Below are 64258 nucleotides of genomic sequence, written 5' to 3' on the forward strand. Positions count from 1 at the left end.
CCCCATCACCCCATTCATTCAGTCTGTCTATTATTCATTCACGTTCACTCTGACAATGAATTTGAACTTCAGACTTGAACCAGGATTGGAGTTCAATAATGAGAAGGGAAGAAAAGGCGGATCTATTATGTTTTTCTTATTGTACGTTCACATTTGACCCCAAACGGGGCCTGTTCCACCTGTTAAGTCAACTATTCACATTTTTAGTTCCCTAATTACCGAGAACTCTAAGACGCTTTGGAAACACAAATTTTAAATTCCCTGCGGATCTCTTACAACCAAGAACTCCCTTTACTCAGAACTCAAAGATCCTGGGCTTGTTGGTGGAAAAGCAGCTATTCTCTTGAACTCAGTCCTCTCTCATATTATTGCACTTCATAATTACCTATTTTATTATTTCCTCTTTACTGTGCTTCATTTGTTTCTCTATTTTTACGAGATGCTCTCAATTCTTCTTCTACTTTATAATTCTTGAATGGTTATTGTCATGTTTGGGTTCCGTTTTTCCTTGTGTGTCTCCCTTGGTCTTGTTAAGTGTAATCCTACCCTTCCTGGTGTCAACCAATCAGTGCCCTCAGCCACTTGTGTCTTGCCCCAGGTGTGTCTTGTTGTGTCATTAGCGTGTGTGTGTTTAGTCTCCTGTCTCCCCTCTGTCTGTGTCGGTTCATTGTCATTTTCCCTCCCGTCATGCTACCAGTTTTTGCCTTGTTGTCCTCCCCACGTTTTGTTTTCTCTTGCCATTTGGCGTTCGCTTTTGTTTTGTAGTAATTAAAGTCCTTTTTTTGCACATCACCTTCGCCTCCTTGCCCCGCTTCCCTGCGACTTGGGTCCTCCTCCAAACATTGCCTTCTTAACAGTTTTAAGACCCCTTGAATTCCATTTCTTTTTGAAACTGTAATTCTATTTTGTTACTTCTTTTCCAATTGACCTTTCACCTCTTTAGTTACTTAGGCTATCTATTGACTTTATAACAACAATGACCTCTTCTCCACATATGCTTCATTTTCCTTTTTTTCACACTGTTCCTTATTTTTGAACATGATCAACATTCTTATCTCGTTCGGGAATACCAACAAAAACGCGGACATACATTTCCATGAACGTTGTGTGATTGTCAACTTTCTACTAGTGAAAATACTAACGAAAATGTTTATGATTAAAACTGGTAAATTAATTGTTATGATGACTTTGTGGAGGCATGTGGTTTACTTTGCTATTTAAATTACACATTACAAATTACAAATCTGCATTATCAGCACTTACATATTTGACATTGGCAGCAGTCTGTGTTTTCTTTGTGCTCGTTATGATTATCTACTAATTGCAGCTTCATGGAACGTCCACTATAGTATCAATCATTTACTTTGCAGTGAGTTCCCACATACCGCAGTGGTCAGCCACTATGTATTCAATTATAGAACTACTCAATAGGTTGTCTCTGACTAAATGAATTGTTGTGGCAGTGAACACTATGGACACATAATATACTGTAGGTCACATACGAGGGAAAAAAAAAGATGGACAAAGTACACATACAATTCTCTCGGATTCTATTAGAACTGTGTTGCATCAAGGCCATACACAAAAGCAGTGTGAAAACATAGTTTCTACTGTAAGTCCAGAACCTCCTTTAGTAAACCCTGCAAGCCAAAGACAAATGCACAGGCAGTTACTGGAGACTGCAGGTCATGGTTGTATACATTTTATTACAGTGACAAATGCATTACGCTTCTCATATAAAACCACAAAAGGATCGCCTCGATGAAAAGCCTGAATGCTTTGGAGGTTTATAACAATGAGCGTGTCGCAAAGTCAACTCGAAAAAATGTACAGAGAGAGGCAGAGAGAGAGAAGGGAAAGTGAAAAAAAATGTGGCGCTGATTTGTTTTATTTGCCCAGGTGGTGCAGCCAGTGGCTAGTTTCATTGTTTAACGCAGAGCAAAGCGGAAACTGTTGACAATTTTAGGTCCTGGGGTGACAAATAAAGCTTTATTATATATTATATGTTCATGTCCAGCACACCTGAAACTCAAAACCATTGGCTCTTAGGGCTTCAACTGTGTTTGCTAGACTGATGAAAGACAAAGTAGTTAGTCAACTGGAGCATTCTGTATGTTCTATGTGACATTTTCTGGGTTATGTATAAGAAGTGTTGCATCACCACCTTTATTGTCAAATCCACTTACACTACGGTACTGTTTATGCGAACAGATTAAAACATCCTGGTTATTTTGGAGGCTTGCTTCACACTGAATTTGATATTAAAGAACAATTTAGGCCGCTAATTAGCAACCCGCCAGGCTTCCCGTTTAAGTTGTAACAATTTAAGTGAATTTTTTTGCTGTGTATTTCTGTGTTGTGCGATGACAACACATATTCATTCATGTCAATTCAATTTGATATCAAGTTCAATGTTGTTCATTACCTCTGCGATTGGTTGCTGACTAGTCCAGGGGGTACACCCAATGTCAGCCGGGATAGACTCTAGCTCACTTACGATTTGGGACAAGCGCTAGCGAAAATATATAAATTGTTTGATTGGTTCAATATAGAATTCTAATTTAGTACTTAATAGTCGAAACTGTTACAGTTTGAGTAGTATATTGTCTTCCACGGTTTGCTTGTTAGGACCAGGTAAAAAAGTGGTTATCAAGGGGAAGGGCCAAAGTCAGGGCAAAAACATAAACTCTGTCCAGTGGCAAGTTGAATGTGAGTTCAAAATGTAGTTGCTCGTTTCATGTTTGTTTTTCACTCCTTAAAGCGAGTGAGACAAGCATGTTAAGTCTAAGGCACCAATTATAACCACAGAGGATAGACACATTAAAATAATTAAATGTAATATTTTCACATTTGGACCAACTCATCTACATCTTTTTTTTTTTGGGGGGGGGGGCGTATCGCATATCAGTTAGTCCAATATAAGCCCCACTATCCATTGACACACATAAAATTTGAAGCTGTATTTTGGACCATCAGCATATTCATTCACATATGTACATGATGCAAATATAGAGGGGGAAATTTGCCTATACCAGAAATTAGAATTAGTAGAGAAATCTTTATAGTCGACAACAAAATTGTGCTGGATTGGGGTATAGGGACATAAAGAAATTATTGTTTTTGGATCTGTATAAAGGTGCATGATTTTCTTGTTAAAGGAGCATTGGTCATGTTTTTACTCGTGACTGCCACCTCTGGCCTAAAACATCACTGCAGCCTCTGTGTAAAGCTCGTGCATGGCGCCACTCCACCCCTTTAAGAAACCGACGTGTCGGAGGTGAACACTCCACATTAAAGAAAAGATACAAGCTGACATGCTTTTGTTGAAAGGCAGGGTTTTTTTTGTACTCATCTGGGCATTAGTGGAGCATACATGATGTAAAAAAAAAAAAAAGCTTTAATATTACCTTTTTGAACTGCACAATGCACCTTTAACCTTATGAGGCTTTTTTTTTTTTTTTTTTTTTGCAATCTCAGTTGCTCCTCATCAATCTTGACGAATTGAGATGAGCGTGCCTAAAGAAGTTGAAGTTAATCTTTATCCAAATTGAGATCTTACAGCCTTGGCAGAGGTCTGTGATCAACTTTTTTTTCATCGCGAACAACGTCCTATACTATTTTGTCGAATCTTCAGTGAAGGTTTTCTCTGAGTGGTCTAGTATCTATTCACGTCTTTGCTAAAGAGGCTGAAGAGTGTGTAAGCTGAGTCGAAGGGTGCGGTGACTGGAGGACATGGTGCTGATTGATCCTGACAGCTTTATGAGGCTTTGTGACTACTGAGCAAACTGAGGGACATAATTATATTTGCTTAAGGACATACTGTGAGAGCAGGCCATTATATGTGTACTCATACTGTTAGTATGTCAAGTGAATGGTGCACATGTGACTATGAGAATAGCCGTTATCAGCAGCATAGTGTATTGGACTTTAGAGTGACGTTTACGTCTGCTTGCATACATAAAATTAGCTGTACATGTGTGAAGAGTACTGTGTCTCTGTTTTGCCATAATTTTGGGATAGAGAACAAGGGGTAGGATTAGAGTTATTCTACTTCTTCTTACTCCCTGTGATCTAAGACACCTAGAGATTATCTTTCTCTTTTTTTTTAAACCAATTTTTATACATTTGTTTTTTGTTTATATCTTCAATAAATCAATCATCAGTTAATACACAGGCAATCACGCCCTCACACAGAACAATAACAAGGTCTAAAAGACAGCAAAGAAATAAATTCTTACATTCTATATCCATAATTTAAAAATGTGCACGTCATTCTCTTTATATTGATTTAGTATGTAATTTATATTGATTTAGTATGTAAATATTCAATACGCAGCTGTAGTCATCAGAAGTATAACATACTGTATATAGTGTGGTAATGTTTGTTGTGAAGGTGAGTGCTACGGACATAGCAAGGAGGGAAAAAATTTAGATGATACAAACACAGTGAAGATAATGGACAAGTGTCAATATACTTTCATTTTTTTTTATTAACTGTTTTTTTGATAAAGGGACAAAATGGGTGTGTGAACAGGATTATGCAGACATCTGTCAGAAAACACAGACAGTGGTTTTCTTAATACAACTGAACAGGTACTACATATACAACAAAAATTGATAAAGAGCTTGATTTGTCAAATGACCATTGGCCACAAATACAAAATAACTGATATTATACTCTGACAAAAAAATATAAAATAAAATTAAATCAAAACAAGGATCCATCCCATGTCTCTGTTTTGAACAGAGCATATAGGTGATAATAAATAGCAACTCCCATTGTAAAAGATAAAGTTCAAGTTCAAGTTACAACAAACAGCTCTCAGAACAGGAATAGAAAAGGCTGATAACAAAATATTCCGCATTGCCATTTACAAAAATTCTTAACTTAAGCAGGCTTCTCCACGTCTCCCAGGTCAATTTTAAATATGCTTGGCATATGAATGTGTACCCAATTCTAAATAGAAAGCACCATTTTGTATTTGGCAATGAAAAATAAAACTGCAAAACATCGAATTATTTTTTAAACATTTTTATTTTTGACACTTTTTTTTGTACTGCTTGTACTGCATATGATTTATTTTTTTTTCTCTCTAGTTGTTGGAATGTTGTCAGGTAGGGTCAGAGAGACAGAAGCGCACAACAGAACAGGCCAATGTCAGCTTGTATTACTGCATACAAGAATGGCAGCAGGATGGAAGGAGGGTCGGAACCAAAAACCAAAGAAGATATGTACAACGACCTCTGTGGACAGGGAAAAGAGCAGCAGCCATCATATGACCTACAATGCCTCCCAATGCCACACGCTTTAGCTGATTTTTTGTATTAGGTTTTTCATTTTATCTCTTTAAACATACAAATAATTTGCACTATATTATCCTGCCAAATTAAAAAAATATACCGTGGCAGCTTGGGATTTTTTCCACTACCAAAAAGGTATGGTACCTTTAGAGAGAACAAGCAACAGTTAAAAATACGAGCCTCAATATAAATACTATAGTGCCTACTCTAAGTGAACATTGAATTCAAATACAGTTCTAGAAATACAGAAAAATCAACCATAAATGTGTTTAAGCATAGGAATTGACATGTATGTGCATTTTCCTATATTTTAAGTTCTTTATATATTCATATATAATCTTAGTCATTTCCCCAATGCAAATTGTATTTCAACCTGAAGAGTTGTGAAGAGCCAAGGCAAAATAAAATACAAAACCATCACAGATTTTTTTGTTTGTTTTTTTTTCTTTTCTATTTCATCATTTCATATATACTGTGATCGGAGTCTTGAACATTACCAAGACACTGAGGAAAAGAGAAACGACAACAAACTCAACAGCTTCCCTTAAAAGACAGTGAAATGTTATTTCCGAAAAAAAAATTATTTCCATACCAATAATTAATGGAACATTTATACAAAAATGTGAACAACAAGTTTTGTGTGTTTATCGTCCAGCCGACAAAGTCAGAGATTATCCAAGACAAAGATGGCAAGAATGAAACAATGCAGCTCTTCTCCAAAGTCATCCTTCAGGACTACAGTGCGCCAGTGGGCCCAGAGTCCTGTAGTGCTGTACATTAAATGTACAGACCTTGATGAAACACGGATTTTTCTTAGCCCAGTAGACACGTGGACAAAAGATAAAATGTAAAATGACAAGGGGGCGAAGATCAATTATTATTAAATTGCAGACTATTTTACTGTTTTTACAAGTGGGACCCCCCCCCCCCCTTTTTGCGTAAACTTTTAAACTTGCAATTTGAAACCGTGCACTTTCATGTCTTTTAGCTAACAATGTAGCATTTAGACTCAAGCCTGACCACTACTGCAAATGTGTGGAACAATGCAAGAGAGATGATGGTACTTCCAGGTTGAATGACAAGTGCTTGACTGGAAACAGCTTATAAAAGACCTCTCCTCTATTTTGCAAAGCAACAAAACATGTGCTCTCCATTAGCCTATGCACACTGATTAAATGATCACATTTCACTCTTTTTAAGAGCCGGTGTGTACTGATGGATTTCTTCTTACAGTTTGTTTTGCTGGAGATCATTGTTACAGACCCTGTTTTGAAGAAATGAAGAAATAATTGCCTCTAATCCCAATCAATCACACACACTGTATGTACTGTATATTCAAGTTTGCTGTAGCTTTCTTTCTGTCTAGCTTCAAGGTATTTCAATGCTCTCAAGTCTCTTTTGGAGGTCACATATTACTTAGCGTGTCGTTCCAAACACCACAAATGAAAGCAGCGTTGTAGGTTTGTGCTAACTCAGACAAATATCACTGGTATCCCTCAAGTTCAGGATTGTACATTACAGATGACCAATTTTTTTCCTTAAAAGTAGCTCCTGATCAGAAACAGAACTACACATATTCAGATATCCACAACACTGGTCGTACCATGCTCCTTATAAAATCCACATATGAAGATAAGCCCATTGAACATGTACTAGGTAGCTAAATGGTAATTAACTAGAAAGTGAATCTTTGATTATGAGGTGTCACAGTTCAGTGGGGCAGGCAGGTGCTTGATGCAAGGACCTTTTCTTGGTGGTTTCAACAGCCTAGTGTGGCCCCCAAACTTATTCCAGATAAGATTATGGCCAATGTAGTCTTAAAATATCAAAGGCACTCTTTCTTACTTTACCAAATGATAGTACAATTTTAAGTCTTTGCACACCCTTGTGTTATTGAAATTTGACCGTCATTACTATTTATTTTTACTCTTCAAACCTATGAAGTATTTTTTTTTTCAACCCTGTGTGAACATGGCATCTTTTACAAAGATCCGGATAAGTGCATTTCCAGGGATTCCAGAAGTGAGTCATTTTCCATGTAACAACACAAAACTGTACATGATATGTGTTACAGGGTATATGCAGCATGGGTATACTGTATCTTTCTTGTCTTTTCTCTTTTTGAAGAATAAAAAGAAAAAAAACATAACAAGAGAAAAAACAGCAACACATTTACTAAACAAGTAACCAACCAGGGACAAGTTCTTTTCTTTTTTCATTTCTTTTTTTTTGTTTTGTTTTTGATTAACAAAAACATACTATGCATGCTGACAAATTCTTAAAAATGAAAACGGAAAATTCCAAAAATAAAATAGTACGCAACATGTAATTTATTGCACAAGAAAAAGGCTCGAAGTTTTGCCTCAATGCAAGAATATTGCCCCGATACAGATCATGCATTCAATGGGTAATGAACACGGGGTGTGCTGGTGCAGAGCACATGGTCTTCTTAACTTTCCACCAGCCTGATGAAAGTGGAGTTTTGGGGCCGGGGCAAAAAACTGCAAGAGTCTTGGAATAAACAGGGAGCTAATGGCAGACAGCTGCGGGGAAAAGGTCCCATTGTTCGGCCTTCTACTCTGACTTTATTTCGGTACTCAGAGGACGGTCACTGTGCCATTTTTTCATGTGTTTCTCCAAGGTGCTATAGACACTGAAGGGCATCTGACAGATTTCACACTTGTACACATCCTTGCCCACTTGACCGTGGGTCTTCATGTGACGAGTAAGTTTGGAGCTCTGGGCACAAGCGTAATTGCACAGGTCACACTTGTATGGCCTCTCCCCTGTATGGCTGCGCCGATGCACAGTCAGATTACTACAGTTCTTGAATATCTTGCCACAGTACTCGCAAGTGTCACTCCTTCGACCGTCCTTGGAGCTGGGCCGCCCAGGACCGCCGAGATGAGGTGTGCTGCCCCCACTTCCCGTCCCACTACGACCTGACATCCCACCGTCGAGTTCCCCCGGGGGAGTGGAGAATCGCAGACTGCCGTTCTCTGAGGAATGCTCGGACGAAGAGGCGAAGGGCGATTGTCTGGAGTCCCCAAAATTCAGAAAAGGATCCTTGAGCTGTCTCGATGCAGCATAGCCGGCAAGCCACTGCGAATAGACATTGTCCGTGTTGGGGATTGTGGGAGTGGGCAGGTCAAATTCTTTTTCCAGCTTGATGCGTTTGGAAAAAGGACTGAGTGGACTTGGGCTACCCAAAAGCAGTTTTTTAGAAAGGCAGGCAGAGGCGGATTCGTTAGGGGATGCTCCGCGTCCGTTGACAGTTGAGAGTGAGCCCTCCTCGCCACGATTTGATTCCGGCACTGAGTTAGAATCGCACATCTCCCGATTTTGTGAATGTCCTCTGTTAAGGTGGTGGTGGAGGTGGTTCTCCTGGGCGATTGCGTTTCTTTTGTGTGCATTGAGGGCTTCGCTGAAATGCTGCATGCTGGCGGCAAGGCCCATTCCCTGCATTACCTCTGGGAGTGAACGAGGAATGGACCCCTCATCAGTCATCCCTCCCAGTCGGGTTCCGATACCTCCATTGTTTTCATGCTGACGTGCGGCTTCAAGGTTCAAGCCAAAGTGGTAGCTGTTGTTTCGCCGAGCAGCCCTCTCTCCATTCTGCACCTCCTCCTCCTCTCCTTCTTCTTCCTCCTCCTCCTCCTCTTCCTCCTCCTCCTCTTCTTCTTCTTCTTCCTCCTCCTCTTCCTCTCCATTCTCACGTAGCATTCTGTTGTTTTCACATTTGAGCTTGGCCACCACCGACTTAAGGGCATTGCTGGCACTGCCCAAGTGTTCACTGGTGCCAGGCTCTGGAGAGGAGGCAGTTGAAAGTCCGTCTTCTGACTTGCCTGTGTTTGGCGAGGAGGATTTGTGCATGTGAGTTTTCATATGGCGCTTCAATTTACTTGCCTGCGTGCAGGCATGGTCACACAAATGGCATTTGTACGGCTTTTCTCCTGTGTGGCTGCGCCGGTGCACTATTAGATTACTCTGAAACTTGAAGGCTTTGCCACAAAACTCGCAACACTTGGATTTCATCGGCGTGTTGGAGGAGGGTGTTGCCCCTGCGGAGGGAAGAGGAGTGGTTGGAGTGGTCTGGGAGCCCACAGGGGACTGCATGGAGCCTGGCAGCGGCGGTGGGGTTGCAAGATACGGAGTTTTGTTGCCACCTCCACCTCCCGTTCCTATGCTTCCCACACTTGTTTGGAATGGCTGGAGTAAGCGCTGCATGGGGCCAGGCCGGCTGGGGGATAGAGGAGGAGTGGACCCTGAGGTGTTACCCGCCAGCTCCCGTAACCGCCGTGAGAAGTCCATTGTCGGAGGGGGCTCCATGGGAAGAGGAGGATTGAGGCGCAGCACCCTGTCAAAGGCACTCGGGTGGTGGGCTGCCAGCGCCAGTTCCTCTGGGCTCAGGTGGTGGGGGTCCAGGTGGTTCCTTGGAGGGGGGCTGAAGATAGGTGGCGTGGGAGGAAAACGCTGATGATGGAGCCCACCAAGAACCCCAAGTGTACTTCCTGCTCCCACACTGTCCCTTCCCCCTGAGCCTGAGCCTGGGATTCGGAGGAGATTGAAAGGGCTTGCATCAGGAGGCAGATGGAGGCCGTGGAGGGGAGGGTGCGAAGGACAATCTGCGCCCCCGCCCAGGGAGGAAGGCCCGCCCATTCGTGGGGTGAGAGGACAGCCATGTTCACTCTCCAGGTAGATACGGAAACCGTGGGAGTTCTGGGCGTGCTGCAGCAGAAACCAGGCACTGCCGTATGACTGCTTACAAGTAGTGCATGTGTAGGTTGTCGGTTCTTCTTTGCCTATAGTGACAGAAAAAAAGAACATGTCAGATTTGATCTTCAATAAAAGTATATTTACATTTATTGACTCCGTAGAAAAAACTTTGGTTTTAAACCTCCAGTTCTGTTGGTTCTTCACCATCAAAGCTATCACTGTATAGAGACGATTATTATTTTGTCCATGAATAACTAAGACTTGGCTGAACCAATCAGTTTTTGAAACCTTAGGCTTAAATGTTACAGCTATTAAGAGCAGTTGGCACATGGTGTTGCAGACTTTGCAAATACAACAGTACCTCTTATTGAGGTCATGCCCCACATGAGTTACATGTGAGAATATACTGTGCATGTTTTTTTCAGTGTGTGTTGTTCTTCTCCCAGACTTTTCTGGAACAAAATGTTTCCCTTTGGAATAAATGTTAGTCCTCTGATGTCAGCAGCAGAACAAAGAAAGCGCTATCCTGGCGGACCACCTCTTTCTCTTCCCATTGAGCCACCAAAACAGTGTGTTGTTCACAAACACTCATAGCCAACAATAATTACACCAACATATGCATGAGGGGGAAATGTAGCATTATTCATGATATTAATGAAATGCTAAAGATATCTGTGTGCATCTTGCCATTGAAATGAGATATTTCAGATCACAAACAATTGAAAATACTGAAAAGTTAACTGGTACGTAATACAGTTATGTTACGTTTTCAGACTGACTCAATTATAAATACAGCAAAAGAGTTTGCCCCTATAATCTCCACGGTATGTTTCCATACAGAGTTACTCTAATTTAATATTCACTGTGTGCACATGTTTACATTATATGGGAGCGCCTCAATAAATTCAAATATTTTACAACAATGTAGGCATTTCAATACAGAAGTTCAATTTAAAAAATGAAACTCTTTGTATAGATTTATTAAACCGATAAGAAAATAATAGGCAGGAAGCCAATTGCAATCAAATATCTACAGTGACAATCATTCAAACCTAATTTTCTTGACAGTGAATTGTGAGTTTTCATTCACTGTAAGCTTTAATCACGGAAATATTCTTTTTTTTTAAATGGTGGTCTGAATTGCTCAATTAAATGACATTTTCCGATGTATTCCGATGCAATGCACCTGTTCTGCACTTTCCATGTTCACATTCCAAAGAAACTAGATAAGCCAGGATTCAACTGGATATGAGTAAGTTGACCACAATTTATGTTCCTGCAGCAGAAATTACCTAATAATAGTGAGACAGGATGAGATGAACATGCAACAAAAACATTGACTTTAATTGGCCTCATCAATAATAACCTTTTGTGCCACCTACGTTATCATGCACATATAATCTAATTACGGACACGGCCGGACAGACATCAGTTTTATTAAAAATGTTGGCAACAAACAAGACCAGGTACTGCCATTTAGATGATTTTAAATATAAATCAATGTGACTAATCAACTAAGTTATATTCTTCTTAACTAACTACGAGTCAGAATTCTAATCTTAATTTATTTAAAATAGGGATCCAATTCGCGGAGATAAACTGTGCATTACTCCTTAATAGCATAAAAGCTCATATTATATTTTATTGTGTGTCTCCCATACCTTTATTGAGTCAAAGCACTTTTTTTTTTTTTACATAAGAATCATCATGCAGCGAACACAAACCTATTATGCTGTTGTATGCAACAACTGTCTGCACAGGTTAATGGTAGCTTCAGCCATCTAGTGGAAGAGCCTTAACAGTTCCGCCTGTCACTATATGTCGCTGGCATGGTTAGCTGAACAGAGATTTGCGATGAATACATAATTGAAATTGGATAATTTCCCATGGTGCACACACACCACTGTTCCATGGCACAGTGGTTGGGAACACTGGCTTTACGACACATTCGATAACTGGAACACATTGTGCAGATTTAAGTCTGGGATTGATAATGATATTAATCATAATCAATGTATATGACTGATGCGTATAGTAAGAATCGACGGGTTACTAATAAGCCATGGCTTCTACCCGTCAGCATTTCTTTCGAATGTCAATGTTGCAAATGATATTATGTGATCGATGTAACCTGTAATAATGTGTCCGAAAGGTAAAAAAATGAATAAAACAAAACAAAACACACTTTGCAAAAAACTGCTTGGAAAACAGTGTAATAATCAGCTTTTAGACATTACACTGATAACCTTATTTTAAAAGATACAAAGAGCACAAATACAAATGCAAAGACGACATGTATGGATAGTAAACAATTGCTGTGTGCAGTTGTAAAATATGTGTTAAATTATGTGTACAGAGTGGCACATTCTGTCTTTTTGTTTCACTGAAATGCATCTCCTTTTTTGCCAGTCTCTCCTTTCCAACACACAGTTGTCCCACATGACCAGAACAGGGGCTGCTAAATTATGGATCATTAAAATCGGCACAAATTACCACTAATGTGGCCACCTGCATCAGATTTAACCTCTGAATATCATTTGCATTATCAAGACTAGGGATGGTTAATTTTATTCAATCATTCATTTTTCCTCTTGATGAACCGGTCAGTCCATTTATTAATTTAGTCAATTCTATTTTGGTGATGCAGGAATTGGATGATGTGGCGGTCTGACTCCTGCGGGTTAGATTTGATGCATTTTTCAACAACATAAGTGTTACTGCCAAGAATAAAAAAATAAATAAATGAATAAATCTGGCTGCAAAACATTCAACAAACAGATTTGCTCCACTTAAAATGCTATATTTGCCCTCAAAACCATTTTGCCTTATAACTTCCATTGATAATAATAATAATAAAAGAAAAGTATATAAAACATCAGAGCAATCAAGGTTTTTTGTTTGTTTGTTTGTTTGTTTTTGTAATTACGGAGCAATAGTTGGAATCCGAAATCATGAGTGTGTGCAGCACCATGGTTGCATAAGATTAATTTCCAACGTGTTAACAAAATATAATACTAATAAAAATTAAGTGAACAGAGTTTTTCTCTCAACTCATATATTCCTTATACACTGCTAGGTACGACTTGTTCATGCACAGAGTGAAACTGTAAGGTTAATGGATTTTAGAGTAGGCGACTGCTCCACTCTGTCTCTCTGTAATATACTCCCATCAACCACTTCATTAGGAAAACTCTCTGCCAGTCTGAGGTAGAAAAATTAAGTGAGGAAGTGGAATGGAGACAGAAAGATGAAGGCAAGGGGATCGAGGTGAGAAAGGTGAAGTAATACTTTCATTTAATATGAATGCAGAGACGACAAACATCCTATAACTAGTTAGCTGGAGTGCAGCAGGTGTATTAGCGGTTGAAAGAGGAAGGAGAGGGAAGATGTGGACGGGGATGATTGTGTGGGATTCTTTACTCCAAGCTAAATGTCAAAAGCTCCTGGTGAGACTCTGGAGAACAGACACTCTCAGTTTCACAAATGTCCTAACACTCAATACCAGCCATGCTACAGTGACCAGCTCAGGCATTACACTCTATTAAACCAAGGGCATTGCCTGGGCACTTAAGTGGTGCTGCATGGGAGAGGGAGGAAAGGTGGGAGATCAAGGCGGCTTCGCTTGTGTTACCCCCTCTCTGTGTGAGGAGAGAGAGAGAGAGTGAGAGAGAGAGAGAGAGAGAGAGAGAGAGAGAGAGAGAGAGAGAGAGAGAGAGAGAGAGAGAGAGAGAGAGAGAGAGAGAGAGAGAGAGAGAGAGAGAGAGAGAGAGACTTAATACCTGACTGACAGTGGCAGTACAAATGTTTTTATTGTTAATATTTGTGTACTTCAATCGACGCAAAATAAAGCCAAAATTGTTATTTCAAATGATCTTTGGACTGTACCACAAACTGCCCGTTCTTTGAAATGGCTGACTTCAGTCATCCTGTCCTATAAATGAGCTGGATTGCCATCATTAAATCTTGTTAAGAACATCCTTCAGAGAAATACTGATGCCAAGTGTTTGCCACCTTTTAAGTTATACTGTCTATCTTTTTTTTTTGACTGACACAAATTTGATAAATTTCTACAAATTTGTTTTTTCTCCGTTGTTGAGTCTTCTGCCTAGATATATTTAATTTACTTATTTCTTCAGTAGAACTTTTATCTGTGGATGTGTCTTTGTAAGTGCTATCGCAATTTCTGCTCATGTCATCATGTCGAAAGGACCTCGTCTGTTTCCACATCAATGGGCAAGTGTCTGGGGTTGAACTCAATGTGTATTGGATGATATGCTGTAAAAGTGTAAAAAGTATTATCTACTTCCGGCTGTCGTCATGTGTATTGAACTCAGGCTGTTTTCTGAGGGTTTTTCAAGATAGTATAAGAATGCTGTGAGTCCGCTGTAACTACACACTTGCGAGAGGAACTGCAGCCATTTGTCTGTAAACTTGCTTGTGTCCAGAATATTCTGTAAAATAAATCCTTCGAAGGACCTGTTCACCGATCTCCAGTCTGTATTCAGAAAATCAACATTCTCTCTACCCGAACAACAACGAACACACAGAAGACAAACATAGTCTTCTAACACCGTTTACAAGATCTTTTTGTGGAGTCTTTTCATTCTGTGTCTTCCATCTGAACCCTTTGCTTCTCCTCTTTCAACCCGTCAGTGTTCTTTGCAGGTGTCCTTGGCTGAGTCCACCTCTAGGTGAGACGGTAGTAACTGACATGATGGAACATCACTAAAACAGGATTAAGAACATATACTGGGAGGGAGGGACAATGACTCTTGTAAAATTTGGGATTTAAATCTGAGCCTCAGCATTTTTTTACTGCTTATACGAGGATTACTAGTAACCTTTCATCACCTCACTTTTGACCTTAAAGAAATTTTAAGACATCGAATTTATTGCTGGTAATGAACAGTCAAGTTATTGTATTCTCCTTTTGATCAATGAGTCCCATTTAGTAGTTACTTGACTTTATCACTGCAATTTTGTGAAGAGCCTGTCAAAATGATTATGAGTGCTTCTTTACCTGTATTTAAAAACAATAAAAGTGTTGATTAAACTTAAAAATGTCTGTTGGTCAAGTTCAAACCAGTTCTGTTCCAAAAGTGTGAACATGTTATTGAGAAAAATATTTGAGCATGTTGATGTGGCTTTCTGTTAATTTATGGCATCTGTTCCTCAAAATCGCAGACATTTTTCTCATTTCAAGCCAAATTCCAGCAATGATTTATCCAGCCAACAAATTCCTCCTTTTTCGTCACTTAATCAACCGCAAACAATTGCGCCGAAAAAATAGTCGGCCGGTGTCATCTCAGCATTCAACTGACTTATATGAAGAAAGGCCCCATGCAGATTTTTATTTTCTAGAGCCTAGCACCAAAGTTTAAATCCATAAAGAAAAGCAAGTTAGATACTGTAATGTCTTGAATACATATCAATTTGTCCGACAGCAACAAACCATGGCCTTAAATTACTTTCAAACCTCTCTCGCCTTGTGAGCACAAAAATATCAATATCGTCTGTCCGTGTGTATGTGTGTTTGTGGAATATATCAATACCTTCTGTCTCTGTGTTTGGAACCCCTGCCGGGCTACAGACTGTGGCATCCGCAACTCTCTCACTTGTAATCGAGTGTGTGTGTGTGTGTGTTTTTTTTGTTTTTGTTTTTTCCCTTCATGTCACACACATACAGTACAAACTATGTCACTCATACAGTAATGCATCTTGTAAAGGCTGTTCTAATGACAAAGCCTGCACCTTTAAACTGTGTTTATACACGTAATTAAATGGAGGTGACCTTTGCAAAAGCATCCAAGTGCGCTGTGGCAGTATGCTTGTCGTTGTGTACAAGTGAGTGCGCGTGTCCATGTGGAAGGCCGGCACCCCTGATCGCAGTGACAGCCTCCACTTAACCCGAAACCACCATAGTGAAATTACAGAGCAGCCAAATTACAGCACTTATGTGAGCACAGAGAGGGAGAGAGAGAGAGAGAGGGAGACGGGAGGGAGGGATTGAAAGACAGAAGGTGGTCCTCAATGTGTCTGTGCTTGTGTTGGAAGCTTCTGAACTTGGTTACACAAGAGTCGGTCTTGAGTCGACGCGCCCACGCGCACACACAAAGCCGGGCCTGCATGTGTGGCCCCCATCCCAGGATGCAAACTATCGCTTTCAACTCTTGATCTCTTGCCGTTTCATCAGATTTAATTCGATCGGTCCGAGTTGGTTTGGATTTTACTGAGGGCTGAATAATTTAGGCTTTTGATTGATTGCACACAGCTGACTCTGTTTGACATGCAGGACTTGTACTTGGAGAAGGAAAATGAACAGGAGGTAGTTAGGTGTTTAGTTATGTGTCCACTACTGCATATTTAAATGATAAATACACATCAATGCACAACTTCTATCAATGGGATTCTTATTTGTAAAAACTAGCGAGGGGTGTCAAAATAGTGTGTTAATTTTGAGTTAAAGTTCCTTTAACGTCACTCGTTTTTTTTTAAACAATTTTTAAATAATTTATTGTAATTAACTACAATTTCTGTACAATTACTTGATAAGCCTGTAGTGTGGGAATTCCAGTAGCAGACACGTCCACGTCAAAATATAGCAGTAATAAATTTCATAATAATGCATATATTTGTGGAGTCTGGGGTCAAGTTGTATATTAACATTTTAAAAATGTGCAGAATCTCGCATGTTATTCCATATTAAAGAATAGATAGCTCTTAATATGAAAAGAAAAATGCACAGAGCTGTCACCAACATCTTACAAATGTATTTATGCCATGTAGTGGCAGAAAAACGACCTCAACACAAATCAATATCACATGCCATTGTTTCCAGTAGAGTTAATCGTTTTGATTTTAGCTCAATTTGATGAATTATTATGAAATTACTGTATAAATGACTAAAAGATGCAGCCCTATTTTTGTTAGTTTAACATTATTTTCCACTTCTGTGTCAACAAGAGAATGAAAACTTAGGGAGAAAAAATTATTGTACATTTTATTGTACATTTATATATATATACAGATATAAAATGTGCGATTAATCGTGAGTTAACTATTGAAGTCATGCGATTAATTGCGATTAAAAAAAAAATTATCACCTGCCAACCCTAGTAAAACTACATTCTTTTTTTTTTTTTGAAAGATCCGTAGCCAAAATGCACTTGCCACACAATCGCATGGGAGTGCGCTGAGATTTTCATTACTTGCCATAAGTGGGAGAAGAAATTTGGTGGTCACAAATGACACACATGCACGGGCTCGTATTGAACGATCTGCAGAGACCTGCAACAGCTGCCAAGCACGACAATTCAGTCATCAGTGTGAATGTGTGTGTCTGTCTTTGTGTGCGTGTGTGCTTTGTGCGTGCTGCAGTGACCGCGCTAGGAGATCACTCTGAGCCGAGCAAACACCTCAGCTGGACGGAGGCCCACACACAAACACGCACAGCACTTTGCTTCCTCTCCTCATCTAATCCCTCCTCCGCCCACTTGACTTCATCCCTCCATCTGTCCGTCAACACTGCATACAGGTGGCTGTCTTCTCACTCGCTGTAGTCTCACACTGAATTCAGTTGTCCGTGCCGTTGTTCTCATCCATGCCCTCCCCGGCCTTTAATCCATTAACAAGTTTAACTTCTTATTACCTTAATGTTATGATTTCACAGCAATGCAAAGGAAAGGAAGAATCATAAAAATCCAAAAGTGCTAGTCTTACATATTGTAACCCCCCAATGTTTATTGTAACTTCAAGACAAGTTGCAATCTACGGAAGCATGGAAATGCCAATGTGGAGTAAACATTTGTATATTCATGTTTAAATGTACTTGCAAAATGCGTTTAATTATATTTGCAAATAGGTTTGAATGTAATTGCAAATTGAATGTCCTTGCAAATATGTTTAAACGTGTTTAAATACTTTCAAACGTACTTGTAGGCTAAATGCTAAAATAATTCAATTTTATATGATTTATTATTTTGTCTGCAGTGCATGATTTTCATTTGGTATTTTCTTCCAATGATGAGACAGAGTATTGATTTGCATGTTATTTTTTTTGTTTTTTTATTTATTTATATATACACATTTTAGATTTTGCCTACAGTATACCAATGCATTAAAACATGTAAAATTAAAAAAATAAAATGAAAATAAACTAAAAAATGTAAGTAAGCAAACATTGTTTATTCTTCAGTTTTGTGATTTGATCATTTTTACGATGACTTGTGCATGTGCATACCCAGTGGCATTATGGGAAAAAATGCCAAATGTCACTCATCCACTGCAGATATCATAATAATGATTTAAAAAAATATATGAATAAACAATGTTTATTTATCTAATTTTTTAACGTACTGATATAATGTGGGCCAAATGGTCAAAAAAACTTTTTGTTTTGTTTTTTCACTTGCGCATGTGCAAGTCAATGGTATTGCTATGCTTTTAGCATTTAGCCTAAAAATACGTTTAAACATATTTAAATGTGTGGAAACATTTTGCAAATATGTTCTAATATGTTTGCCGGCCAAAAATGTTTTCTCCACATTGGCACTTCTGTAGCAATCCACCTCTCAAAATTGCACAAATATATCAACAAAAGGCTACTATATTTAGAATTTGCATTAGTACAAGACTTAGCATGAAGACTTTCCAAACGGTTTTGGTGTCTGTGGGGATTTGTGACCATTCATCCAGAAGAACATTTGTAAGAGCAGAGGTCAGTGATGTTGGTTAATGGAGCCTGGCTCACAACCTCTGTAAAATTAAATGTTTGATAACGTTGGGGTGAGGACTCTAAAGCTTTCCTCACCAAACTTCTCCAATCACTTCTTTTACGAAATTTGCTTTGTGCTTTGGACATAGAATTGTCCAAACGGATCTTCATAGAACAATGAATGAATAAATTTTTCTCAATACTTAACTCCATCCAGCGTTTTGATTGCATGAATACAGAAAATCAATCTCATCTTTCTTTTTATGTCTATTTGCTCTGTCGTTTTCTTCCGGTCATCCCTCCATTCTCCCAGGTGGGAAGCACTCAGTGCCGATCTCTTTAATTGTGTTCATTCAAGGCCAATCGATGGAGGGCATATTTAATACAAATTTATGACTGCATGCCATCAGCAATAAAAAAAAAGCCTTTGCCTTGCAACACAGCTCTAGCTTGTGGTGACAGAGTGAATGAGAAGAGAGGGGGAGGAAGGAGAGGAAATATGTGCCATCCTGCTTTTAACACAAACAGCCTCCCACAGTCTCACTGTCGACCTTGGAGAGATACAGTTTAGGTTGCAGCAAAAACATTCACATTCAAGATACCCTCCCGCACCCTTGCCCCACTACTTTCAGATGGGGCCACAACTACAAGTGGGTTTCGGGTGTATTTTGAAAAAAAAAAACAAATTAAGCATTTTATTGTAGCAATCATTTTCCAAATGGGCTTCAAGTTGCACTCTGAGAATAATTCATTAGAAATGATTGTTATGTTAAGGATATAGAGTGATTTTAGGGGGGTGAGGTACAACTTCCTGATCATTTTAATCAGACTTGGCTTGTAAAATCAATGGTCATGCTGACCCCAACAATCAGCCAATAAGCATGGACACATCTCATGTTATAAGATGTTTTTAGATTTTTTTAGATTTTTTTTAGATTTTTTTTTTAGATTTTTTTTTTGATTTTTTTAGATTTTTATTTTTTTTTTAGATTGTATTTAGCACTTACAGTATGTCATCGGTGTTAATACGCCTGAGACTCAGTCATTTTAATTTCACATGCATTAAAACATGTTTGATTACACTTTCATATTCCTGCGCACAAGGTGTGTGCACGTTACACGGGGGAAAAAAAGAAAAAAAGATATTGGATCCACAGAGAAAACTGCAAGCAGAGTCTGTGTCCGCTGTGTTCCTGCAAAGACGAAAAATTAGTGCTGAAGCCCATATCTGACTTGAGCTTTCAAGAAGCAGGCCGAGCTAGCGCCCCTGCGATCCTGACTATGGTTTGGAGCTACAACCAGAACGTCGAACACATGGATCAAGTTTACAAAAGGTCATTTAAATGCTTGAAGATAGCCAGCATGACCAGAGTTTATGACTAATTCATATAAACGGATGTTAAATGTTGTGACAAGTCTGCCTGATAACATAGTCACATATTTACTCTCTTATGTCTTTTTGGCACTTTTCTGCTTTTCTTAGAGATGTTCGATACCACTTTTTTCGCCCGGACCATACGAGTATGAGGACACTGTTCCCTCGCTATAATGCGGTTCACTTTTAGCGGTCTCACAGTTTTTGGGGATTTTTTGGGTGCAGTTTTGCATGCTTTTTTTTTTACAATAATGTACCAATTTTCCAAAAAAATATGAAGGTTTGAACATTGGGAATGTTTGAACTAGAGAGAAATGTGAGAAAATGTAAATGCCTTGATGAGAAAAGTGGATAAACAGCCTTAAAACATTTATAATAGATAAAAAAAAACATAAAGCTAACTATTTCGCGGATTTCATTTATTGCGAGTATTTTTTTTTAACCTAACCCCAGAGAAAAACGAGGGAACACTGTACTCAACTCTTGAATATTCACCAATACCACTTCTACTTTTAATGAATAAAAATTCCCCCAAAATACCATCCATGACAGATCATTCTGAAGAAAGACCCAATATAGTATTTTTCCTTAAAATCACATTTAAGTTTACATGAAAAGTGTTTAGTAATGTATTGTATCATAATAATTTGCTTTTGATTATTTGACATATAGTTAGATATAAACATGCAATTACAGAGTCCCACCTCTGGTATTTATGTATCCGTTTCCTGTTGAAAATGCACATACATCGCCTTTTGTATTGCATTTCTTCAGATTATAGTATATAACTTTATTTTATTTATTTTTTATTTTTTTTTTTATATGGAACAAAGCAACTGTGTGATATAATTTCAGAGACTTGCTGCCTTCTCAGATAATCTAACTATATTTTATTTTTTATTTTTTTATTTATATGGAACAAAGCAACTGTGTGATATAATTTCAGTGACTTTGCTGCCTTCTCAGATAATATTTATTGCCACCAAGTTGTCTGAGGTAAGCCTACGTTCTTTAGCAGACTCACATCAACATCAAGCATCGTCGTGACGAGATGAAGCGCGAAGACCGACTCCCCTCCGGCAATCCTTCCCTACCTTGTCTACTTAATAAACACTGTAGGCTTCATTCATTAGAGCTGCAGTCACTACACCCCGAGAGCCCGATCGATCCCCCAGACGTATTATATAGAACGGGGGAAAAACTGAAAGTAGGCGGGGCAGGTAAAAGCAAGCAAGACAGGCAGAATATATGGCTGTGTTAATATGAAATGAACAGTAGTTTACCTGCCTCTTTAACTGCGTACTCATGTGTGTGCGTGTGCGAGGAGACCGGGACGGCTCTCGCAGAGTAAAGCCCAAGCACTCACTGCCAAAAGAAATCTCTTTCCCTCCAAGAGAAACAGGGTGTGCAACATTAGAGCCACAGCCAAGATGATGGAGACAGGTTTTTGGTTTGTGTGAAATTTCTAGAGTAGACAGATGTATTTGACAGACATCAAGCGATAATCCTGCAGAACTTTTTTTTTTTTTCTTATTTTGCTTCACGATTAATTTGACCATATAGGCTAGGGGATATACTTCGTGTGTGTGCGTAACAGCCTGCTACTGCCTTAAAAGTATATGTGACACTCTTTTATTGGATGAGGGGAAGAAAAACGGATCATCACTTCAAACCCAGCGGCAACAGTTGTTCCATGTGGCATAACAAAACTGAAAACACATGGTCCTTTGTGATGTTATATAATTTTTTTTTTTTTTTCAAATATCACTTCAGGAGCTCAAATCTTCATTTTCTGATTTCGTACTGTAGTCCATGTGGACTCTCCGAGGAGGTTGTTAGTTCTACTTGTCAGATAACAGAGAATAGTCAAATGCACACATGCACGCATACATGCACGCACATACTCAACCAAATACAAAATAAAATTTAAAAAAAATAGATTTTTTTTTTTAAAATATAAAAAAAAGAGAGAGAGCAATGATGATGACATGTCAAATCCATAAAATTACCGAATGAACAATACTGAGCTCTGCAGGAAAAAAAAGAAAAGAAAAGAGAATAGTCAAATGGAATAATCAGTTTTCTCACGATTGTGAATCCTCGATTTACTTTGACGTGTATCCAAAAACAAATCATTGACCGTCTTAAGTAAGTGAGTAATTTATTTGAGTGTAGAATTTCTGCCTGGCATGAATAAGTCTCGATACATCAACAATTCAAACAAATTTTCAACATACATTCACCAGTAAAAAAAAAGTCTGACGTAGAGCGAAATGAACTTTGTGTTTGTGGTGAAGAAAAATTGTTTCTGTGCTTTTGGAGGGCTGACGTCTAGCAGAGCATATGGTATAGACGGTTTGGGAGTGACAAAATGCTCGTGATGGATGTGAAAGGCTCTTCTGTTGGTGTGTGAAGCCGCATTACTTCTGCACACACACTGAACTACACGCCCGGACACCAGCAGAGAACAAAAAGGCTCGTAAATAATTTAGAAGTGAGAACAGCAATAAGACGAAAAACACAGTATGATAGATATTTTAACAGCTGTACGGATATCTTCAATTTCCAGGTAAAATAATGTAGCATGTCAAATACTTGCGTCTGCAGGCATGTGGTAAGGTGTGTGTGCGCGCGTGCGTGCGAGCGCGTGTGTCCAAAGATGCTCCATTAGTGATTTTGGGAAGTGGTGTGGAGGGGCCTGGCATTCCCATCAGGCCCAGTATGGCTTAAGTGCTGCACCACATACTTCTAAACCCCAACTAACCCCACCCTCGTGGGCACTGCCTGCATTCGGCCTCTCCCCACCCCTCAATCCCACCTAAGACGACCTTACAGCGCATCTGTCAGCTGGTTTCCAAAATGCCTCACACACACACACACACACACACACACACACACACACACACACACACACTCATGGTCCACTAATGACCAAACCCAAACAGCTCCCAAACAACTCTGAAAAGCTATTAGGAGAGGGCTTTTTGACAAGGAAGTGATTTTTTTTTATACGCCATTAAAAGCCATGGATAAAATGTGTGTTCGCGTAAATACAGCCACAGGTCAGAAGTAGCGCCAAACAGAGATAATTGAGAAACCAGACTTCCCCCTGAGATAAAGGTAGAGCAGTATCCACGTCTGGCTTTATCAAACTGTAGCACATGTAGAATACATTTCCAAGGAATGTGCTTTCTTTTGCTGTGAGTTACATCTTTTTAATGTTTTCTTTTTTTTTCTGTGGCTTGTAAGTCAAAACTTTGAATGAATCCAAATGAATACAGTTGAGTGTCCATTTTGTTTGTTGGTCAAAATGTTGAAGATGTTTTACTGATTTTTGGTGCTGTGTCAGAAAAAGTAGAATAGATGACACTCATACTAATAATTTTTTTTTTGCTATGTCGGAATTATTGCAATGAAACAGCAAAGTCGGTTGTGGCCTAGAACTTTACAACAGTATGTAAGATACTACATTTTCAATTTCAATAGTTCCTGATAGTAAAGCAGCCCCAAGAGGTCGACCGATACTGATATTGGCCGCCGTCGCGAGTACCGATACCGTGAAATAAGGCCCGATACTGATACCTTTTTAACATTTTGACTAAGGTTTCATGTCCAAAATGATTCATACTCTCTCAAAATTGGCCTATCTGATTTTTCAAATCGACACCTTCTTAAAATAATCGTCGTTTTTTTGAGGGGGACACAAAAAAATGTAACCATTTGCATCATAATTTAGGCAAAAAAAAAATTTTTTTTGCAAAAAAATGACTTAGGCTATTATTTTAAGAGGGTAACGATAATGAATATGAATAATGTATAATAGAAGTCTGTGCTCAGAGCTAACAAGATCCTTTAGATTTATGCAAAAGCTTATGTTAACGTTAACTATTTCCAGGAATATTAAGGATATGAAAAACGATCCAAATGGAGAAAACAATGTAAATGAATGGTAGTACACGCATATTTCCGACCAAACTTCTTGAAGTCAGTTTTCACTTTCTTGTGTAATTTTGATCTCAAACATCCTCATTCATAAAAAAAAAAAAAATTCCTGACAAAGCATTCTTCACAGGTTTTTGCCTTTTCAAATTATGTGATAGTAAAACTATTTTGTCACATTTCAACTATTTTGTTGAATGCTGCACTGTGATAAAATGCAATGACGACTGTAAAATCGCTTGAACGCAGTGCTGAATAAGCTGTATGTGTGGAATTTTAAATCCTGAGACATGCAGCATGAGTGCACAAGGGGATCTTGACACGGGCAACATACTGTAGCTCTGGTTCCAGGGTAAACAGGATCCATTCCTTGCAAGTGAAGAGTCACTAAGATTACCGTCAGGTCAGGTTCAGGCACGAATACACACTGAGGCAATATTTTCCTAGAAAGGGACGGTGGCTTCTAAACCTGCTTATTATCACTTTTTTTTCTTACAATATTCCCCTCTTTACCTGTTTTATCTATCTGTCTTAAGGCAGGTAATGCATGAAAGACAAACCCTAAAGCTATTCTTCAACACATGCACTCACAACACACCTGGCTTGCTGTTAATCATCATGAAGAGCAAGTCAATATAGCATAATATAGCATGTCTGTTAAAAAGGAAAGTAGAAACACAAAATTGGAGAAAGGAAACCAATACTTTTTTTTTCTTTTTCTGGAGAGCTCATTATTTTTCATTCGGTAATTTTACCGATTTGACATGTCATCATCATTGCTCTCTTTTTTTTTTCTTTTGTATGTGGGTGAGTATGTATATGTGCGTGCGTGAGAGTGTGTGTGTATTCATTAGTTCACCTAAAACCTATTAAAAAATACCATACCGTTCACCTAAACCCGAACACTTCCAGCCAGAGTCGTGAGGCCGTCAGGAGACCAGAGGAAGGACCAAAGAAAAGAAAGGAAAGTGAAATCCAGCACAAACCAGACACCACCCACCAGGCCACCAACCAGAGTTCTTCACCAACCCCAGAGACATCTAAATTCCAACAAATCGGGAAGACCTCAAGAGACCAAAAGAGAGACTGTCCTTCCTTCCTTTCCTCAGGAAACCAATACTATAGAGGCCCCACACCTTAAGTTTAGCTTAAGACTTTGTAAAATGACTGTGTGTAATAAGTGACCACTAGATGCTATATCATAGAATGCATCCAAAGTGCATCCATTTCAAAACACGCACACTACGGTGGCTCAGAGAGACCACACTTCAAGTCTACCACCAATTCTTATTTTGCGTGAGCGAACGAGCATCTCGGCGAATGTGGCAGCCGGCGTGAAGCCTAGCAAGTGACGCAAGGAAGATCAAGTGATCTGGAATTAGCCGGAGCGGCTAACGAGAGCGGCTAGCGGGAGAAGATAGTAAAAAAAAATAAAAAGCTAGTAAAAGCTTGCGAGAGCAAAGCAGGTGACAAACGACGGGAGCCCGAATCACGGGACCCAGCAATGACCACCTGCAGGCCCCAACTGTGGAAAGTAAGCAACGGTCGACCCATTGCAAGCGTCACCAGAGCTAACTACGTTTGCGAAGTTGTCCTTTGGACATCGGTTAGCAGGAAAATGGCGGCGAAACTTAATGAATTATTAATTCACCACTAGAGATTACTCACTGTCACTTTTAGGCTCTTTCGAAAACACAATATTTGTAACTGCTCTTAGATAATCTTGAGAAAAAAAATTCTGATGAGGTCACTCAGCTAATTGGACATGCATGGCCATGGGAGGCGGGGAACAAAACAAGTGTTTATGTGCTAATAGATTAGGTGGCGACATGCAAAACAAGTGAATTCACTCAAGCAGATTAAATGTAGTCGTGTACTGATAATGAAACCAAAGATCTAAGAATGTATTGAGGAAAGTGATGCACAGTGCACTATTCATTTCAAATAAAAAACGTTAGATGACTTTGTGCCTGATCCCGTATCCACTCTTTTTTTCTTTTTTTTTTTCTTTTAGGCCTGAGAGGTTGTTGGACAACTTTCTGATGAAGTGATAAAAGCACAGACACCATCGCATTCATGTGTATCCATTTATGGATCTGCTTTGGCTTTCAGATGAGCTTTTATTCTCTCCGTTTGTGGAATATCATTCTCTGCCATCCCCAAAACCCTCTGAGTCACATCATTAAAAGCACACACATGCATGTCTCTCCCAAAGTCATCATCCCAGTCGTTCGCAATGATCTACAAAGAACATTATTGGAGTGGATTTCCAAGGGAGAAAAAGTCCCTATAAAATAGCTGACAAAGCCGTTTGGGACGGTACGCTCTCAAATGTCTTCGATGGAATGTATGTTGCAGTGTGTCACATGCACAGATTAATTCCCACAAAGCACACTTCTCCTTACAGGGCAGCGACGACTGGACCTCATAAAAACCGGCAACATTTCTGTTTTAAACAGTTATACGGTCACTATATTTCTTCTACTCCAGACCGACTACTTGTAAACTACACTACCCCATTTCTCTCAGTCCATCTATGTCTCCTGCCCTTTTTTTCTTTTCTTTTTTTCACTCCTATTCCCTGCAGCTGAGCCCTCTAAATCAAGTTGAAACATAGCATAGCTGCTTTTTTTGTGTATGAGTGCACGTCTGTGTATGTGTGCACGTGTCCCTGTGTGTGTTCTATATAACCATTGCCAAATAACATGTCCCAATTGTAACCTTCCCGCACGACCTTTCTTTCCCTATACGTCTACCTATGTATATAAGGGTGTGTATGCATGTGTGTGAGTGTGCTTAATATGGAGTTTAGCGGTATCTGTCAGGGTCAAAGGGGTTGAAGGAGACCTGCAGGCTTATCTCATGTGGTACGGAGCAGAAAAGTTCTTCACACATGACTTTCTTTTTATACACTAACAGTGTATGTACAGTATTTAACACTGTAACACGTTTACAAAGCTTTGCATTGCTTTATTAAGTTTATTATTAATTATTACCCATTAAAGCAATCCTACATTGGCAAACATAGTGAGCAGAGTTATTCATTTATACATTTGAAGGTTTTCTTACCTACGCATTTAATCTGAATTAGGTGGCCATCTGTGAGTGTGAGAGACTAAGCTTTTTTTTTTTTTTTTTTTTTTTTTTACAAATCAGTAAATATAAAATAATAAATGGGCGAGTACAGATACCAGTATCTGTATCGGGCCAATGCCCGGCCCTACAGGTACTTCAAGTTATCACTTCTCACAACGATTGGCACTAGTACTCTTGTGGACATTTTACGGTCAGCAACTGGAAATTAGAAAAATAGAAAATTGCTATTAATTAATTTCATTGCATTTTTTAAGGAAACAGGCTTTATTGGGATACATAGGTTTTTCTTTCAAATTTTCTGTCACTGAACTTTTTTTTTTTAAATTATGGAGGGGTGGGGCTGATTTTTTTTAAATATATATCAAAAGTAATAGTGGTATCGGGACTTTGTATCGGCACCAGTGACGACTCAAGAGTTGAGTACTCGTATTGGTGTTATTGAACATCCCTAAGAACAATTACTAGCACACAGTGTGACAATATTGTGTGACAATATTGTGTTCAAACGTTATTTTTTGTATACATTACAAATAGTTTATGCATGGGTCCAAACAGTGTTTCCAATTACAAAAAAAAAAAGCACTGAAGAAGCTAGTTAAATCCATACAATATATTTATGTAACATAGGTTGCGAAAAAGTGTACATTTTAATATGTTGAAAAAATAAACACGAAGAATGAAGAATAGTTTAACGCTAGACTTGTAGTAAAAAACTGATATGTCATTTTTAAATGTTCCAAACCTCAGAGACTAAACAAAGTTTTGCTTTGGTCATCATTTATCAAATGCCAGTAATAACAGTGCCAATAACCATTTCTTTTCATACAGTCACCAGTATAAGAGACGTGAGTCACAGTTAGTTTTTCCGTTACTGTAATTCAATACAAATGTACTCCTCAGAGAAAGCAGACGAGTGATCTGATTTATTGCCACTATGTTGGACCACAGTATGAAACAGAACTTTTGTTGTGAACAGCATTTATGCCGACGATTTTTTCCCCCCTCTTGTTTTCCAGAAGCTGCGTTAGAAGGGGCTGTGTGTGCGAGGGTGGCAAAGTGTGCCATATTTACTCCAGACTGGCAAAGACAAGGACTTCCTGTTGCTTTTCACACATGCACAAGTTTTACCATCTGCCCTCGTCTTCCTCACCGAGCGTCTTCTCTGTCATTGCTTCCTTCAGCGTGGCTCATACTTACTCTGATATAACCTCCCGTCACCTCCTCTCTGCCTTTTCTCGCCATTAAACGTGCCTCAACTTCTCAAGCCGACAGTAGCACGCCTCACACGTCTTGCCAAAACCCCCGGCGGCCATCACAGCTCTGCACTTGCCGTTTGCGCCTTGAAATGGCTACCATTTAACTCTTTATCACATTTTAATATTAGAGGCTGTAAATCTTTGTGGCAATATGTGGGCTGGCGAGTCACGACAAGAACTACCGTGAATCACAAATGGAGAGGACATGCAAATATACACATGGGGTAGAATCACACTAAAAAATAAAAAATAACAAAAAAGAGGACAGTTGGGCATGTACAGTAGTTGAACATTGTAGATATTTGTAGAAATTCAGGCATTGGAACGTGCATTTTTCAAAACTTTCTTTCCAATTTCAATATGTATCTTTTGAGTTTGTGTTTGAAATGTCAAAGGTTGCAAGAGTGTGTTGTAGTTATCTCCAAAAGTATTTGATTGGTTGAAGTTAGATACATTCTTCCTCACTGAACTCATCCAAAAATTTCTTTCACACACCTTTTGAGAGCATACACTAGTCCGAAATGTCTTGGCACGATTAAGAAAAAAACGTCTTTAGCCTTGATTTATATTAAGGTGACCAAACATTCTCCCAAACATGTCCACTTTTTTCCATCCAGCCGTTTCATTTTCATGGGACCAATTAACATGTGTTGAATTTGAGCGCACCATGTTGCTGCCGTAATATGTACTATATATCTACATGTGTGACATCGAACCCGGAAGAGAAGGCTTATGAATATAATAATAATAATAATAATGATAACAGATTTATTTATATAGCACCTTTCAAGCAATGTATTTCTATTTGTTTGCTATAAAAGCAATCAAACAGTCATAAGGAAGTTGGACATAGAAAAGCAAAAATTAATAGAATTAAAAAACATATATAAATGTAAATATAGTAATATAATATAAATGTATAATATAAATGTAAACTCAGTAGAAGAAGCCTAAAAAAATGAGTCTTTAAATGTCACTTAAAAGATGTTAAAGGATCTGCATTTCTAATGTTTGACAGCAATTCGGCACCGACTGAAAACAGACCGGCCAATCAAATTCGTCTATTTGCGTGACATCGTTTTCGGGAGCAACGTCACTCTTCACTTTCTTCAAGTTTTTCCCATAACAACGACATGAGTCATTCACTACTGTCTCTCTTCGTCTTCAGAGAAAAAAAAAAAACTTCAATGTGTCGCTTTTCTGACATCACTCCGCCCTTCACGCTTTGGTTCATTCCACTGTCTGTTCGCTCAGGTTTGCCCCGCCTCAGAACTATGACTGAATGTTATTAATGTTGTGGAAGTTAGGACAGCCACAAGAGATACGTTTTGTTTTGATACGTGATGCTAGAGAAAACGCTTTGCTGCTGAAATGGGATGGAATATAATAATAATCATCATCATAATAATAATAATATGACATCCCGTTAATTTGTCTTTTACCGCTGTTGCTGAAGTCGCCTGAACAAGAGGTGAGTTATGTTACCAGTTGAACAAGCCAAATACAACTGCAGTCAGTTTGCCCCTGACAGCTCAAATAAGGTGCTGAGCAACATCCCAGGCCAGATTTTTTTTAGCTCACTGGTAGTATTCTGCGCTCCCAAACTGGAGACATGGTCACAGCGTGGGTTTGATCCCAAGTTAAGTGGTCAACTGCTTGAAAAGTAGATCTTGGGGCAAAAAAAACGTCGGGCACATTGTGATTATGTATTCATTTTTCAAGTAAGGCTTCAAAGAGAGTTTTTTTTTCTACCCATACAGAGAAGTTAAAAATAGTTATAATGTATGACTTATTCGAGTAAACTTTAAGTATCATTTAAATATCTCGAGGCCAGGCCAAGTGTCCTCTTTTTTTGGAAATCACCCTAATTTATATTATTTAATAAACCCTAACCCTACAGTCTAGTACATCTCAACATATAAACATCAGTGACAAAAAAAAAATATGTACAGTATATTCTATTTATCAATCATGATTGCGTAATACGTACCGACGCGTTTGACTACTGGTTGTACTGTAACCCCGGCCGGAGCTCATCGTCCCTCCACAGTGGGAAAGTCAAGCGCCATGTTGCGGTAATTAGCCCCGTTAATCTAAGTGGCCACTGCTTAAGTGTGTGCGCTTTTGTGTGCGTGTGTGTGGCTGTAGCTGGCTAACCCCGGCAGATGAGCCCTCACCCCATCACAGCCCCCTTATTTGCTGGCAGTCTGCCGTCTGACTTGGCAGACGCACACTCGCAAGGGGTCTGGCGTGCACGTGTGCGTTAGTGGCTGTGTGCGCACACGCATGTTCGTTTGAGCTTGTGTGTGATTTCACAAGAGAGGGAGGATTATAGATGTTGAACATACACAGGCAAATGAGCACAGGGCTCGACTGGTGTGCACGGTCCGTGTGTGTCTGCGAGTTGTAATAAAGCCAACAGCGCTTTACTAGCCCGCTGACACTACGCACAAAAAGATCAGTGGGCCAAATCCATTAGTGGTATAATTGCATTACATGGTAAATATTCCTAAAAGGTCAATATCTCCATCATCGGAGAGCATTGCAGTAAAAACAAGAATTCTGGGATTGCTCTCAGGCATCTACTGTAGCAATAGTTCTTTTTCAACCTTGTCCACTTTCATATTTCAAATTAATATGATCAAAACCTGAAAGGGTAACAAAAATTATGCCTATAGTGTAATATCCAAAGGTTAGAGCTGGACATTCAAGTCAATGATAGATCTTTGCTTCTATAGAATAACCACTCTGAAATAAAAAGAACACAAAATACAACTTTTCTCAAACATATAGTAAACAAACATCGAATATATAATGCTTAATTGTTCTCTAACAACGTAGCACGACTATTATGTCATCACAATTTACATTGACAGTTATCAGGTATAGGTTCATATTCAGGTAGGGGGGGGGTGCATGCTCGGGATTTACTAATGTGGCTGTTAAATAATATGATTAAACGAAGCAGGAAATTGAATAGTTTAGATATCATAAAAGAAAAACTACAATTTTTGAAATAAGGGACAAGATTAAAATAAGATAAGCAGGGATGTTTGGATCTATTATGTATTGTTTTTGTTTTTTTTAACTCATTCACTGCCATTGACGGCTATAGACGTCAAAAATTCATTTGAACTATTTATTAGTTTCACTTTTTTTTCCACTTTTGTTAAGAGTATGAAAACCTAGAACAATTTTCTACTGTACATTTAGAACAGATATAAAATTTGTGATTAATTGTGAATTAACTAGTGAAGTCATGTGATTAATTACAATTAAACATTTTAATTGCCTGATGCCCCTAATAAAAAAGAAAAAGAAAATATTATTAAAAAATAGGGGTGTCAGACGATTACATTTTTTAATTGCAATTAATCACATGACTTTACTAGTTAACTCACGATTAATCACAAATGTTCTATCTGTTCTAAATGTACAATAAAAAAAATTCTAGCATACTCATACTCTTGTTAAACTAATAAATAGTTAAAACGTCTATAGCCGTCAATGGCAGTGAATGAATGTAAAAGATATAATTAATCAGAAATGTGAGGGGTGCACTCACTTTTGTCAGATACTGTATGTGAAACACCGCCTATGAACATCATACACTAATCAAGACTATTTGGAGTCATTGAAATGCATTCTTTAAAAAAAAAATCTTCTTTCAGAAAAAAACCTGCTGATTTCCTCACAAAATCAAATTTAGTTCAAATGAATTTTTGACGACTATAGCCGTCAATGGCAGTGAATGAGTTAAGATGCCCAGCCTTCATCCACAGTTTTTCTCTGTTCTCCTCAATCTTGAGTGTTAGAGTCAATCGAACATGATAATTAAAGTAATAATGATAATAATAAATAACATAATAATTACCAATAAGGAGGCTAATTTCATGAAATGTGTAAGATCAGAAATAGAAGACTACATTAAGGAGGGGACGTGGAATCTCCTTATATACAGTAAATTAATTGTGTAAAAGGCTTTGTTTAATTAGCACAAAACTGCGTCCTATTGAGTAACATGGTGGATACACTCAGAATTTACAGAATTAGGAAGTCAAAACTTTTTATAGGGTACTAAAATTGTTTGACGTGCGGAAACCTAAAGGGGGTTTTCATCTTGACTGCTCAAACATGCTGCCTCATTTTACTGTGATATTAACCCAGGCACTCGTTTTATTCCAGGGTGTTTGGCTCCGGCCATACTGTATGTAATGGAAGGGATGTTTTTGCAATACAGAAAAATCACTTCAAGTAGCGTTGTTGGGCGGCTTGTTCTGCGTAGATGCGTTAGATGTTAGACATTCATAAATGTCTGGGCCCTTGTAATTCACTCCAATTTCAAGCAGCATTTAGTCTAAAATTGGTTGTATAAAATGTCCAATTTGTTGTTTTTCAGTGTGGGTGGAATAAAGAATTGAAAGCAGGGGCATATTGCTTTTCTCAATTGATGTGAACAATCATGTGGCATACCAGTGGTTGCAGCTGAGCATATAAAAAGCAAATATCTAATACATGCTAGTTGTATCGCTCAAGAAAAAGATTGAGGCTAAAAGCATTGAGGGAAACCAAAGAGCGGAAACACTCAAACACAAGAGAGATACACAACCATAAACACACACACACACACACACACAGCCTCCAGGCTATTGTCCTCCAAATTTAGGTCAGAGTGAATCTAACGGTTACATACACACCCCAGGAGGCTCTCCTCACCTGCAAAGAGGCCAGTTTGGACACAGTGTCAAAGATTAAACCTGTTTTATGTCAGAGATGGGAGCCTGCTCGGGGGAGAGTGAGTAAGAGGGTGCGTTCACTCAGTCCTTTAAACCGGGGGGCAGAGGGTCACTGGGGAATACACTTTTCTTCACACGTCTGCGCACCCACACACACACACACACACACACACACACACACAGCTGACCCTCTCTATGTGCCCGGTCAAGTAGAAAGGTGGATCTGTGTCAGGTAGCAAGGGTATTTACTGTTACTGAGACAAGCGGGCTGTGGAAACACAAACACAGCAAAGGGAGGGTTAGAAGAGACACTCTGAAGCTAAAAGGAAAAAAAAAAAAACAGACAAAACAAGAAGGATGTGAGACAGCAACCCAGCAAGTTGTGAGACCTTGCCGGTCATCAGAATGCACACGTGATGTCAGGTAACCCATAGAGTTTCTTTTAAAAGGCACACGTTCGGGTCTCCTGACGGCCTCACGACTCTGGCTGGAAGTGTTCGGTTTAGGTGAACGGTATGGGATTTTTTAAATAGGTTTTAGGTGAACTAATGAATACACACATACTCACACGCACATACACATACTCACCCACATACAAAAAAAAAAAAAAAAAGGAGAGCAATGATGATGACATGTCAAATCGGTAAAATTACCAAATGAACAATACTGAGCTCTCCAGAAAAAAAAAAAAAAGGCACACGATTTAAGACAACAGGAAAAATAATGACGAGAACGACCACCAAGTGTTGATCGAACAGCTTTCTAGTCCCACTCTCAAAATTCTAAAACTATGACTGCCGCACTCATTCCACTGTTTTGACCTGCTGTTGCTTTACGCTAACACGATTGTCACAACAAAAGATCATCAAAGTCCAAACACGGCTACTGTCTAGGGTGAATTTGTGCTTTGCACCGGAGCTTAAGCAGATAAATTCAAAAAGATGGTCTTTGACATTGTCGGCATGTCTATGTAGTGGCTAGACACAGAAAGAGCTAATAAACAACACTGTAAAACAGTAAAGATGTACTGTTGATTTCAACTGACCTCAAACATTTTTGAAAGAAAGAAAGAAAGAAAGAAGAAGAGTAAACAATGTCTCACTCACCGTCTGCCATCTCCGTTTGCACCAGTCAAACAACAAACCGGTTTCAAAAGGTTCAATCAGCTCTTAATAAAGTTCATAAGCAACTAACAAAAGCAGCAGAAAGATCAATTGATCCTGAATGTTAAGACGGGCGGGCGTCTTATTAGTGTAAAGGATTAACAACCCAGAGAGACGCTAAAGTGTAGACAGAGCAAAAGAGAGACACGGACATGACAGCAGAAGATGAAAAGCTTGTTTGATTCCTTCTTACCTCATTTAATTAATTAATTTTGGGGGGTAAATTTGAGAATTATTTATCATCAGATTAAAAAGGTTATCAATTAGCAATGATGATGATTATTATTAATGTGCAAATGAAGGCATGTGAATGAAGATAATGCTATTTCTAAGGTTAATAATTTCCTGTTATGAATGTTTTCATTTAGAATGCAATGGATTTAGAATATTAAATTAATAAATTAATAAAATTTTTGTTTTTGTTTTCCCTCCCATTCTTACAACTACAATTTACAATTAAAAAGTAAATATATTGAAGTAAATGCAATGAATGCAGTTACGAAAATGTTAAATATGAACACTAGGGCATTTGTTTCAATCTTTACATAGAAAAGTAAAGTAAATCTGAATAAATATGAAATATCACATGAGGGGATAAACTGTATACAGGAATAATTCCCAGAGAGGTATGAACGCAATAGCCTGAGAATGTCGTTCTATAGAGCAGTCCTTTTCAAACAGGGGGGTTCCCCCATGGATATACGGTGTGATGCCGGGGGGTGACGTGTGGCCCTACGAGCATGTTTTTTTATTTTTTTTGCCATAGCAGAATAAAGTTTAATTGCATAACCACTACAGTAGGTGGCAGTGGCGCTCTCATTGTCAAAGTGCGCACTGGGATTATAACCAAAACACAAAATGTTATGCAGAGGTGTATTCACGACAAATTTATAGACAATTGATACCATTTTGAATTGCAGTGGATTATTTTTTTTGGGTGGGGGGGCATTTTTTTCTGCTTCCTTCAGGGCATTATAGATAACTCAGAAGCACTACTATAGACACCTACTATTTATCTATCAGGTCAGATTTTTTTTTCTTGACAAAATTAGCTTTAAAGTAGTATTCCCACCATATATTTTTGTTTCTTAAGTTCTGTACACCAAAAACATTCTACATATATAACGCAGAGCATACCAGTGATCACAATTTCATACTGAATGGTATTATTTAGTCAAAATTTCATTCGGCGATGACAGATGCAACTAACTCAAAATAACTGGTTGTTTTGCACAAATAGTTTGTTGATCTTGAAAAGTAGACATCCACAAAGAAAAAAGAGGGACTACAGGTGCTTTGGTGAATCCGATGGACATCCGCAATTTATCATTCATACGCCAGTGATGGAAAGCCCGGACAAAATATGGCCTGGTAAACACAAACCATAGATCATTCACAGACACACTCAAACATCCTCCGAATCTCATGACACACACACACACACACACACATGCACATACAGGCATACATAAAAATGTATCTTGGAAGACAGACACTGATGCGTACACGGGTCTGGACATGGGTCATGTCACAACATGTCTCTTTCAACATGGTGAAGACATTTTTGCTTTCATTCAACTCCACTTCATCTTTGTCTTGCTTTTGTTTGCCTCCTGCGCTTTTCCTCTTCATCATGTCAATTTCTATCAGAATAGACACCAGAAACCAGCCACCGCCTTTTATTAATGGAGGAAATATTTTTGCGTTTTTTTTTTTTACACAATAGCAAAAAATAAAAATAAAATCTTCTCAAAGCTTGCTTTTTTGTTTTGGATGCACACTGCCCTGTATTTCCTTCTTCTAGGTATACATATGATAAAGAGACAATAGACAACCTTCTCCCTCCTACATAAAGTAACCTCCCCAAAATGTGAAGTACCTCTAAACTTTAAATCCGGGCTTTAGAGGGCCGTATCGCAGCGGGACATCATTGCTGGCCCTCATCTGCCAGAGTAAGCTGGAAGCTGATTTCTGTGTTTACATAAGATTAGAGAGCAGGGACGAAAGAAGCGAGCAGATATGGTAGCTTCAAGCCAAGAAGCTCCTAATTTCAAATGCAGCCAACGATGCCACAAATAGCCACGAGGAAGTGAGGGCGAGGTGAGGTATAGCCAGAGGTAGAAACAGTAAGTTGTACCACAACACTGCATCTCTGTTTGTGCATGTGTGCGTCAATGACTTCCTCGATGCAAAACTGGCAGTGGCAATTTAGAGATTAAAAAGAATATATACAATTAGTACATATTGCTGCAGGGACAAAATGAGAAGGACTGACTGTTTTCCTAAGTGGATAACGACAAAAGCTTTGTCTAAAACCCCTCATTTAAACAAACTAAGACAGCTGGTAAAGTCAGAAAATTCAGTAGATCCAAAGTATATGTAAAATGTAAATGTGAATTATATGCTCTACGTAAAATGTTCAAGTGACACTTTTCGATGTTCTGCCGCACACTGGCACAATTTGGATATTGGACATGGCAGCGTAAAGACGCTGATCATTAAATAAGAAAAATAAATGCTGATGGGGATACCCTCATTTTAATGGGAGGAAAAGTTGTTGTGGAATTGTAGATAACATTTTTTTTTTTTAATTGAATGCTGTGTACTTTTTGTTGTTGCTGGCCTGTGTTGACATTTATGGATATAAGAATTAAATCTGAATTAAGAAACTGGACCAAGTCCAGAATACAAGTCACAAGATTAGGTACACTCACATTATCCAATACAAGAGCCTTGACAAAATTTTATCTTTGACATTGTAAAATTAAGTATTGAATCATAGACTGAAATATAGAAAACTGATTCTATTAAAATATTGACGTATTATTAATATTTGGTAGTATTTGATTAAATCCTCGCAATGAAATTAGATTGTTGGGAAGGAACACATTGTCATTTGTGTTTGTGTATACAGTATTATATTTAGGCTTGTTTTGTCTTAGCATGTTTTCTTGTGTCCTGTCTTGCTCGTTAGGTCTTTTGTTTCCACCTGTGCCCATCAACCCAATCCCGTGTGTCTTGTCTAGGTGTCTCTCGTTGTCTCGTCAGTTTGCTTGTATTCAGTTTCCTGCTTCCTGCTCATTCTCACCTTCCTTGTGTGTTTTGTTGCCACTTTGAGTTTTGGTCTTTTCAGAACTTCGTTGGGTTTTATTTAGAGTTTAACTGGAACCCCCCCCCCCCTCCCCCCTGTTTTTGTTTCTGTTAATAAATTAGCTGCTTCCCTGCATTTGGGTCCTCAACCCCACGCACATTGTGACACACGCACACACACTATATACTGTATACTGTATGTTGGTTCTGTGTCATTTCAACCGATACAGCAGTAGGTGTCAACATGTCTAGTTCATGGTTCATATTACATGCAACAAAGACACATGATGCAATGTAGGTCCTGGGCTGGGTCGGGGAAAATCATTTTCCGTCAATGACCCATTAACCTTAGGCATCCATTAATCCATTTTCTATAGTGCATTTCCTCATTTGGGTTCAGGTGAGCTGCAGTCTGCCTCTGCTGACTTTGTGTGAGAGGCGGGGCACACCCTGGACTATCGTTGGCAGCCAATCGAACGGCACACGTCAACGCATATGAGCACTACATACAACTACACATTAGTTTATAATGGTAAAAAAGAAGTCTGCAAAAGTTTCTACTGGCAAAATACTGCGTACAGTATGAGAGTTGTTGTGTTATAGGATCCTTTAAAAAAATAAATAAAAATCAAATGGTTAATGTTGCCTGCCAACACACCAAAAAATGCATCAAATTAGCTGTCCGCTGCAGGAAAAAGCAGAAAACTGTTGCGTGTAGGCTGAAGTTCCTTGAGAGATTTGTGACTGACATTGCAAAAAATTGTATTTAAAAAAATTTAAATAATTATTATTTTCTTCTTTTTTTTTTTTTATTGTGTTGTTGGTATTTACTGTAATGTTTCTATAAATGAGACAAAATGAGACAGTGAAAGGTTGATTTGTATACAGAGAATAGTTGTCCTGCACACGCAAACTTCCACTCAACCACTCTTTTATGGATAAGCGTAAATTGTGCCATTCTCACATCCAGCAGCCGCCATTTTCCATCTGTCATCAGCGGATGTAGATCAATGAAATTGGGATCGTTTTGCTGAACTAAGACTAAAGAAGCCATTTAAAAATAGTGATGTCAGTAACAGCTTTGCAGAACATCGCTAAAACTTTACGTCCACCAGTTCGGGTTGTCATTGCTTGGATTTAGTAGTTTTGGGTTGGTGAATACTGAGGCACTGGCTTAGAACATAGCACGAGATGGCGGCAATTACAATCCCTTTTTAGGGAGCGTGAATAATTTGCGAAAGTTCAAGAACAGCGTGGAATAGATGTACTATTATTACTCAAAACATTTGGTGGGGGAAAATGAGCAATAGGAATCAATTTATTATGCAGTTCTAATGCACATCAGCATGGAAGTGCAGAAGACTACAATTATTTTACATTTTGTTCCAAACAATTCAACAATATGACATAATAGAGGTACAAACCTAGATGTGACATGTATAGTAAGTATAATTTACTTTAAATATAAATTGACTGGGGTAAATTTGGAATTTGCTTAAAAAAAAATGCACATTCAGAAGTTACAATCGTACTAAATAAAAACACAGTAGCGTATATTTACAGTGTGTAATTCGTTCCTACTGTCCCTTACTTTTGCACCATCTAATTCTTGCTGTTATGTTTTTGTTTTTTGTCAAGTCTTTGACACTATATGGGCAAAACATAAACGACACTTTTTAGTTCCCTTTTCTTTTCCTGATTTAGCAAGATACCTTACAATTAATGCTTCCAACTTTATGAGAGCACATTGGAGAAGGCCCTTTATCAGCTCTAGCGTGACTATCCAAGTGCTGAAAGCAAGGTCCATAAAGGCATAGTTACTATTTTTTTGTGCAGGGGAACAAGTGTACCTCATCAAACATCTTTGAATTAGGCTCTCCCATCTTACGTCCAACATCCAAAATATTGGAGGTCTTCCCAGAACAGTTGAAGTTATATGGTTGTGCACGGGAGATTCAGTCTATATTTTGGGTTAATTTCCCTTTCAGGGCTAACGGCTCGGGACCTCGCAAGTGGACGAATGCCAAGCAATCAAGTCAATAATACATTTCAATAATACAATTGTTAATAACGTGGTCATTCTAAGTCAAATGTGATTTGTTTTTGCCCTATGTATGATTTTAACCCCCTTGGCGTTATTGTGACCATTTTTTGGCTTTTTGTTGGTTCTGACCAAGCCATTTCAAAATAAAATACTGCCCACGGGTTTTAAAAGATAACCAGCATTGTTCTTCAAGCCAGCATTAATCAACCTGTGTATATATGTGAGTGTATGATGAAGAACGCAAAGGGAGCCAAATGACAAACAAGGCAGAGCCAGAGCAAATGTATGCAATGCTGTGGGGCGAGAGAGGGGGGGTGGCTAAACACACGCAAACGCACACATCTACACACAACCACACAACACCAGTCTCATCAAACAATTGGACGTTGGCCAAGTTCATCTGTTAATGGACAGTCACTGTCAGAGTCAGGATCCCCCTCTTCACTTTACACCCCCCCCCTTCTCTCCTTCCCTCACGTCCCCTATCCCATCTCCATCCATATCCGAACCCTCCGCCCGCCGAGCCCCCTCAAGGCACTCTACCCCTATGCCCTTGCTTCCTCATCTCTCAGTCCCTCTCTTTCAACCTTTCACAGTTCCATTCCCCAATTTCTCTCATCACCTAACTTTGTGGATTGAGGCCGGCATTTCTTTTTGTACACCAAAGATAAACAGTGCGTGCGCGCATGTGTGTTTCTTTGTCCGTCTGTCTGTCAGCAGACAGTCTAGGGATATACTTTACAGTATGCCACAAAGCAAACTGAAATTAATCATAGATTATACAATGGGTGCAATAAGTACATTTCAAGACAATAGAAAAAAATTGAAAGTGTGTTTATTGTTTACTGCAGTCCAGACTATATTGTGGAAAAATCGAACAAAGATGGATATGTGGGACAAAGACAGAAAAATGAGAGAAGGTTAAAAAAAACATACAAGATTTGTAGGTAATGTGTCTTTTCTTATCAATGCACACACACACACACACGTGTACACAAGGGCGGATGTCTTCTTCCAAGCGTATTTGTTGCAGGGCAACAGTTCAAGGAAGATCTCATTTTATTATTTATTTAACTAGAAATACGTGGTAAGTAGAATGTATGCTTTTTGTGTGCGTGTGTGTGACTAAAAATATGTAAGGTTGTAAACTGTTGTAAAATATGAAGATCATTTTTAACACTATGGCTAAAGAGATGAAAATTGTTGAAGCTTTATGGTTGGCAAAAAAAAAAACACGGTTGATCTAATCTTCAAATGCTTTGATTTTACACATTCCTGTATTCTTTGCAAAACAGACTTTTTTTTTATTTTTTTAATAAAATAAAAGATTTTCAGCCTTGCAGTCAGCATGAGCATCTTCTTCCATTTCGACCACACACGTGCATGCATACAAAACGCACATGCGTGCAAGAACACCCACAGGGGAAAAAGAGAGAAAAACGGCGAAAAAGTACATTTTAGCCGTTCCATTTTGGGCGGATAAATTATCCATTAGATTTCATCATATCTTACAGGGCAATTACATCAAGAAAATGATAGCGGGCACGGAATCAATTATGCATGCTCTTGGCCTAAGACCAAGCACCGGGCATACACACACACACACACACACACATGAGAAAATTGCCCATCAGTTCATCTGACTACCTAAAAAAGTTCATTCACTAAATAATTTAGCTGTACTCTGGATACAGTTTCCCAGCTGAATATTAACAACTTTGAAGTGAGTAACAGCAGCCAGAGGTATATACAGTAGTGTACGTGTGTTTGTGTGTGCGTGTGCATGTGTGAACAGACACCTCAGGAAACAGGCCTCTCGAGTCCCTATGGAGACCACCCCTCAAAACACACATACAAACACTTCGTCCATCATGTTGCTCATTTCTCAGCAATTAAGAATTCCTTTTCATCGCCGTGTACTTTCACAGATTTCCCCTAACAGCATTTGTACACAAAAACTCGGAGCAGGACGGAAGAGGAGGATGAGCATAAGTGGAAAGTGGGGCTAAATAAGTGATCTAAAAAAAAAAAGAAGAAGAAACAAAGGGAATAGGAGAAGAAAATCTCAAGATTAGTGCTAGTTGTTGATCCTGGTGCCCATCTTTGTTCTCATCGTCTGAATTTTGCATCCTCATTATTCAATGGCTCAATCAATGTGCTTTATTGACTTATTTTGCTTTGTCTTTCTTCACAAAGAGCTTTTTACACCGCAAAAAGCATTTTTCATCATCAAGTCCAGCCATGTTGTACACACACTAAGTGCTTACGAGCATTTTATTGTGTTCATGCACAGGAAATAAAGCCATTATTTTCTTTTCTTTTAACCTATTCTCATTAACGACTTCACTTGTTATAGGGAGTGAAACTGCAAGTACAAAGTCAACCGCCTTTGGCCAAATTGATTCTAAATATGTTGTTGAGGAGGAGCAAAGAAGAGCTCCATTATTTTATTTTTTTTATCAAGAAAAAAAGAGGGTTGACACTCAAATTGAACAGAGGGAGGAGAAAGAAAGAGAGAGAGTGAAAGAGAGATGGGCTTTGAGAAATCATTTTACCATGTCAGCTGACCCATATAGAACCGAGCCAGATGGTTTGTTGACTATATTTTGTGTGTGCGTGTGCATGTGTGTGTGTGTGCGTGTATAGGACAAGCACCGTAATGAGGAAACAGGCAAGACAACATGTAAATTAAATATGTCCAATATCTGGCTAGGCTGTAAATCTTCACAATTAAGAATAATGTAACTTTCATTTATATTAGCCAAAAATCAAAACAACAAAAACACCCATCTATCACACACACGCACACACAATTACCCACGGCACAAATGTGAAAACACACACAGCACACACACACAAGCATGAAAACACCCCCTGACATGAGGGCTCTGACAAGCGTGGCGGATGTGCACCGCGAATGTGCATGGTAATAGGCCAATCAAAAATGCAAAACAATTGGCAATTACTGTGAGGAACTAATGGTCATTAGAATTTACAACTAGGTAATGAACTAAAGTCTGCCCACTGCATGCATATTCATAAAGCTATTTGAGCTTTGAAGATTAAAGTAGCGCTTAAAATTCAAATGAGCGTCCACAAATTATCTGGAAAAGTCAGCGTTGCTGCTGGTGGCGGTGTGTGCGTGTGTGCGTGTGTGCGTGTGTGGGTTTGGGGTCCCTTATGCATGCATGTTTATGTGAGGTTTTTTTTAACATTCCAATGACTATTCGTTGCCATTTTTCTGACAATGTGCCCGTTTTGTACGTTAGGAAAACGGATTTAAAAATGTTCAACTGCAAGTAGGATAAGAACCATTCACGTACATTTGTCATAATTCGTCCATGCATTTTAAACAAGCGATAGTTAGCTCTTGTGATTGAACTAACTAATTTTCAAAATTGCAATTTTATATATATATATACAGTACAGGCAAAAAGTTTGGACACGCCCTCTCATTCAATACATGCTTTAATGTCATGATTATGTACATTTTAGATTCTCACTGAAGGCATCATTCAAAACTATGACGACAACTATGACAACTAACGAACACATTTGGAGTTATGTACTTTGAAGAATCTATAATATAAAACATGTTTTCAGTTATTTCACTTTTTTTATTAAATACATAGTTTTATTAGTTTTGATGCCCTCAATGAGAATATATATATATATATATATATATATGAGAGAGAGAGAGAAAGAGAGAGAAAGATTAGGACCCAGACGATTTTATATGCTGATCCAGAACTATTATTTGATTATTTTTAACAGTTTTATATGGTCATCTTTTCTAGGGCTGGGAATCTTTGAATGTCTCACGATTCGATTCGATTTGATTCCAATTTTTCCATTAAGAACGCTTTTTGATTCAAAATGATTTGACTGACAATGATTTTTGCTTCAATTTATAGATGTTCAAGGAATCGTAACGATCTACTCCAGTCTGACCCGCTAATGCTAATTAGCGCGCTACTCGCGGCACTTTTATCACTCAAATGAACATCTCCTCCACGCTGGAAAAAAAATATTATTGCAATAACTTGATCGTGACTTTTTCCTTCTACTCTCTAATGTGGCTACAACTTAACAGTGTATCAGACCGGGTGGAACCACACTGCCCCTCAGTGGCCAAATCGGGTGCAACATGAACAGCGCTTCCAATAAAGGCACACACAAACAAAGGAAAGACAGTATAAAATAATTTAAACAAAATCGACTTTGGGACATTTAAAATCGATTCTGAATCGTACTGAATGAGAATCGCAATTCTCATGAGAATTACATTTTTTGGCACACCCCTAATCTTTTCCTTTAATTTTAATCTGCATAGCTTCATGGCAGTGTTTTGATGTTTTTCCCTTCAAAGGCACTATAATCCGCTGCATTTAACTCTTATGCAAATGTCTAGAAAAACCAACAATGTGAAGAATTATTTATGATTATTTATGTTATAACAACATATAATAAGACATAATCATACATTCTTGCTTTGGGAAGAGCTGCAGGCTAGTGGTTAGCGCGTCTTCCTCACAGTTTAGAGGTTCACGGTTCCAATCTCGGGACAAGTGTGCATGTTCTCAACGTGCTTGTGTGGGTTTTCTTCCTCCCACAATCCAGAAACATGTTTCTTAAAGTAAGTGAAGATGCTAAATTGTCCATAGGTGTGATTGTGAATAGTTGTTTGTCTTACTGGATGGCTGACGACCAGTCCAGGGCATATTCTGCCTCTCGCCCATCTGATGAGGACAAGATGTTATAGATAAAGAATGGATGTATTTTTCTTTCATTTGGAATGTGACTGGTGCTGATATTTGCCGTATTGGTGACTGAGTAGCAACACATCCTCTACACTCTGATGTTCCGAGCCTCATCTGGAAGAAATGTACCAGAACTGAACCCCTTCAAATGTGAACTGAATTTGATGCATTTACAGGATTCTACAAGTAGAATCCGTAGCATTGCTTTTGAATTATCGCCATCTGCAGCTCTTGAGTTTCATTCAGTGAGTCGTGCTAGTTAAAGGACATCTCATAACAGCCGTCGATTGTACAAATTACATATGTTATCCTGCTTGCGGGATGCATCCCATTTTGTATGGCAATCAACACCCTTTTCATTTACTCAAGAGAAGGATGTCAAGTGGGGAAGGTGGTGGGAGAGAGTGAGACAAACAGACACACTCACAATGCCAACATAAAAGATTAGACCCACTCACACACAGCTGGAAGATGTAAGCATCTCGTGACGCCTCACACACACACACACACACACACTCACACACTCACACACAAACTACCACCGAATCCCCTACATTCATTTTGCCAAGTCCCACACACACTTTCCAGGCTTGGGACCAGCACTGGAGAGCTCCGGTAGCTGTGTTTTAGGACATTGGCCAAGAATTGAACCCACACCGGTTGCATGAAAGGCAGAAGTCCGGACTGTATGTAGACAGACCGTAAAGGTCTTAATAAGCACACAAAAGGAGCCATTGATACAGTAAATATTTGTGCATGCGTGTGTGTTGAGAAAAGGTCTGTAATCCGGTGGCATATATAAATAAACGTTGCAGCATATAAACAGGTTTATGAACCCTTCAACATCACAAGAGAGTAACATGTACGATGCCTGCGAAGTTTCAACAGTGTGTGCGTGCGTGTGTGCGTGTGTGTGCGCGCGTGCGAACGAACAAGAATAAACACACCCAGTGAGCAGCAAGTGAGCCAAAAGCAGAAGCTTTTCCCTCATGCTACCAAGGAGTAAATGTAGCGTGGACGCTGAATTGCTTAGATAAACACAAAAGAATCAGATCAATAAACAATCCTCCGCCATCAGTGAGCGTGCAGTACTACACTAGAGTAGTCGCACGTGTCAGGGACACCACGCCAAACTACAAACGAGGAAATCGGCGAAATTGGTTGTATTTTAGTTTGTTTTGGGTGAACTGGTGTGTTCTACCAACCAGTCTCCATCTTTGGATCAGCTGTCAATCAAAGAATGTGGGTAATTTGAAGACGTCTTTCAGTCAATACACTCAACATTATACCAGGGGTCTGTCACCTGCGGCTCTGGAGCCACATGTGGCTCTTTAGTCCCTCTCCTGTGGATCTCTAAAAAATAATAATAATAAATAAAAAAATTGTAGAAATTACTATTTTTTTTTGCATATTTATTTCTATATTTTAGGTAAAATATTCTTAAATGAATTAATGATTTAGATTTGTTGTTTTTTTAAAGAATACTTAAATGCCAGGGTCCACATTTTTAAGTGGTCAGAAAAGGAAGGGAGAAAAAAAAACTAAAAATGGCCAAAAAAGAAGAGGAAAAGCAGAAAATTACCATAAAATGTCCATGAAATTGCAAAAAATGTCAGAGAAATGAATTTTAAAAAAGGCATCCAAGAAAGTCTTCAAAATGTAACCATACAATGTCCACAAACAAAAGAAGGCAGAACACTACCATAAAATGTCTACAAATATGACAGAAAGGCAGAATAGTTTCAAATGTATCAAAAACAAAATCTGAGAAATTACACACAAAAAAAGCTAAAAAAAAATTAAAAAAAATAAAAAACAGAGGAGGAAAGGTAGAAGAAAATGAATGTCTACATAATGGATGCTGCTCACCTATTTTTGTCTTGTGCAGCTTTAATTAGTTCTTGGACCCTCAGTACATCACTAACATTCCTTCATTACAATCTTCAAATGCTGTGCGGCTCCATTATTTATTTGGCCTAAAAGGCTCTTTTGACAATACAGGTTGCCGACCCCTGTACTGCTATACTAATACATTAATACACAAGAACAATGGTCACCATTCACTGGGCCATGGACTGGTACCAGTCCATGTGACATTTGGTCGCAGAGCAGGACTGAACTAAAAATATTTTATTTATCGTCAGAATATGAAAGGAGTTTGGATAAACCCACAAGCTATAGTAAAAAAAAGAAGAAAAAAAAGTAATCAAAATGTCTTTGAAGAGCCAAGTGGGAAAGGTCAGAGAGACAAAAGATGCTAAGAGACAAAAGGAAAAAAATCAACAACTTCCAAGAAAAACACAGCTGAATTTAAGAGGCAATATCAGCAGTTCCACATGACATGCGGCTTTATGGCTCCAAGAGATTCCCACTCACAAATGAGCCAATGAAGCCTTCAAAAATTCCATACAAAAAAAAAATCCCACAGAATATATTACCATCCTGTCTATGTGAAATGAGATTTCTGCAATGACAGTGATCAAAACAAAATTATTCTTTTTTTTTGTTTTTTTTGTTACTTCTAGATACTGCTTAGGAACTACTAAACATCGTTCAGAACAATGTGGGGGGCGGGGGGGGGGATCGCTTCTTATAAGAGCCCAGTATAATACACCCCCCTTAATTTGATATTTTTTGTTTTGTTTGTTTGTTTGTTTGTTTGTTTGTTTGTTTGCAAGACAAATGTAAAACGTTGTGTAATTCACATGATTTTACAGTATGTCCATTTTATTTGGATGAATAAAGTACTGCAAAAAGTAGCTTAGGGGTGAATAAATATGTGGCATGTGTCTACTTGGTAACTACTGCATATTACGTCTACTTAGACATTTAAAAAAAATATATATATATATATTAAGTGATGGCTTTGAAACTATTTACATTGTGTTATATCTTTCTAATAACAGTCAATTGTAATGACTTTTTTAAGTAACATACTGAATTGAAAAACAAGTTTTATTTTATTTTTAAAGTACTGTATTATGAAATAAAGGATTTCACCTTTTTGCTTGTAGGTGCTTTTCTTCATCTCGATGGCCACAAAATCGCTGACTTTAGGCAAAATATAGTAATACGTTGTATAATAAGTTGCACACACGACAATTTCCATCCCTAACTAACACATGTGTAGCAACAACAAGATTGGAAATAACCACCGAATATAAACCACAATACAATGTGTTGTCGCCACCAGCAAATTATTCGCTACGCTGCCAATCAGGTAGCCAGTGTTGTCCCTCTGCCGCTATTCGATGCCTCCAGAAAGATATTTACATTTTGTAAGCACATTCCAATCCCAAGAAGCGAAGTTCAAAAAGGCTGCACTTGAGTCCACTAATAAATCTTGTGTTGGAAAAGGACGAAAGAGCGGCTATCAATAGATTAGTGATGGCAGCCTGTGTGTGAAATCTCTTTGTAGGCTCGCTGTAGCGTGAGAGACGCACACTAAACACATCCAAAGTGGTTCAGTTACACTCTGCACTCTTGGATTTGCATTAACTGTTAAATGTTGCAAGGAAGAGAAAAGAGAAAATGAAATGGTTGAAAATTAATAAAATAATAAAATAATCAGAACAGAGAGAGAGAGACAGAAAGAGAGGAATGAGGCCGAGAATGGGATCTGACACCATGCAAGAAAATAAATGGACCTTGGAGATGAACTAATATGTATTGAGGTAAGTTGCATTAGCAGCGATGATGAGATAATTACTAAACAATAAATCATATACAACAATCATCATGTTAGCTGCCTTCAAATGGGAATATCACCAGTAGCAGGCTAATGGCTTTTATAAAGACTTTGAAGTGGGTCTCCATACATTTTAGGGTTCATCTGAGCATGTACGAATAATGGCCGTGCTAATGAGCTAATATTGATAGGGTGGCACCCGTTTATCAGCCGATAACGCCATTGGTCAATAGGATGAACAGTTGTTTCTTCTGGCTCAATTTCAGATCATTAGCTGAGGAGGGTTTTTGTTTTTTTTCATTCTCTAACTTGTTATAACAAATGGACTCCAAATGACATTTCCTAAAACAAAATAGCACATTACTGCTAAAATCCATCAAAACCATGCAGGGATGAGGTGAGAGATGTGGTCATTGACACACACACACACACACATGTAAAGCCCTCTCTTTTGAGACATTAGCAATGCTTTTTTTGAATGAACCGCCTCGGGGATTATATCACAATTTTCATCTCAGTCAGGGATTAATAGAATAAATGGGCAAGAGAGAGCACATAGTGTGTGTGTGTGTGTGTGTGTGTGCGCGTGTGGTGGGGAGGTATGCTGTTTTTTTGCATCGCTGATTTGCTTATACAATCCTCTAACACACGCACACATATATAAAAACACACACACACATACGCACACAGGTAATGCATCATCTCCACAGCCGGATCTCTTTGATATGCAAATAGCGGCGGCCAAGCACAAGTCCGGAGCTTTGTGCTCTTCGGAGCGTTGCAGCTGGAGCATCATTGTCGCACTCTGACCACAGATACACATTTCACAACAAGCCGCTCTGCAGTCATCACATCATCGGTACACACACACACACACACACACACACACACAAATGCCTTATGCGAAAAGATGCATGAGTTCCATCCAGGTTAAGCTGTTATTCCAATAAATCATCACAGATGATATTTGGACCATGCTTCACTTGTAACGGTGATTAAACAGCTAGCATACTCTGTAAGGTGACTGCTAAGTTTTAAAAACACACCACTGGGGCTAATTTTAAAGAAGATACATAATGTGTGAGTTTTCTCAAAAGCACAGTTAATTTGTCATGTGTGACCGTCTTGATTTACTGTAAGGAGAAATCAAATATATAATTCGAGATGTCGCTAGAACACAACAAGTCAGCATTAATAAATAAGAAACGCACTAAGTGTCCGCTCTCGTCGTTGTTTTGTCATTAGGAATGCTAGGCAGATATAATCAAGGCTGAAGCTCCGCTAGGATTTTTATCTGACGTATTTACTTTGCCATGACAGTTTGGGGTCAATTAGGATGAAAGCAATGGGGCAGGATGGGGAATACTGGCTTTTATTATCAGAGTAGATGTGTTCTTTTTTTTTTTTTTTTCCTAACAGAAAGCTGGAGTGAAAAAAAAAATTTCAAAGTATTTTCTATGGCGTTGTGTAGTTGAAACTCGGACATGACATATAGCACAGCCATCCTGTTTTCTCCACCGGTTTGAGTGTACAGCTGTTCATACCGAGACGTTCCCACACAGAATGCTATTGAAGCAACCAGGCGCCTGCATTATGATGTAAATCGCTCTAATAACCCAATTGAGCTGGTAACTGTGTGTGCGTGATGAAATATAGTCACTGCTTAGACAAGCAGGTTTGCCTGGAAAAAAAAAGACACGCCCACTCTCGCGCTGACATAGATTTGTCTATCCGGAAAAAAAAAAAAAGGTCAAATGCATGCATGTGTGTCAATAATCTTCAACACTTTTTGAGTGCATGACACAACAATGACTTCATTTCCACACAAATGAGAAACAAACTATGGAGCACTTTAGATGCCTGAGATGCACTTAAGAAACAAAATGATAACGTGTTTGTTTGTATTGTGTCTCTCCACTGCTCGATTTCATCTACATCCCCGTTTGACTCTTTCTGTTTCTGCACTGGCTAATTTGGTACAGACAGGCGGCCACTAAAAACTACTGCTAATTAAAATGCATGGGAAGGAAAAGATGGCAGCGCAACAAATAATTAGTGGTGTTAAGATGCTTTATATAAATGACTTTCCTTTTCAGAGCTTAACTGATGCAGGCTTTTTCCCTCTCGACGCATGCCTGCTATTTGATTGCTTGGCGAGGGAGAAGATGAGCGTGAGGACAAATCTCATCTTTTTACCTATGAAGCACATGGCTGCAAAAGAAAAGACGTTTGAAGTGCGAACGCAGGGTGTAGAGCTGGGCCGCATTTAGTCGGGCTCGATGTGGCAATGAAAGAGGGGAAACCGCACCAAGCGGACACATCTGCTCAGGCCACATGAGAGAAGCAAGCGCACACACATTAAAAAAGAACACACATTCTGCGAGACCAAACTCAGGAAGAGGCTGCACTTAGTGCTAAGAATTTAAGTCCGAGTCATAAAGTGCGTGTGCGTGCTAAATAAACTGACCAAGAGAGTCTGGATTTTTCCTCAAGGGCCACCATAAGTATATCTATAAGTTGTTGGGGGTTTTTTTGCTGTTTTTTTTTTACAAATTAAAAAAACACAAAAAACAAACTAACTAATAAAATCTTCTCCAGAAAAAAATAAATAAAAAAATTAATTAAAAAAAACACACACACCCAAAAAAAAAAAAAAAAAAGTATAGAACCGGATTCTTCCAGGTGTCATTCCTACTTCTTATCTGTAGAAAAGCAAAACTCCAAGGCTTGTCTTAACATGTCTGTGACTACACTGGCCTCTCTGCAGTTTATATGGCGCACTTGCAGGCTTGTGTCTTATAATGCTACAAAACATGTAACAAAGTCCACACAAGTACAATTGCCGTTTTCCTTTTCCCGCCATTTTCCTTTTCCCGCCATTTTCCTTTTGGACGGACAAACCATTTGCTCCAAAGGCTTGTTTTCATACTCCGAGCCCCCCCCCCCCCCATGTGTACGCCCGAAGCAAAACAATGCATGATGGGAGTTGTGAAAGCGGTTACCTGGGAGGAGCTCCTGTTTGGGGCAGATTCCACGAGGTGACGAGAAGCGATCGTCGTCGTCCTCGGCCAGCGTGGCCTGGATGCCAACTTCCACGGGCCTCCGGCTGCGCAGGGAGCTCAAGGCGGGAGACGGGGTCAGGGCCAGGCCCGGGGAGGGGGATGGGGGCTTGTCCAGGCCCCGGCCCACGGTCAGACAAGGGGGGCCGTGGCATCGCTTCCGCTTGTGCTCGATGAAGAGCAAGATGTCCGCCAAGGGGAACGTGGCTTGGCATTGGCCGCAGGTCAGCAGGTCCTGTTCCGGCAAGTGGTGCGGGTCGTGACCCGGTCGCGATAGCCGGCCTAAGGTTGAGGCCGGGCGATGGCCGTTGAGGCTGCTGCTCCCCTCCGAGTGCTCCGAGCAGCGCTCCGACAACTCCTCGGATGAGACGACTGCCGTGGAAAGGGGATCGGCTGCTGGAAAGAAAGAGAAAGGTCAAAGAAAAAGAGAAAGAGTGGGAGGAAGGAAGGAAGAATGAGTGAAAGGAGGAAATTAGGAGATCAGTCTAACTTGCAGGAAATCAAGGGCCATCTTTTTTTGTCATTATTTTTGCTGCAGTTATTTGTGTAAATTGAGGAGGGAACAAACATAACAGTACTTTAACATACAACATAATGTGGAGCGGACAGAATAAGTCGACCATTTTTTGACGACAAGGACAAAATATTTTTTTACATAAACATGTTGCTTGTCCAAACCTTGCTTGAAAAAGTTTTGTTCCAGTAACCAGCAGACATAAAAAGCGTAACAAACATGTCCAACGTGTGCAGGGCCCAGGACAAAAAAGTGTCCATCACAGACTTCTTACATATAACAACTCATCCTCAAAATGAGCCATTCAACGCCATTGCTCACTCTTTCCACGTCGGATTAACTCCAGACTACTTTTTAAGAAGGGATTGTCAAAGGCACACCCTCCCGCCGTGGAGAAGAGTCATGCGAACAGAGCAAACGCTGAATTAAAGAAGCGTAATTCAGTGTCCTTCTTTTAAAGAAGATCTTACAGTCGAAGGTGAGGAGTGTGACTCGGCGCTCGCCGGATAATGCTCGTTGACCTTCTTTACTCCGCCACCCAATTTCACATTTTAATGAACTTAAAACCACTGAGGATCAAAAAATAGATTTTAATTTTCATCGTCTGAGTGATTGGTACAGATTTTGTCTGATAAAAGGGAGAGCAGAGCGTGTGTTGGAATGCAAGCCACTGTGTGTGTGCGTGTGTGTGTGTGTGTGTGTCCTTTTTTATGTTATATGGACCACACTCCCCTCCACAAATTCTCATTTGAACGCTGCACTCCTGCACACATCTGCGTGCAAACTGGGACATGGAGATAACATGATAAATTCTCCAACACCACCACAACCCCCTCCTACGTCCACCCCCTGCATCCTACTCATTTAACTTGAGGTCAGCGCAGCCTTGCAGTAAAAAGAGGATAGATGGCATCACACTGACAAAATAAGACAGAAATGTTGAAATGTCTATAAAAAGTCTTCAATTACAACGATTAAATTAGATCCGGTATGTTGGTGGAAACACATATAAAGCAGTGTGATAAGTGAGGAAAAAAGGGCAATTATTTGAAAGAAAAAGATCAATGTAGTTGCAAGACAGCGCTAGAAATACGCGGAACACACTTCAACATTTTTTTTTAAGTTTCCTGTACATGTTGTATTCTTTCATTTGTTTTGTTTTGGACAGTTTAAAAAGTGGTTTGGCGATGATACAAATGTACAAACAATAAAATTTTATATTTACATGTAACTATAATACGTATGTAGGAAATTGTCATTCTTCATGTTGTGAATAAATTCCCTTCATGCTGTTTGCAACTGATGTGTAAACAAATTCCTGCTTTAAAAAAAAAAGTGTAAGTTCAAAGTGTGGCGGTTTGATGACGTGAGGAATTTAGTGTGTGCGTGTGTGACTGAATATTTATGTATAGTGCCCGTAGCACCCCATTATACCCCCCGCCCCCAGCACACACACACACACACACACACACACTCCTTCCCTCCACACATAGTAGCAGTGAGCATGTAGAGCAGTAGCAGCGAAAGTGATCAGGTTCAAGCACTGAGCTGGATTTTCTGATCGTGCTCTGCCTCCTAGCGACAGTTTCTCGTCATGGTCACTGTCACCAAACATGCCCCCCCCCCCCCCCAAAAAAAATACTGCACGGGCCACAGCATACCAACACATAACTAAGCATTCTTGTGTAAGTATACAAATCTTGTTATTGTTGTTGTTATTGTTTTCCTAACCACAATTAAATGACCAGTTTAAATACCGGGAGGATTCAATTCAATATGAAACATGACATGGCCATTCTTTCTGCAGTTTAATAACAAACGTCTTCGGTTTCCCCTCATATATTTGACTACACGGTGTCAATGTAGGAGCAATAAAGACGACAAATGACAGTTTAAGCGATCAATACGTCGTGCGTAATGGGTCGTTTTATGTAAAACGGTGTTGAAATCTTATCTCGTTCCGATGTTACAACAACCTTAAATTGTCAATACGATAGACTTATACCTACTGCTTAAAAATGTTTGTGTAGCTTCAAATTGTTAGTAGAATAAATAAATAAAAAGATTTGAACGGGACAAGACGAGTAGTTCCTGTTGCTGTCTAGCAACTCCGAGCTGCACAAACTCTGTTGCGTGTGTTTCAGTGAGAAAGTTCCTCAACTAGGATGAAGACCAAAACATTTACATAACAGGCGTTGGGGATTTTAAAAGCGAGTAAAGGAAATCGATCAGTGCTGTCTGCGCCAAGCGCGGTGCTGCTGAGACAGAGGCAGTTTGTAAACACGAGGTGATGTGTTCCTGCTGGTTCCGGTCATTTCGACACCCAAGTTTTTCTGTTTTTAGAAAATAATTCAAAAATAGAAGGAGAGAGGGAAGGTGAAACTTCCTCACGAGACAGTAAGTGATGTTCCGAGGGGAATTTCTCCCCAAGCGCTGCTTAAAAGCGCGCACTGCAGCCGCTCACATGAGCCGTGTGTGCGCCTCCACTGACCAGCAGATCGTGGGGGCACCGGAGCAGGAGCCAATTGGACCCGGTTACCACCCAATGTCTTGTTTTGGATCTCGTTGCTGTTTTGCAACCAGGCTAACAAACTTATTTTGGTCTCGTTTACGAACTAATTGTCGCACTTAGGTGACCGCGCTGCGAGTCCAGTTGGCCGCGGGTCCGAGCGGTCCTTCCCGGTGTCCTCACGGCTGACGTTCCGCTGACTCCCATGCACCCACCAATAACACCCGCTTCCCGATTTAACTGAACGAGACCAATGCGTGGACATGTATCTTCCCGTTTCTGGTTTGTACTTACGCGAGAAATCCCGTTTACTTAAGTGCTGAGGTTTGCCTTGCTTGCGGCGAGACATGGTGGCTGGCGGCGGCGCTCAGTGCGGATCACATCGGGAAGAGCCGGGGTTACACATTGGAGACTCCGGTGGGGCAAAAGAATGTCTTCATCCGGCGCCTTCGTCATCCACACACAACAACAACAAAAATAATTTAGGAAAAAAAATTAAAAACTAATTAGAAATTATACAAAGATGGCGCGGAGGCGAAGATGGATCGCGGGATCGCCTTCATGGCTTTTTTGAGAAAGAAGAGCGGAGAAAAGAGAGAGAGTGTGTGTGTGTATGAGGATGGAGAGAGAGGAGAGGAGAGAGGGGAGAGCGATGGAAAAAAATGGCAAAAGCCCCCCTCCGCCCCCCACCGCCGCCACCCCTCTCCTCCCCCCAATCCTCCCCCCCCCCCACCCCCGTGGTTGGGGGTTCAAGTGCACGGACGTGACGTTCCCGGCGAACTTGAACGTCAGGCGGTGGACGGACACCCGACATACAAAAACATGGGCAGGGCCGAGGCACCCGAGTGGGAGTGGGAGTGGGAGGAGGGACGGATGGGACGCGAAATAACAACACCAATGGACGATCATTGGAGAGGGGAGGTGGAGGAGGAGGCTGAGGAGGGGGAGGACCGCACATGAGAAGTAGACCCGGTGGAAACCAATGGACACAGAGATCAGGGGGGCCGGACAAGACACACTTGGAGAGAGAGAGAGAGAGAGAGAGAGAGAGAGAGAGAGAGAGAGAGAGAGAGAGAGATGTAATGAAAGCAATATGCAAAGAGAGAAAGGGACGCGGACGTGAAACAGGGCAAGCGGAGCCGCGCCGAGTGGGGCGAGAATGATCCTCCAACACATACTAGACAAATACCGCGCGACTCGCGTGGTGGACTTGCGTCCTGTGCGTAGCCACAGGCACAAAAACGCTTGGAAAACTTAAATTGAGACGTGTGCTAAACCTCCAAACCAAATAAACGGGCTGATAACCATTTTATGATGACCATTCGCATGTCAATCTTTTTTTTTTTGTAATGTTACAATTACATTGTTTGGTTTTATCACCTGCACTAAATCCACAAAAGCAGTGACTCAATGATCAATCAGATGAAAAAAAAAACAATTATAAGTTTCCACTTGAAAATGACTTTATTGCCATATCATGTCTAGGTCACAGCCATCACTCACTTTTTTTTTTTTTTTGCCGATTCCAATATGTGCACATCTTTTGGAAGCGGTGAGTGAGTGAGCGGCCACTTTTCACCGAGTGTCCAAGAGCCCTTGCCTGTCTGTGTGTTGTGACTTCGGGCTGGGGTGAAACCCAAGCTGCTGACCTTGGTAAGAAGAAGTGCGGAGCTGGCCCATAATAACTTTCAGATGTGATTCAGGTTCGAGCTGGAACGGGGGAGGGTTCGTCGGTAGTGGGGGTGGTGTATAGGAGAAGGAGGAGGAAGAGTGAAGAAGAAGAAGAGGAGGGGGAAGAGATTGTAAATACTCTGTAATAAAAGGGGGTTTGGTAATATAAGACGACAGGCTTTATATCGGCAAAGTCGCAAGCGTACAGCGCGCAGCCGGTGCGGCCAAGCGAGGAGACACAAAGGTTGGAAAGACGCGGGTTGTCGCTCGGAAGCGACAAAAGAGACTGATGAGAGATCGGGAGGAGACATGGTGGCTCATTGTGACTACAGGAGATGACGGCGCGGGGAGCGAGCGAGCGAGCGAGCGTTCAAGGGAGCCTGGAGTGGCGCTTCTTGCAAGAGCCCGGAGATTCGCTCACTGACCGAAGAGGACGCGCACTTAATACGGAGGGGGCGGCGGTGGTGTGGGGAGGCAGGCCAGGAGGATGAGGAGGAGGGGGCTTGGGGGTGATGGCAGAGAGACAGAGAGAAAGAGACGGAGAGAGAGAGAGAGAGTCGCCGGAGGAGTGGCGGAGGAGGTTCAACGTCAAGGGGGAAAAAATGCATGACCAGTGAGTGAAATATTTTGCAAGTTGCAACTTGCTCGCATGGCTTGTACGGGACAGGTCGGCGCACGCGCGTGCATGTGCGGACGTATAGTACTCGTGTATAGCTGCGGGTTTCTCCGGATGAAGACATTTGGCCAAAAAAAAGTGACCATAATATGATCCTACTGCGGTTTGTATTTTATTCATCGGTTCTCATGAATGCATCAGTGAGGGTAAATAAAAGTGATTAATTGATAACTTTAGGGCTGCTTCACACAAGCAAACAAAACGAATGAGCACAGGAATGCAGTTCATTTGGATGCACAGAAATGGTTGCAACTGGTCCACTTTGTATGACAACAAAGTGGATTTAAAAAAAAAAAGGGTAAAATTATTGTTTCCTTTTTGCCTCATTTAAAGACTCTTTCGTGATTATGTGTGTTATACGTGATTGCAACGTAGAGGGGCTTTGATTTTATTTCAACATTATTATTTTTTCATTAGTAGTTGTAGTTTTCCTATCGAGCGCATCGCCATTAGAAACCACCGCCCCACAGCGATTTAAGAAATGTGAGCGCGTCGACTTTCAATTATGCAATTTTTTAACTTGTAACGTATAGTGTTATTTATATTACGATATGCATGTGAACCCTGGTTTCATTGCACTATGATGCAAATGAGTGCAAGCCCAGACCTTTAAACGCGGGGCCAACAAGTTTAAGGGACCCCATACCATATAATCCTAATTGTCATACACTGTTAAAGGGGGCGTCAATTTACAACTCCCCAAATCCGAACTACGATAACCTTGACCTCCGTCTGTTTTTGCTGCAAATGTCTTCTCTTCTCTTCCTCACATCTCCATCCTCATCCTCACCTGCCACTTACACACTCTCCGTCACACGCAGGGTATATTGCTCAGAGAGCCCACATTGCTCCGGCGCACGCAGAGCGCACTGGGCTGTCTCCATATGGAAATTGGAAGCGCGCCGCTCGTCATAAATCAGACTTTACAGTAGTGGCGTGTAAGGAAATGCAAGAACGCATGTTTGCATGTTGATTTCAATGCACGATATTTTACTTTGTTGGTGGGGGGAAAATCATATCAAACATTTTTCAGGTGGTAATTAATATCTAAAACAATATTTTTGTGGGATTTACACCATCCCATTAAGCACTTTTATACTGAAGATCAACTCGTTACCGTATGTATAAATTCAAGAGTGCACAGTGGCGTTGGTTGTGGTTTCGAGAATAAGAACGTGTGTGGGGGGGTGGGGGGGTGGGGGGTCGTGAAAAGAGCGGAGAGACAACAGAGCATCAGACCGATGACGGTCACATGGGCGCCTTCCTCTGCACGCACGACAGCTCCGGGGAAATTGAGTAACTGGGGGCGCATTTCAATATATGGAAATGACCAGGGGGCCCCTGAGATAAATCAGCTCCACATAGACACCCCGTCCCCATCCCTATCCACCCCCTTCTATGCTCTTCTTTACACCTTCATTTCTCTCCCTGGTCTCTCGGGTCGCTGACTATATTGTTTTGAAATCTCCCCCAAAACCTGAGCTGGATGATGCTTTAAAAACAGACTTAAATCAATTTATTAAAAATAGTTTTACTATGAACTCCAGACAAAAATCTTGTGATTTATGGAACTCAGTTTCGAACACGTGTTAAATGTTTATGTATAAACAGAACTAGACTTCAGATTTCGTGATGTATAGCCACAACTCCAATATCACAGTGATTTTATCGTTTCCAATGTTCTGCACATGCAAGAAATCAGCCTCAAGCAATGGGTTAAAGACTTTTTTCCTCTTTTTTTCCCCCCCAGGTGTCGTCTTAATTTCTATGCGGACCCTCAAATCCCCGTCACATCCAGTCTTGCGTTTTGGCAGTGGAATTTCATGTTTCTCGCACACACACGCACGGACACGCGCGCACCATCAATTTTCAGCCATCCTAAAAGATTTGCAAAAACGGGGGCAGGCTGGCTTTTACAGAGAACTATTATCACGTCGCGGGATGTGCGCACACGTCGCCGCGTCTGCCGGGTGGTATTAGATGAAATCAGGCGGGATTACGCAGCTATAGACCAAATTACCAGACCCCCACCTCCTACATCGCACATACACGCGCACGCACATGCACACTTCTCAGCGCACATGATGCCATATCTGAGTTCAGGACAACCACACAGGTTGCAATGAATGCTACTTATCGTTTCATCTCATTTTTGACACAATTGAAATTCACTTGATCGCAAAAAGGGACAGCATGAAACAGCGTCTCGTTATCTTGCATCAGGGCCCCACAACATCACCCGCAAAGAGCTGGAGCAACCAACTCTCCTTATTAAGTCCCAGGCCAGCCGCCATCACCACCATCCATCTGCCTCTAATGCACGGGCACATTTATGGCCACCGTTAGTTAAGTCGTTGTTAATTTTACACTAACTGGTTGTTATGAAGATGAATGACGAGGGGGAATGACACGCCTGGGACCTTTGTGTTGCAAGTATAGAGCCCAGCACTGGAGCATATATGCTACCTAAAGACATCTATAAAGGCAGTAAAGTGTTTGCATACGTCTTGGATAATGTGAGATCATAGGAAGCAGTTTAAAGCATTTTGATAGTATTTTATTTTTATGTAATCCAGCGACTGACCGCACTTTGCAAACGCTGCATTTAATTGAATGTATTTATTTTAATGGTCACGTTACCTCTGCTCTGTACACATTTAAAAAAATGAGGTTGACTTGTAAGTGTTGATAAAATAACGATGGCTTGTGTTGTTAAAGAATAAACTGCATGGGTTGACTATACTAGAGGTGGCTTTCAACAGCAGCAAACACGGACTAGAGTTCCCTCTAGTGGCCACATCTCACTAGTGTAAGAGGAAAGGGCCATTAACGAGCTCCAGCTCCGGGCCCGAACCATCAACCCAGCTCAAGGGCGCTAATGTTACGTTCAATATTTGAATGGAGTGGTCATAAAGTGATTACATTGTATTTTAATCACTTTATAAAGTGTATAGTTGTCCAACATAAGAAATACAATGTCTGCAGAGGTACGTTTTCACTTGAAGGAAGCTCATGGAAGACTTACACGTGAATCTGATTTCACCGTAAATAATTATATGATGAAGTATTTTATGTTGGGAAAATGGTTGTTAAGAGCATGTTGGGGGTAGACTGTAGTGTAGGCGATGTTTTTTTAATTTTTTTTATTGCAACCTCGACTAAACCAAAACCCAGTGTAAGTAATGTAAAAGGGGTATACCGTTATAAGGGGGAAAAAAAAGAAAGAAAATAAATACCGCAATGAATAAATAAACCCACCGACATCGACTTTATATAGCACGGACGAAATACACATATAGATCTCGTTTGTTGGCTGTAAAATGTTTTATTTCAATTGACTTATTATTATTATTATTATTATTATTATTATTATTATTATTAGTTCCGATGCAGTTTTCGAATGTTAAAATCTGATTAAACATGAATTTGCGGCAGGAATCCATCCGCAGCAGTCCAATGTTTCTACCTTGGAACGGCTGCGCGCGGTTCGTACCTCAGAGAGCTTAGTGATAAATCATGTATTTTTAATGAATATCAATAGAAGGACTCCCCCCCCCCCCTCCCCAAAAGGCAGGAGCCGGGCTATCTAATTAGATTAAGCGGCGGTGCGGGGGAACAGCGCGGTAATGACGGCTGTATCACGGCCGCCACTTTCTAATGGGCTCTGAAGCAAACTAGGGGGCCTTTCAAACCATTAACACCGAGGGGGGAAATAACAAATCTAATCTGACATGACACCCTTCTGTTTCAGTCTGCCTCTTAACCAGAAAGCCTCCATTACTGGCAAAGTCCCTGCGTCTAATGCCATCTGACTCCCCGACTTGTGTGTTCATGTAGCGCATCTCTGGAGACCAAGAGAACCTATTATTATCATAATTGACCAATTATAGGTTACACTCTTAATGTTTGTTTACAGATGCGTGTCCGCCGTAAAACAACAAAACGATAAGCAGTGGATTGTATTTTATTATCTTTTTTTTTTTTATGGAAAAGTGTGCATGCGATAATTTAAATTATGGCATTATGTCAAAGACTCATACTCATATTTAAAATTATTAGAAGGGACAATTTAAGTTTGGTGAGCTTCAGAAAGTTTTATTGCATGATGCCTGTTCATCTCATGCAAAAAGACAAATCAACACTCACATTTTATCACAATCTGTTTCTACACACACTCGCTCTAATATAATGCACTGGACCTGTATATATATATTTTTTCAAGATAATAACGCTTCGTTTTAATTAGAGAGAAGTAGGCTAATCTTTGTTCCAAAAAGTCAACACCGCATCATAATTGCCCACCTGCAAATGTGATGCAGTGTATTTCACATGATGCATGCAGTGTATTTCTCCACTACCTTTCTGACAGAGACAACCAAAACTATTCTAAACTACCATAAATTTAAAGGCAAATTATTGATGCCATCCACATGACTGTTAATATTTTCTGCTCGAATGTTTTGCACGGCATTTTCTCAAAGTAAATGTAAATCTTCTCCAAGTTAATATATCAAATTTCTCATCAACGTAAACGAAAAAATATCAACCATGCAAGTTTCATATACTGTGGAATAAATCCGCCACATACTTATTATAAACAGTATTTCATAGCCTATATGCGATCATATGAAGCACTGCAGCACGCATAACATCAGTTGGCTACATACACACACACACACACACACACCGATGCGAGCAGGTGAAACACAAAAGTGAACGACTAGGCAGGAAAACATCAAACGGGTAACCAGGCCTGGAAATTTATTGTCCAATAGATAAATTAACTAATAAAAGATGTGTTGCAGTGGTTGCAAATTAAAAATCTGAAAATGGTTAATATGTTGACGGCATGGCAGGGATGGATGCCACGCGTGTATTCCAATGAGATTTCGGGCACTATCGAAAAAAATAAATGATTAGAAGTAACTTATGCGACTTGATGGGTTTCAGTTTTAAGTGAATGCTACCAAATATTTTAAAAAAAAGGAGGGAGAATACACCATTTGAACGCTTTTTTTTTGTTTTTTTGGAGGGTTACCTCAGTGTGTAGGCTATACGCTACATAAAGAGGTTTATAAGTGGTCGACTTTTGCCCATTGTTACTCAGTCAAACCTTCATATGGACGTCACATTACGCAATAAAAACACACACAAAAACATTTTGTTGCCATCACCTTTATGTTCTTCTCCCTCTCTTAAGCCTTTTATTTCTTAAAAAAAAAAAAGAAAAAAAAAAAGAAATGTACGCAAGCATTCGTCACTGTCATCCAATAATGTTTCCAAATCCCGCCACGAGGTGGCAATAAAGAGCTTTTCAGCATCTCTTCAGCGTGCAGCCTTGGAGGATGGCGGTCCAGACTGGCGGAGAGCATCAGAGTGAGACAACCTGTCATCTCAAAAGCATCAGGCTGTTACACTCGACGAGACTGATGATTACTATGCCATAAAACTCCTGGTCATGATGCTCGCTATAGTCACATGGATGGTGAAGATCTTGAACTCGAGCTTCTCTGCATTGGCTTTTAAATTGCTGCATGCTTACTGAAGTTTCACATGTTCTTATGTGTCTAACATTTGAATAACTGTAACCATCCAGTTTAGTATGCTGTACAGTTTATGATTTTTATCTTCTACAACAGTGGTTGTCAAACTTTTTAGATCACGCACTATCTAAAAAATTTGTTTTATCTTTATCTATTATTTATCACAAGCCCCTTTACCCTGCACCCCCAAAATCTTAGTTTAAGGGCTATTGAAGTCCTAATAAAAATAATAATAATTCAGGAACCCTGACCAAAATATTGATTCAATTAAAATATCTTGCACCTAAAAGTTAAAGGAAACTACTTGAGTAGATGTTTGAAAACAAACATTTGTAATTGACTGCAGTGCAAATGTAAGTTAAATACAACTAACCCAATCACAGTTGATGCCTGCAGCACCTACCAAAAAAAAAAAAACTGGAACAGAAGCATTGCATTGCTTTTCCTTTTAATGACACGCAATAAGCGTCTGGAATCTTTACTTACTCAAGAGTCCGGTGTCTCCATGATGTGCCACATTTTCAATAGCAGACAGGTCTGGACTGCTGGCAGGTCAATCTAATGCTCTTTTACAATGAAGCCACACTTGTTGGACTTGAAACACATGGAGAAAATTTAATGTGCAACTTACCCATGCCGTGAATGTTACCCCCATTTCCAATACCATGGACATTGGAGCACCACACGTCCACTTATCAACGCAAAAAAATAAAACCATGCATCTCTCCAAAACAAGACTTACCCACTGTTGTCGACATTGTGTTGCATACAAAGTACGGAGTCCATAATGAAATCAACAAAACCTTTACTGGATGTTTATAAGAATCATCACTACCTTGATTAGGATGCCAAAATGACACTTTGATAGTTGCTATGTTTTCCACATTAGGATATAGTTTACATTTTCATGCGCTCAGTCACCTGCTTTCAATCAATTGCAGTGAAGACCTACTGGCTTTGTAATCACACCAAGGCAGAGGCTCCAAATCCTAATCACAGTGATGACTGATTATATAAACGGTAGTATTTTTATTTTTAGAGTTGACTTTAATGAAGTGACAAGCCCTTAAATGCAAAGAGTCAACCTTAAACCGAACACTCAAAATTGCGTTTGGGTAAATTAGTCTCGTAAATACAGTAGGCTATTTTAGGTCTGGCATTTGAGAGAAGGAAAAGGCAAAAGAGAGAGAGAGAGAGAGAGAGAGAGAGAGAGAGAGAGAGAGATTGTAATGAAAGAGTAGGGAGACCGTGGCTAGTTGTATAACTTTTTGTACTTTCATATATTCTCATGGTCTGTGTTTTGGTTTGTCTTATTGGTCATGTTGTGTCTCCCTTTGTCAATGTCTCGTCAAGTTTTATCATGTCCTCCTGTGCTTGTCATCCGGGTCCCTGGTGTCAACCAATCAGTGCCCTCAGCCACTTGTGTCTTGCCCCAGGTGTGTCTTGTTGTGTCATTAGCGTGTGTGTATTTAGTCTCCTGTCTCCCCTCTGTCTGTGTCGGTTCGTTGTCATTTTCCCTCCTGTCATGCTACCATTTTTTTTTTTGCCTTGTTGTCCGCCCCACGTTTTGTTTTCTCTTGCCATTTGGAGTTTGCTTTTGTTTTGTAGTAATTAAAGTCCTTTTTTGTACATCACCTTCGCCTCCTTGCCCTGCTTCCCTGCGACTGGGTCCTCCTCCAAACTTTGCCTTCTTGACATATATTTCTTGGCATCAATACATCATAAATAAACAAAATGTGTACTAGATAAAAGACCGAAGTCTTAGGTTATATTTTTTGTATTCGTGTCCTTTTCATACTTTGTGTTAGTGCAAAATTATAAGCCATCAAATAGAGGTAGTGAACATGTGACATGTTGCCCCACCAACGGGTAAGTTGTCACACTGGATTTTACAACTAATAAAACAAGGACAAATTTATCCTTATTCTCCTGTTTTTTTTTGTTTGTTTGTTTTTACAGCCAGAAAAATTGTTTATCTTTGATCTAGAAAATTTTGCATAGTCATTGAGCAAACTTTTAACATAAAATATTACAGAATGGATTAAAGTCCATAGGAACTGCTGGCATGTTTTAGCTCTCAGCCTCAATTGCCTTTTTTTTTTTTCATACTCGCAATGCATTGTGGTCTATATCAACCCAGTTGAGTGAGCATTGATAGTCACTACTTTTCAGAGTGCATTGTGGGTAATTTTGAGTGCCCTGGACATTCGGACACCCCTACAAAATGGTGTGACCCCTCAATAGGGTACTATATAGGGAGTAGGCAGGGTTCACATTCGAACACAGCCACTGTCTTACTAAATTGCTTTGAATGTTAATCAATTGAGGTTTGCGTAACTTATATATTTATTTGTTTTGTCTTTAAACCCTTATTAAAGGTGATCATTGGAAATAAGTGTAACAAAAAAA

At 39.7% G+C, this 64258-nt stretch overlaps 1 protein-coding gene across 2 annotated transcripts; it reads right to left on the minus strand.

Moving 5' to 3' along the window:
- Positions 1-4472: 4472 nt before the first annotated feature.
- On the minus strand, positions 4473-54637 carry bcl11aa (BCL11 transcription factor A a). Of its 2 annotated transcripts, none has more exons than XM_077582518.1 (3): positions 54254-54637; positions 50880-51329; positions 4473-10103 (listed from the first exon to the last, which is right to left on the minus strand). In XM_077582518.1, exons 1-3 carry the CDS (start codon positions 54306-54308, stop codon positions 7876-7878), a joined length of 2733 nt encoding a protein of 910 aa, XP_077438644.1. In that variant the 5' UTR covers positions 54309-54637; the 3' UTR covers positions 4473-7875. The 2 variants fall into 2 exon arrangements, with proteins under 2 accessions (XP_077438644.1, XP_077438643.1); XM_077582517.1 differs by having other exon boundaries at positions 50880-51332.
- Positions 54638-64258: the final 9621 nt, after the last annotated feature.

The sequence above is a fragment of the Vanacampus margaritifer genome, chromosome 12, assembly GCF_051991255.1.
Source record: "Vanacampus margaritifer isolate UIUO_Vmar chromosome 12, RoL_Vmar_1.0, whole genome shotgun sequence".
NCBI lineage: Eukaryota > Metazoa > Chordata > Actinopteri > Syngnathiformes > Syngnathidae > Vanacampus > Vanacampus margaritifer.

Coding starts and splice junctions, on each gene's coding strand:
- bcl11aa (XM_077582517.1), bottom strand. CDS start 54,308: ATGTCTCGCCGCAAGCAAGGCAAACCTCAGCACTTAAGTAAACGGGAT. Junction 51,333..54,253: donor AAGTAAACGGGATTTCTCGC/GTAAGTACAAAC, acceptor CTTTCTTTCCAG/CAGCCGATCCCCTTTCCACG. Junction 10,104..50,879: donor CAAACAGGAGCTCCTCCCAG/GTAACCGCTTTC, acceptor CTGTCACTATAG/GCAAAGAAGAACCGACAACC.